The following is a 72089-nucleotide window of genomic DNA, read 5'->3' on the forward strand; positions in this document are numbered from 1 at the left end:
TCAATTTCAGAGAAATCTCCACAATTGACTCTTGACTGGAAGCAGAGGAGTGTTTTTGTACATGGGAGTGGTCTCAACAACTCATGCTATTGACACGCGTGCTGGTTAGTTGAGGAATAATGGTTTTGAGGCATGAGTATTATCTGGCGCTCATTTTCTGAGAGCCACTTCCATCTCAACGTTTACAAATATTTTCATCTTTAGCCACCTCAAAAGTCGTTATTTAATTTGACTCTCCGCAAGTCATTTGCAGCTTGTGCTTGGCACAAATAGCGCAGTAAAGTACAAGAGGCAGACAGCTTTAAATCTAGTGCCTCCAGGTTGAAGGAATAAAGGGGACTAAGAAAGGTGGCTGTATAGGACTAGAGCTGCTGTAATTTATGCAGGTCTAAACTCTTTTCCACGACCACATCAATCACCAGAGATCCTCAGAACACCTCATTTCAATCAGTTCCTGACCTAGAAACGCCCTTCATTGGGAGAAGGTGGAAAAGGACGCTCAAGGTATATAAATGAGTGATGCAACCTTGAGCAGTAGGAAGACAATCAAATGATCCCATAAATTTCTCCCCTGCAATGAACCCCCAGGCTTTCCCGCAGTCAGCTTCCAGGACAGGAGTGGCAGCAACAACAGATAGGTGTCAGGAATATTTGCCCCTGTTAGACAAATTTGAGGTGGGTGGCCATCTTGTTCTTTCTCTGCTTTGACTCTGTGGTGACACTGGCACTTAGGAGAGTTTTAATTGTAAGACTAGGTTTGCAAAAGTACAGATGCAGATGCTCCTGAAGTGGCATCACGTGACCCAGTTTGAATCTGAAAGCAGAACAGTGGTGCCAATGTCATGAGTGCCTTCACCAAGGAGCAATGTGCCAGGTAAACCCGATGGCTTAAGTCGGAGTTACCTCAAGGAACTGCATTTTGTGCTGTCTATACACAACTGAGCTGCCAAGAGGCCCCTGTGACAAACTGGATATCGGGGAGCAACAAGCGCAGGGCTGCTCCACAAGGGAGGAGGAGCTGGGAGATGAGCGGGGCAAGATGAGGAGATAAACCAGATCCAGGGTCCATAGAGGAGGTTCAGTCAGAAGCAGCAGAAGATGGGGTCAGAGACAGGGATGGGATCAGGCACAACTGTGGCATCGCTGAGGCAGGGACTGATGGCCCGGGCTGAGCTGGAACAGGGTCCTGGCCCACAGGCAGGGGTGGGGGGAGGCCCCAGGGGAGGCTTGGCAGGGACAGGCAGGGCTAACAGTGCCCTCAGGGCCATGGCCCTGGGGTTCACAGCCAGAAGTTCTCTCTCATGGTAGGAATCCAACAACTTGTGTTTCAAACACAGCAATGTTTTACTTCAGTAAGTAAAGCATATAAGCAGGCTTTGTTGCAGAGATCAGAACACCAAGTACCGGAGCAGAGAATCATGTTTTTCTCCTCTCAGGGTATTTGACACTCTTTTCTGCGCACCTCACTTCTCCTACCTTGTAGGAGGTACATCGTAGCTGTCACATTAGTTAGATCATCCAGTCAGTCGTGCATGTGATCCTACATTACTGACATTCTTGAATGAGAACAGAAGAAAATACTACGTGAGAAGCCAATTCTGATCACTATCAAGATATTGATATAGTCACTCCAGCTGTTAACTGAAAGACATTTTTGTGGCCATAGAAGCCAAACAGTGAATACCTTATTCAGCTGTTGCTTTGGTGAAACTTGCAAGTGAAAACGGAGCAAAGACTCCAAGATCTAACCTATAGATGGTCACAGAGAAGCCTGGCATACATAAATCATAAGGGAAGCTATAGCAGTTGAGCACATTTGCTTCTTTTGTGCATAAGTAACTCGAACTCTTCAGGGTAACTGGGGTAAGAGACAGAAATAACCCAGATAATTGTACTGTCAGAACAGCAACTATATCCATCTTTGGGAAAACTTGCATACAGACTTCTGTGGAGCAAGGAAGCCTTTTAAAATCGATGGCTAGCACAGGACCTCCTGGGAGGCACATATGCTTTGCGTTATAGATTGAGCTGAAGCCAGGAATGTTGGGGTAAAGCAGGGTTCACAACCCACATATCCCTACCTGTCTATAGGCATGAGGCACTGCTTTTTATGGTATAAACAGAAACACCCAGTCTAGTAAAACTAGACTTAGCTATGCCTACCACCATACAACTTTGGGTCATTAAGATTAAAATTGTTATCAGAGGCTTGCATCTGTCTTCATGCCAGGACTTAAATTTGGATTGAGGTGTTCCAGTAGCGATTTATCAAAGTTGTTATTTTAGGATTTTATCAAAGCTGTTTATTTTATGTGCTTTGCCTGCAAATCTATGAAAAAGGATCTTGCATCTGCCTGTGCTATTGTAATCAGTTTTTGAAATTCATGTAGCTGGTATTCACATTTGTGAGGAGAATGATATCCACTGCAAATAGAAAATTCTACATATGCCTTACACTGACATCTTTTATTTTGCCCAGAATAAATGACTCTATAACCAGGTGAATCAACAGGGACTTAGACTCTAATTACATTTTAGATCTTCATTATGAAACTTACTGTAAATGAATAATAATCTTATGAAATGTTAAAAAATTGCATTGCATGGTAAAAGAAAAAATATTACGGAAATGCTTATGGGGGAAACGGGCTTGGGAAACCCTCCACGTACGGGAAACCGCGTTTATTCTCTTCGCCTCCATGCCGGGGAAACCAGGTTTTGCCACTAAACTGAACAAACCGCTCCCTCTTGCGGTGTAAGCTTGGAACTAGAGCAGCAGATGGAGGCTCGGGGGGCCCGGCTGCGCCCGCTGATGCAGCCCAAGGTGGCAGGTTTGGAAAGCCCTGAGCTGTTACGGCTCTGGGTTTGCTTTTGTTTTGTTGTGATGCTAAGTGCGAGGAAGGAGGCGTTTCTCTTGCTAGGCTGATTCTGAAAGAGGAGCACAGGTCGGATTTTTAACTCGGTGACCTTTTTTTTTTTTTTTTTTGTGCTTGCTGGTCATTTCTCTCTTCCTAGAGAGTAAAATGAAAAGGTGCTTACTCCCCCAGAGTCGGTGCTCCTTATTGATGCTAGCTTCTCCTGAGGAAGAAGACCAAAGAGCGATCAGGCACAGAACCGGAGGTGCTGGGTGACAGGGGTGGAGGGATGTTGGCAGGGTGGGAGAAGAAGAGGGGAGGTGGCCTTGTGACCGCTTTGGACTTGTGCTGTGGTAATGCTGGGCTCAGACCCTTGCTTGTGGCTCTGTTGTCAGACCTAACATAACCACAGAGCAAAGAGCTGATTATTAATCAGAAGAACAAACCGAATACAAATTAAAGAGGAAAAAAAAAGTAGTTAGGGTGGGATTTGTTCCCTGATGGGGAAGATGGAAATATGGCAGCGGGTGAGACCTGGAAGAGAGACAGGGCTGAACAAAGTTGGGCCGGAAAGGGTGAAGCTGGAGGGAAAGGCACTGAGATGGAGTCACTGGCAAGAGGTGACAAGAGGAGCTGGCTAAGAAGAGGGAGGTAGCTTGGGTGTTTGTCACAGCAGAGTAACAGTGTGGACTTCAGAAAAGCAGTGAACTGTTACATTACACAGAAGGGCCTAGATGTACCTCTAGAACAGACCTGGTTCTCCATCTTTTTGCTGATGTCTCTGTTCAGTGCTTTTTCTTCTTCTTGATACCAACTATTTCTTTCAATTCTTTTGACATGAGGAAGAGGTGGGGATACTTTACACACTCTTAGTTATGACAAAGATGTTCAAAGGCTGCTTAGAATCCCTATTTGGATAAATGTACCACATTTATTGAATAAGACATCCAGATACGTATGATATCTTGATGCAGCAAAGTAACTAAAGGGAACATTTGATGAATTCTGAATTTGGGGGGTTGTTTGGAGATACATAATTTAGCATGTAGGTATATTTAAAAGAATACTAGCTGGTAAACCATGGTTATCATCTCAGCCCTCTAGCTGGTGAAAACAGCAAGAGGATCAAAACCCCTCTCTAACTGGTAGCAGCAATGACTATTTGCATGCCACTTTCGGTTTTACAGGCTTTCCTAAGCAAATGACTCAGTACACACTCAAGAATTTTGTTTCCTTGATATACTGGGACCCCTGTGTAACTTGTCTTTCCCCTGTCAAGTCAGATAGTGCGTGACTCCATGCAGGTGAACATTCACTAAGCCCGCCTTCAAATACAGGCTTGAATACCGGCCTTTTTCTTTCCCTTCACTGTATTATTTCACACTGGTTCTGTAGCAGTTGGGCAATTTTACAGGACGATCTCGACAGTCTAAATGTCATGGCCCCACGGGCGCTGTTAGCCTTGACTGTCCCTGCCCAGCCTAACCTGGGGCTTCCCCCGACCCCTACCCGTGGTCCCGGACCCCATTTCAGTCCAGCCCAGGCCCTCAGTCCCCGACTGAGCTGTTCTGCGGGCGTGCTGCCGTGCTCTGCCTGTCTCCGCCTTACTTCTTGGATGGATTTCGGACCCATCCTGCCCGTCACTTCTCTCCAGCCCTGCCTCACAAACACGCGTGGCGCAGAAACAAAGCTGGGGAGCGGGATTTTCCCCCTTGACCTTGCAGCAGCCCACCGACGGGCAGGCGCCGGCGCTGCCGCTCCCTCCGCGGGGATGCTCCCGGGAAAAGGCGCGGGTGGATCCCGCCCCGCTCCTCCCCCCCGCGGAGCGCCGCGCAGGCAGCGCGGGGGCGGGAGGCGCCTGGGCTCCGCGGGGGGCAGCTCCCTCCCTTCCCCGAGAGCTGAGGCGTGTCAGGGCGCTTCCCCCCCCCCTTGTCTTTTTTCCTCGATTACCCAATTTAACGGTAAATGCTGCTTGCCTCACCCGTGCGGTGCAGCCGCTCCCCAGCAGCCCGTTACCGTGAGCGGGGAGATGTCGCGGGTGGGGGTGTGTGTGTGGGGGGGTCCCGCCTGTCCTCCCTCCCTCCCCCAGCTGCGGCAGGGCGCAGCCAGCCCCGCACCGCGCCAGAGGAGGGGTGGGATGCTGCATTTGGGCAGGTGTGGCATGGCGAGATGCTACGCCCCGCAGCTGCAGAGCGAGGGTTAAACCACCGGGGAAAAAACGGAGATACGGAAGAGAATTAAGGGGGGAGGGGGGGGAAGAGAGAGGGAAAGAGCAAAAGGCTGAAGCGAAGGCTGGCACGTGAAGGTTTCCACGAAAATACGGGGAATTGTCCCTGCAGTCGCCTGGGAACCCTCTGCGCCCGTGCTCGCTCCTTCCTGCCCTCCCTCCCTTCCTCCCCGCCCGGGGCTTTTGTGTGACCGCGGGGGGACAACGGGGGCTCCCTCCGCGCTGCCCGCCCGTCCCTGAGCCCCGCGTCTCCCCCGGCGGCTGGGGCCGACTCCCCGCCCCGGCGGCGGCTGGATGCTCGGCGCGGCCACAGGCTGCAGCGTGCGGTGCGTGAAACACATAAAAAAACCCCAAATGCATTTTATTGCCCGATAGTTTTCCGACATGGGAATGTACGGGGAGCGGGGCTGCTCGCGTCGCACACCGCGCCGCACAACCACGTCCCTGCAGCAAAACGTCCTCGCCGCCGCCCCCGCCGCGCCCTCTCCCTGTGCCCTGCGCCCCTTTCGCGCCGTCTCTATCGGAAATGCAAGCCGGCATTATCCGTATCACGGGCCAGCTACGCGTCTCTCACGCGGTCCTTGTCCCCAAATGAATGGGAAACAGCCTTCATTGTCCCTGCGGAGAGACGGTGCTGCTGGCTTGGAAGCCGCGGCGCGGCCGGATCGCGCCCCTCCGCGCCCCTCCGCCGCAGCGTCCCCGAGGAGACGCCGCCACCCCGGTTCGCTCCCGTTTTCCCGGCAGCCGCCGCCGCCCGCCGGCCGCTCGGGGAGCAGAGGGCGCCCCAGCCCCGCGCATCGCTCGCCCCGGCCGCCGCCGGCGCCGGGCTCCCCCCGCAGCGCGGAGCGGGCGCGGAGCGGCGGCAGGGGCGCGCCCCGCTCCGCCGCGGCCGGGCTGAGGCTGACGGCGGGGTTTTAAAAAGAGGGAGGCGGGAGGGTGCGGGTAGCGCCCTCGGTTGTGGCGGAGGGTGCGGGGGTGCGGTGGCGGCCCCAGGGACGCTCTTGAACGGGGAGAACTGGAGGGATGCCAGACCTGCAGCCCCAGCGACGTTCGGGCCGGCTCTTCAGCTGCGGGAGCGCCCGGGAGAGATCCATTCTCCTGAGAAACGGGTTGCTTTCCTCTATTTTTGTTATGTTTAACGGGCAGACCCGCTCCTTAAGCGTGCCGAAGTCATAAACGCCTGGCATTTTTCAATCTCTTCCGCCGGTGCCGCCCCTCTCCGGCGAGGACGCGGGCTCCCCCGCTCCCCCAAAGGGCCGCCCGTCTAGGCAGGCGGCTCGCCTTGCCCGCTCCCTCCGCCGCGCCGCTTCCCAGCTCCGCCGGGGCCGGGGCCGCAGCCGCGGCCGCCGCCGCCCCACGGGGCACGGCCGGCACAGCCGCCCACGCCGCGGCGCGGGTGCGGAGGGCGGCGGAGCGCTGCGCACCTCGGCGTGCGGCCCCGCGCCGCGCCCGCTCTCCTTGGGGCGGGAGGGCTGGCTTCTCCCTTCCCGCTCCCCGGCCCCTCCTCGCCGGCATCCTCCCTGAGATTCTTTTTATTTTTTGGGGGGGGGGGTAAGGTTGCAAGGTGCGTTTGCGGACCTCCGAGCAAGCCCTCCCGCAGCGTCCGAGGCTGGAGATTTATAAAACCGTGGGTCCGTGCGCCCCCCTATGCGCGGACGTGGCGCAGCGCATCTCCCGCCCGCGAGCCCGAGAAATAAATAAATAAGTGCGTGTGGCTTTTGAACTGCCCACAGACTGTCACAGAGGAGGGGGGAGGGAGGGAAAGAGGGAGGGGGAGAGAGTGAGAAATGCAGAGGCAGCAGCCGCGGTAGCGGCGGCATTGCTCCAGCAGGCACTAGTCACTCCGGTCCCGGCGAGCGAGCAGGGGAGAGCCGCAGCCCTCGGACCAAGCCGAGCGGGCTCTGGGCTACCTGGGACTCTCTTTGTGACACCCCAGCACCCAAATACACAGAGGGGGAGAGAGGAGAAGCACAGACAGGTAAGGAGCGGTATATCGCACTTATGCCATTTACATAGCAGACCCCGAGAGCTTTGCAATTTTTATCATCCCCCCCCCCCCCCCCCCCGCCCTGGTGTCTGGGATGTGGGGAAAGGAGATGTGCGTTTCCATCGGGAAGAGCGGGGAGAGCGGAGCGGACGGGGAGCCGCCTCCCCGGGCACATTTTGGGAGTATCGCTGCGAGGAGCTGGATTCCTCGAGAGGCGGACCGCCGGGCAGCGGGTGCGAGGCACAAAACGGGCGGAAGGCTGTGCCGTGGAATTTAAATGCCCGATAAGGCTTTCTCGGGGGAGGGCGTGGGTGTGGTGGGAATAACAGGGGTTTATGCCCAATTTCTTTTCGGTGCCTTGTTTCCAAAGGGGGGGCTGCTTAAAAAAAAAAAATTAAAAAAAAATAAAAAAGATCCCCAAGCCCCTCCACGAAATGAACGGCTCGGCGAAGAAAACGCACCGCGCTAGGAAGATGGCAGGGCGGCGGGGCGGGGGGCGGCGGTGCTGCAGGGAGGTGCCGGGGGGCCAGGCGGCCTCCGCGGGGGGGCTCGGCGGGGCTCGGGGCGTCTCGGCGCCCCGGTGCCGGGCGCGGGGAGCGGCGCTGCGGGGAGCGGCGCTGCGGGGGGCGGCGGGCGGGGCCGGGCGCGCGGGGGAGCGCAGCCCGCGGTGGCGGCGGGGCGCGGGGCGGCGCGTGCCCATTGTGGCTGGCGACAATGCGATTGTTCTCGGGGAGGCGGCGAAAGGAGCGGCGAAGCGGAGGCCGCGGCGGCTGCAACCCCAGCTCTCGGCGGGGGCGTTGTGCCCGGTCCCGCCCGGGCAGGGGCTGCGGACTGGCCGCCAAAGCAGGCGGGGACCGGCCCTGCCCCCCCCGGCGCTGCGCCGCGCCCGGCGCCCCGGTGCGCCTCCGTCATGAATATTCATCGAGTGCCGCCCCCCGCCCCACAGGTCCCCCCTTTCCGTCCCCCTCTCTCCGCGCCGCAGCCCTGCTCCTGCCCGCGCCGGCCCGCCTCGCTCTCCCGCCTCTCCCCACGCACACGCGCGTCTTTCAGACGCGGCTCCCGCACGGAACTTTCCCCGCGCCTCAGCTGGGCGTGGCGCCTCACGCGGGGGAAGGGGGGCGAGGGGAACACGCGCGCGGGATCCACCCACCCACCCGCCACGCCGCGTGGGCGCCCCGCGGGCCGGCGCCGGGGGCGCGGCGCCGCGGGGGGGTGGGGTGGGGGGCGGCTGAAGCCCCCCCGCCCCTGCCCGCGCCTTTGTCTCGGCCCGGCGCATGCGCGGAGGCGGGGATGGGGCCGGCGGCGGAACAAAGGCGCCGCGCTGCGACCCCCGGGCCGCCCCCCCCCCGCCCCCCCGGCCTTACTGGGGCTTCACCCGGCTTCACCCGGGGGGGCGAAGCGGGGCGTCCCAGCCAGCGCCCCTCACCCCCGCACCGCGCCCGGCTTCGTTCTGGCATCTGGCAGCGTGCGTGGCGGCGGCGCTCACCCGTCCTCCCCCCCCCCGTGCACCCCCCCTCGCCGAGGCAAAATCTGACATTTTTGAAGGTGCCGCCCGCCCCCTCCCCCCGCCCGCAGCAGATTTCGGGTGCCCGCAGAGCTCCCGCGCCCTGGGCTCCAACCCCCCCGGCCCTCGGGGGGCGGCGCGGCCGGGCGGGAGCAGGGGGGTTCCTCCGCAGCGGGGCGGGCACGGCGGGGCCGTGCGTGGGGCCGTTTTGGGCAAGGGGGGGAAGCGGGTGCGGTGGAGCTGCCGCGGCGGTGGAGCAGCCACGCCGCTGGCTGCCGGGCTCCGTCTAGGGGGAGACACGCGTGTTCTGCGTGTCCCGGCGGTCTCCTGAAGCATCTCCCTCTGCCGAGGGGAAGCAATCTTCCATGGGGAAGATTTTTTTTTTTTTTTTTTTTTTTTTGCCTTAGTGCGACATCGTGAAATCTCTTTTGTTCGAATTGTTGCATCTCGGTGCTGGCGTCGGTGTCGTTCCTCCTCCGCCCCTTTGCCTTCCCAGCAGATGCTGTTGTCCAAAATTAGGATATACGTTTCTTTTTAGGGTGAGCACGCTGAAGCCTGTTGGAAATGGGTGGTTTTGTAAGCTAATGGCTGTTAGTTTCTGACCACAGAGAACTGGTGTATTTGTCAAGCCGGAGTAAAAGATGACGAAAGAATATTACCAGTGGGCTCCTAAACAGAGGGTGACAGTGGGTTTTGTTGCTTCCCCTCTAGGGCGATGAACATTCCCTGGAAAACGCACACCCCAGCGCCTCTCACATGGTGATTACTTTGTATTTCCAGTGTTTTCCATTAAGGTCTCTTCTGAAGAAGCCCTGCCATCCGAGCCCTAAAATCTGTCTTAACGTCCCCTCTCTGCTTGCCAGGTGCTTGCCAGGCACCACCCAGACCAACGACCAGGCTTCAGGCACCGGGGGGTTCTGCCCGTGTAGCTGTTCCCCCTTAAGCACGGGAGCAGGGAGGGCGTGGGGTGGGAGCGCCGTACCAGGGGAAGATGCGGCATCTGCTGCTACGGCCGTCTCCAGCGGAGGTACCTTGAGCCGCACAATCCTTTTGTATTCAGGGTGTTTCCGAGAATTTTGGGCAGACCCTCCAAGCTTTAGGGGCGAGGGAAAAGGAAGGAGCAAGGACATGACCAAAGGTTTTTGCATTTGCTGTCTCCGCTCATTGTCTCACGGAACTTCGTATGAGGGAGAAGCTTTGCTTTGTGATCTTCCTACCTACTGGATTGTATGCAGTGAATATTTTCTTTTTGTCTGGCTGTTTTAGTTTCACTGGAGAGCACCAGCTCTGGTCTGTGGATGGAGTAAACCCAAAGCGTTGGGAAATTCATGGTGGCTCTGTCTATTCTTGTATGCTTCACGTATGAAATAGCTGATTGTGTAATTGAGGGAAATTGTACGTAGCTGCCAAAAAGCAATCACGCAGCAGTTTCTTCTGTTGATATGAACCTCTGAGCATATCATATCCAGTTAAAATAAAATCAACATTAAAAGGTAAAACTGGTAAAATTACTGTTCCAGTCATTGCGTGAAGCAATGATCAGGTGCTTTTTTTTTTCCTCCCCCCGCCCCGCCCTGCCCCGCCCTGCTTCTTGCATTTGAAATGCAACACCCACTGAAGCAACCTGGTGATAAAAAATTGATTTATTTCAGAAAGTGGTGTACCTTCGGAGCATACCCTTTCCCTGAGATTATAAAGTGTGCACAGTCAGTCATTTCAGAACCGTCTCTAGAGCTATATCTAGTCCTTAAGTATTTGTATATTTTGATCTTTCCACATTAAGTCTCTGGGAATAAATTGTATTTTCCAATTGAAGCTTCTTGGGTGTGTGCCGGGTTCTACTGGTAGCTTTGCCCCCTGCAGTGAACCATGAAGTCCTTCAGCAGAGCCTCCTGTGTACAGCACAGCGTCCGTCTGAACAATGCTAAACTCCTCCCTTGTGTCCGCATCCACCCGTGCCCCGATGGGATAGACGGGGGGACAGAAGCTGGTTGCAGGCCAGAAACAGGCCTTCCTGTGAAATCTTGGGGGAGTTCTCTGCAGCTACATTTTCAAGCATTCAGCTACCATTGAGCTTCTAATTATTTGGGAACTTGCCATTGAAAGTTGATTTTGCACTAATTTTGAAAACAAGAATTTCAGATTATTTCTCTTTTTTTCCCTCCATCTGCAAGAAGAGGATGCTACATTTGTACATACACATTTGTGCGCAAATCCCAGGTCTTGATTTAGGTCTGTAGGTGTAAATGTAGGGTGGATGCACTGTAAATTGGGTGCACGGTAAATTTAATGGTTAAAATCTGAGTTCTTCAAGTAAGAAAACTGGATGCTATTCAAATATAATGAAGAGTTATCAATCAATATTCAAGGCCCTATCTTCATTCCTACAAGGGTAGTAAAGGAAGGCCATTTTGAAGTACCGTACATATGCATTGGGACAGCTTCATAACTAAAGAAAGAAAACTTAGGAGGGGCTTGGGTTGCTTCTTCTGTGTCAATCGGGAATGACAAAAATGAGGTAATAACTAGAGAAATCAAAGAAATTCCTGAAAGCATTAGAGACTTGAAAATAGAAACCATCTGCAGCACAACAGAGGTTTCATGCATTAGTAGGAAACACTTTCAAGATTAAAAAAAATGCAGGGGGAAGAAGGGGGGAAACACCTCATGCAGAATGGGAAGGACTTTAAAGTCTTCTCTGCAGCATCTTATATCTCACAGCTGGCTGTCTTAAAAGCATGATGCCAGCGAAGCTTCTTACTTCAAGATGGAGAAGCGCGGTTAGTATAAAAATGTAGCTGTTGGTTATTTGATATGAAAATTCATAAGTTTAAAATAGAAACTGATTGATAGCAACATGATTCCTCAAACATGAAAGATTCCTGACTTGCCAGAATCTGAAAATAAAATCCTTTGACTTTCTTCAGCACACCAATAAATGTAAAGAGATACTGATTTGTAACACATGTGGAATGGTCAGGTTTTGCCTGGGAGCAAGATGTGTAGTAATTCCCTCTTAAGTATGGTTAATGGAATTTAACTCTGAGGAAACAGTTTTATTAATAAAAACCTTCTGTCTTAGGATATAAATCAGAGGCCGATCTCTTTTGATGTGTTTGCTATTGTGTTCTGCAGAGCAGAAATTAAGTAGCCTGTATAGTTGATCTGACTTGGGTATAGGCTGCCAAGGACCTCACCAGTGCTGTAGTGTTGGGAAAGCCGCATGGTTTTTAGTCACATGTTGCATAGTTTAGATTTTAGCCTGGTAAGTAGTGCCACGTATGATTATGATCTGCCAATCTGGGGATTTTTTTTTTTTTTTTACCCTGTAGGAATTTGAATGTCTTTTCAAAAGGTCTAATTTTACGTACACTGCCCTAGCCGTCATTCAGAGCAGCACGCGCTTGGTGCTTAATGTAAACCGAAGGACTGGTGGTAGGAGCTTCATTTTGATTAGAGACTTGCTGTCCTTACAAAGGATACATCACTCAATGTGTAATAAGATTGGGCCTTAACCACCTACCTTTTGCTACTTATGAAAGTATCTCAATGGACGCTTGCTAATGATGTCATGATGGTGGTTGTAGTACCAATGTGTTGGCATGAAGAGGATGTGAATGCAACATTGAAGTGTAACCTTTTACGCCAGGCAAAAGTCTAGTAACTGTAATGGCAACGCTTCCCACGGGATTAATTTTAATGACAGAAATCTATGCCATCGTGACTTGATGTGACAATTGGAAGCCATTTCTGTACAAGTAGTAAAATCAGGGGGCTGCTAGCCATCTCCTGCCTCAGTAGTCCTTAAATAGTCAATGGGATGTACAGCATAACCCCTGCAAAAGGGTAGAGCCTGGTTTTAGTTTGTGAATTTATTTTCTGCAATTACTGTTTTCCTTCTGTGATTGGATGGTGAAGGAGGGGCTCATATTCAAAATTAGAGCTTGACGTTATTAAGAGTTTTAGGATGAAGTAGAAGATGGTCACGTAGCAGGATGCTGTAGATATGCATCTGCTAGAGAAATTTAAGATGATTGCTGAACTATAGAGAAGAAATGAAGCAAAGTTAGACAAAACAAAGAATGGATCAACACTAATCGAACTGATACATGTCTTTCTCATCTAACTACCTTAGAAATGTGCACACAACACCAGTGCAAATCAGGATGTAGAAAACAGTGAAAACACAGTTGCAAACACATAATCAACATGGGAGAGTAAAACCATGAGAAACCCTTTGGTACATCTGTTTGTCCAAGATAGACTGGAGCCTGAGAATTGCTACATCAGCTTCCTCTAAGCATCCTTCCTCAAAGCAGTGAAGCGCGTCATTTGGGGAGAAAGAAAACAAAAACAAAACCGGGCTAGAGGTGCTATAAAACTAGAGTCTGGAAAACGATAGGGTGAAACCTGTCACCACTAGATGCGATGCTCAGATGATTTCGGCATTCCCCATTCATACGCAAAGTTTCCTGTTGCTTGTATTTTGGCCAGCACTGGTAAGTGCATGATTGACTTCTGCTACTAATTGTGCTGAGCTGGTGGGAGGAAGCAAATTCAGTGAGCTCTGAGGTGGTGAAAACAGCTCTTCTGGGTTTCTTGCCGTCACCACAAAAGCTGAGGCAAATGGGGAGGATGTGCTAGCTGCTCTGACCAACAGGTTTCCGAACCAGATGGGCTGAGAGAGTGGGGCTCGTTCTCCTCCAGCAGCATCGCTCAGCCCTGCGTGCAAGCTCTGCACCAGTGAATGTACAGCCCGTGCTGGGAATAGCTGGTCTCACTGAAGAGTGGGTGAAAGCTGCCTGTTGACTATTGCTTTCCTTTTCAGATCTACAAGCCCTGTGAAGCGAGGGAGACAACAGCTCCCCAGAGTGTAAAAATGAAAATCTGGCCAGATTTTCCAGGCTCTTCCATTCCATCCTTTACCTGAGATGGAGGAGAGTGTACTGGTTGTTTGTAACTTCATTTCACTAGGAGCTTTCACTAGGAGCAAGTGAGGCCTCCGTAGTGTACCTGAGTGCTCAGGATAGCCCTCGAGCCTATAATTCAAATGCCTAAATTAGCGGACTAAAGCAAATGTGGAAATGTGGAAACTCTTTCTTTGTTTGCAGTCCATACGTGCTCTGCATAAGTCCAGCATTCATAGCTAAGAGCACCCTGATGCCTCTAGAAAGCTGTGTGTAGGGTGTGAGAGTTCAAGGAGAGTGACAAGTTGTCCATGCAGATAATTTTTTCTGAGGGATCTGGTATCATTTGCAGGGAAGAATTTTGGTAAGAAGGATTTATCCATTCCCTGTTGCTGTACGCTGTTGCCTTTTCTCATTTCCTACCCTCAGGGATCTTCACCTTACAGAAAACCATGCTACAGTGCAGCGGTATCAGCAGAACCCTTTTAAGCTGCTTGTGGCCATCTGATGGTCCACCAGGATTGTACATTTTAATGATTTCCTCAGTGCTAGTTTCCCTAGGTGATATTTAGAGGAACACTGAGCTTTGTGCATAGTGGCCCGTGCTTTACATCCAGTTGCCTTGAACTGATGACATTGCCTTAATGAATAATACTTTTAGAACTAAGCTAAGTAAGAGCTGCCATGTGCACTGAAATGTGATAGCTCACCCGAGTGTACTCTTTTCCCATGCATGTAATATTGAGTAAAAGCTTCCACAGAGCTCAGGAAAACTAATATTGCAGTATTTTTTTATAATCACTAAAATAATTATTAGGTCACTGAAAGTTCAGCCGTCATACTCTTCTGTGGATGAGTTGGTGACTGACAGATTCATGAACAAATTATTGGTGGTAATGGCAAGAGAAATGTGGCACTCCTCAGGGTGTCTCACTCCTGACCGAACAATACACTGTATTGACAATCCACTATGGTACAATGTCTTAAAAGCGGCCTTCAGTGCTGAGGTAGCTTCTGTTACCAAGGGTTCAAACTATACTGCGAATCACCTACAGGTGTTTTTGTAAACATCTCTTGAAACAACACAGTCACCAAGGCATTATGGGGAAAAGCAAACATACCAGCCAACAAATGACAAATATAATGGATCCCCCTTGCTTGAAGCAGGATAAATATTGTGTCTTTAAATACTTGCCATCTCTTTTCTAACTTGGAGTTGATATACAGAGGATGGTGTTGAGGGAAATGAACTGGCTTTGCATGCTCTCCCACAGCCCTTGACCACGTGAGGCAAGAGACTGAACATCCGAGTGCCTCACCATCTAAAACACAGAGGTGATAGGGAGCGAAGGAAGTTCTGCACTGACAGATTTGTCGTTCAGAGAAAAAGTCTGCCCAGGAGTTTGCCATGAAACAACGACAGTAAATTTACAGTCTGAGAATAGAAATATTTATCTTAGTAGCTTTTATTTCCTTTCTACTTAAGCACCGAAGTTCTTTCTTTGGCACATTTTCTCTTGGTTAAAGAAGCCATTCAATGCGCTTCTTGATAGAAACTTTGTATTCTAACATGTTGGGATATACCTTGTTATCTCTGTGCATATTTGTAAATGTGTCACAGTAAAAAAAACTTCCAGTGTCTTCAAGCTAGTACTTACTCATTTTTCATCTAGTTTTGGCTCTGTATCCTTCCTTGCCACGTTCCTGTAGATCATTTATCTGTATTTCAATTAAATTATCACAGTGGTTATGTTGCCATTTCGCTTGGTTATCTTTTGCAGAAGTCCGCATTTTCAGCTGTGAACTAACTCAACCTATTTCAGAGAACACCTTGTTCATCACGCAGTAACATGCAATAAGTGCGTTAGTAGATATGAAGAACACAGTAAGATCTGCGTCATAAGCTTAAGTGTGTGCTGTCATTCCTGCGTAATAAACAGAGATATGAGAACAGAACCACCTGTTGCAAAACTTTAATTCTAAACTCTAAAACTAATGCTACTAAACCCCAACGGTTTGCATGAATATGGCTCCCAAATCTAGATGTTCACTAGAGTGAGATCATATCAACATCAGAACTTGATCTTAAACAAAGTTTTAGGCAAATCCTGTAACAATATGGAAATCTTGGAGCTCTGCCACCCAAAAGCATTCAACACTTTTAACTTCTTATCACTTGAAGAAATATTAATGTGATTTCTCCTGCTGCTAACTGAAAGGGAATAGAATTTTTTCCTTTTTACATGTTGTTATAGTTTTAAGCAAAACTGGCTCTTGACTAAATGAAAAAAAAACTCCACCCTGTATGTGATAGCTTGCATCGTCAGTCTTATTTCCAAGAAGAACTAGATTTGTTTGATTCCTGTAGGACATTAAACAAATTGCTGCAAGATCATAATTAAACTACATTAGTGAGTTGCAAAACCTTCCAAAACACACTTTTAGGGGAAATATTTGCTATTATAATAGACAAATCTTGTCTGTCAAGCTGTGGCTTTGCTGGGTTGCAGATTGCATAAAGGCCAGTAGCTGTCACAGTCATACTGGCCTGAGTTTCTTTCATAGAGAAACCCTTCTTTGGATCCACTTCTAATTGCTTGAGATTTTCATTGCGTCCAAATAAAGCATAACATCTATAAATGATGGAGACGACAACACGATTGCTGTGCAAATTCATTATGAATGCCATCAAGATGAGGGCCATGTTCAGGTCAAATGAGTTCATGATGGCAAGTATTTTTTTCTGAAGTACAAGTTTGTAGCTACAGAGTGAAGACACAAAATAGCCTTTGGTCGCTATGGAGGGTTCCTAAGTAGGGGGCCAGAGAACTGAAGTGGATTGATTTAGATCACCTCCTGTACATTGAGGTCCCAAAGAAGACCAAAAAAGGACGTTATTTTCATTAGAATTACAACTAGTCATCACAGTTAATGAAATCCTTAAATAGAGAAAACTTACAGTGATGAGAGAACCAAAATAATAGATAAAAGGTTTATTCACAGCCTGATCTCTGCCCATGAGCCCTTGCATTTCAAATACTAACGTTGATTTCAAGTACACGGTGGTTTTCTGCATTGGAGCAAATTTCCACAGTCCTCCCTGGTCCTGGACTTCTTTTCCAACACCTTTGGGGTCTGACTGGAGGTCTGCTCCTCACAGAATTTTTACAGTTTTGTTCCTGAGCTGCAGGTTCCCGGCTTGTATCTCTTGCCTGTCTCACCCTGCCATCTCTGGAAACCTTCTCTCCTCTGAGCAGCTTCAGGGACTCCTCCAGGGAAGAAGATCCTCTGGCTGCTTGGTCTTCTTCTTAAAACAAACAAATAAAATGAGACTGTCCACGGGAACCTTCTGTGCTGTCTTGCAAGTACAGTAGCTTTGGTAGGACTGCATCCATGGGGCATACATGGTCTGAAGTGCCAGTCATCGGCTGCCGCGCTAACGATGCTCGTTGACTCCCTGCACTGGAAAGGAGACTAAATAGTTAACTTAATTATTACAAATGCCCTGTTTTATCTTAATTAATCTAGCCATATGATTCTGGTTCCCTGATCTAATTAGCTAGGGAGATAGTTAAATATAACTTCTTTTATCTAGGCACATTTAGCTATTTGTGGTTAAATCTGCTCACGGTTTCTAAGAAACTGTATTTCAAAGTTATGGAGTCACAGCCAGGAATACCTTCCAGCTGCCCTTCATCTGAAATAAAAAATACAGAGTTCATCTTAATTAACACGGTGGAATATTTTTTCATGTTAGCAATAGACCTCATAACTTAGGATCACGCTAAAGCCTTTCATGGAAACAAAGAGGCGTCTTTCTCTGTTCTGCCACTAAGGACTAGCAGGTAACTGTGTTATACACAAGAAATGGGATTTCCACTGTTTGAGTAGATAAACATAACTTTAGATTGTATGTGGAAAATATTTGCCCTTTGCTCTGTAACAGACGGAAGATGGTCAGTAACCTGAGTTAAAATAATTTGAATAATTTGAAATGTATAAATCGTAGTAAAAATTCCTTGTCCGTGGAATCATTTCTAATAAAGATGGTATGTGGTAGCCATAAAGAATATGAGATTAGAATTACCATAAAGGAGATTTTCCTGATCAGAAAGGGACAACAAGAATAACAGAGGTCTGCTCCCGAGTTGTGCTAAGCGTTTGCAACCAAAATAGAATAAATTGCCTTTTAACTGTCCTAAAATGGACATCTAAGAATTTCCTTTTGTATACTATGCATTGAACATTTAAAGATATTACTTGCATGGGTCATATGCCACGCAAAAGAGAGATACCATTCAAGTGGATGCACACGTAAACAATAAGAGTGATCAAACAGGACCTCTGAAAGGGAAAAATGAACACATTGGTTTTGTGCAGCGTAAACAAGAGAATGATTATTTTAAGAAAAGGTAGGAAAATAACCGGTGAGAGATCAGTCAAGTGTAACTCCTTCTGCCCTGGGGGAAGAAGAGGGACTACCTAGACTTCTCTTGAGGACCCTTCCAGCCCTATGGTTTGTGGGATCAGGCACAGGGGGAACCTTTGCAGTGAGCTTGTTCTTGGGTGCAGAGAAATTAGTTCAACTGAAAGAAAATCATTCCCAAGTGTTCTTATTTATTGGCAATATGTCTGAGCTCTGTTAAAATAGAGATCGAAAGAGAAACCCTCTACTAAGATACTTTACGGACATGGTATATGCTAGAAAGAAATACACAAATAAGGCTTGTCTAGAGCTGGCAAGAGGAGATTTCATTTATTGATGCTGAACAGCATAGGTTGTTAAACAGACATTTCTCATAGCACTTTTGACAGAATTCCTGAAATGTGCTGTAAGTTTGAGGCTATTCTTCGAATTGAGGCTGATGTGTAAGAAGGGGAGTAAAGCTTACAAAAATGATTGAGGCTTTTCAGTTCCTACATTTTATTTCAAGACAGTGATATGTAGTCATGTGGGTATGCTTGAAAATTTTACTCTGTAAGCCCAGGATGAAATTTCATGATTGCATCTGAGGACAGCTGCGTAATTATGATTGATACTACACTAGGATGTCTTTTGTTACTTAATCTACAGGCTGCAGAGACATTTGCTGGGTTGTTCCACAGATGAGTGGAGAATCTAACTGCGTAACAAAGGCTATACACACGTTTTCAACACATGGTTGCTCAAACTTAATGGCATAATAACAATAGCTTTGAAGGTTAAGCCTGATATAAATTAGGCTCGTTTCTAAAGAAATCCTTGGTGTGTATTCATAAATGGTTTTGAATAGACTTAATGTTTAGCTGAACAAATATCTTTGTGCAATCTATTTTTTGCGTGCAGGTGGGCAGCTGCCGTTGAAGTTCCTGGTTCAATACCAGGGACTATCCATGCTGCGGATACTTCGGGCTACGTGTTTGAAATCAATGAACCTTTTAGTACCTGAGGGCAACCTGAGATTTATTTAGTTTCCATATGTGCTTACTGGAAATAGTGTTGTGCTCTTAAGAAGCACTTGCAGGATTTGTACGTATATTTCTGTTTAATGAACCAGATTCTTGGCTAGTTGCCCGTATCTTGGTGTTATTAGAGATGGGGAAATGCTCACCTTCATTTAGCTGCTAATTGTTAGATTATTCAGCAACGTATGGATTTCGAGCCGTGCACAACAGTGTGTTGGCATTTTCTAAAGCGAACCTTTCAATGAGGGAGGCATGTTTGGGAGCAGAACTAGAGCTGTGGGCTTGATTCCGGTTTTATTTGTGTTGCTGATCAGTGAGTATTTGCTTTGAATCTAATTGAGTTGTACTAATAAAGTCGGAGCTCTTAGCCACTAGAATTCCACAGTAATTTGGATGGTTGGGTGGGCGGCACTGATTGGGTCTGATGCTCTTATGTGATATAACAGGGCTTGTGTTTGCAATCGTAATACATAAGCATTTACCAAAACATTAAATCTTGGTGTTCCGTCATCTGTTTGCTTTTCTTTCTCCCTGGTTCCTTTGAGAAACCAACAGTAGGTTAATGTGGATAGTATCGATGTTGAAGGTGAGTTTCCTACTGCCTGAAGAGGAAGAAGGATTGTCTTTTTAATCTGTAGAAGGTAAGTGTGTGCAGCAGTGCAGTTTTCATGTTGAGTAGATAGGTCAGTAAAAAATATGCCTTAGGTTAGGATTATTTTGGTCAGAGACAAAATTCCTGGCATTAGGTCTTATTAATATTAATAAGCTCATATAAACTGGCACAAAGGGCTGTAGAATAGTCTGCAGAGCAGAGAATTTTTTCCCAGTACATGGGCCTGTACATGAGAAACAGCAGACCTAGTGATTACAGCAGTGAGGGAAGGGAGTGTGTCCTAGATATATGAGGCTATGCAAGCGCATACTACTATGCAGTAGTATATACTAGGGTAGATAGGGAGTGTATACTAGCGTATACACAGGCAGTGGCCTCTTCTCTGCAGTAGATCTCTGTGTGGGAGCTATTGAATGAGGATGGTGGGTTAGGGTGGTTGTGGGGCTTTCACTGCTTGTCCTGGGTTTAAGTCAACATCCTGCATCAGAGCTGGCTTCAGCTGCGTTTTGGCGGTGAATCTGGTTTCAGTAAAAACTATTCATGAGTGATTCAACCAAGCCCATTTCAGCTGCCTTATGGAGCGCAGCAGTACAAGCAGTAGGTAAGCAAGATGAAGTGCTAAAAATGACCACGCTGGAACTTCATTCAAGGGTTGATATGCCCTAGAAAATAGTTTTTATCTTCAAGTATTATGTGCATGCTGATGTTTAAACTCCAGAGCTGGGCTGCTTTGTCATAGAGAAATATCTGACATGTAAACCAGATATGGCTGGCGTAATTAGTCTGCTTCTACAAAAACCTTTTCTACTTAAGAGACAGGCCAATTAAAATAAACACGAACTTTAAAATCAACCCTCAAGTTGGTATTTCAGGATTAGAGTATTCTTTCAAGACTACTTTCTGCAACACTAGGATAGTAAAAACATTTCCATTTTCTACCATAAGGTAACTAGCCACTTAATAAAGGGTACAATTCATAGAGTTTTGAGGTTTAAGACCTAAAGCATGCAATAGCATACAAAGCCTGTGGACCAATGAGTGTTAATTAAAGAAAGGCATATATCACATGCCTATTGGTGAAGCACCCTGAGGATGTGCAGCAATAAGAAAACTGGTTGCAAAAACTATAATGTGAATTATTTGAAATTTGAATATATTTGAATAGATTTTGTAGCTTCCTGTGTAGTACCACATCCTTTGCAATTTTTTCACCAAATGGGAAGTGTAATACTGATAGGAGGAAAGTTTAAATAAAATCCTATCAGCATTTTCTAGTCAAGTGAAGAGTACTTTTGACTGTATAATTTTTATTTTCTTTTACTTTTTCTACAAGATTGTCATAAAAAGGTTTGAGATTTGGCCATGACAATGGAGCTGGCTGGGAATCTTTCAATGAAATGTTTTCTACTGGAAAATGTTTGAGTTCTTGCAGCTCAAATTCTGTAGGAATAATCCTACAGGTTTTTATTTCCAGCTGAAAAAAAGGATGGACTTACCCACTTTGAACTAGCTAATCATTTAATGCACAAGAAACCTATATGGACCGCCAAGATTCACATTTTTGCTCTTGCTGATTCCAGCTGGGGTATTAGACTTGTCTCCTATAAAACAAGCAAGTAACATATTCAGCAGACTATTTTCCAGTTTTGATTGGGTTAGTCTCAGCCACTACTGATGGAGCTGGCTACTCCATGCTACATAAACTACCAATTGGCAAGAGAACATCTCTGGTCAGAGCACTCACTGAGGTGTTGAAAGCTGAGCTTCAGGTCTGAACTGGACAGAGAAGAGTTGAAACATGCTCTTTTGTAGATAAAGTGACTCACTTTAGGCAAAGGGTTTAAGCCTGTGGCTAATTTTTTGCCTGTCTGACTGCAAAAGCTCATGTAAAAATGCCATAAATACCAATGTTTTGGGAGCCTGGACAGCTTTTTGCCATGTAGCTCTAGTATAAAGCCAGTGTCTTCCTTTGGATTCATAACTTAAATATCTACCCCTTCTGCTGTTTTGCAGTATTTTATTTGTAGGAGTTTCCGGGAAGATGTTCAGGTCCCCAGCTGCCAATTAAGTGCCTGGCACAAATCTCAACCACAGAGCTGGTCCCGCTACTTTACGTTAGAGGCAAATTACATAGCACGAAATTTTTAAATTTACATTACAATATGTGTGGGATTTTTTCCTTATTTGAGAACTAATCCCATCTATGGTGTTAGATACTTCCACCTCAAGGGTGCAGGTAGGACAGCTGAACTGTGTCGGCAGCTCCTTAGGGTGGGCTGGCTGCATGCTCTCCCCTGTTTGCTTTGTTTTTTTCTGGTTGGGCTCCTTTTCTGCCAGCTCAGTGAGCTGAATCACCTTGCCCAGGGCTCAGCTAAGAGCCAGACCAGCTGCAAGGGAAGGGGAGCGGGCAGTGGGCCCATCCCACTTGAAACAGCAAGCTATTTAATTTGGCTTAGCTGTATCACCTAAATACACCTTCATTTCAAGATTTTAATGGTTTTTAATGTTATTCCTCTAAGCATGGTTTTCATCTAAACCCACATTTTTAAGACCATCCATCTTACGACTAGAACATGGAAACATCACATTATGGAATTTAAAAAAAAAAAATTGCACAAACTTTTGCAGGTTAAAACCAATTGTGAAATCTTCCAGTAAAATCCCTTTTGGTTTAAAATATAGTAAGTAAGTGAATTACCTCAGTGCCAAAGGGCTAAATCTGCCCAAAGATCACTGTATGTCTGAACTGACGCGGGGTTCCAGTGTGGGAAATCAGAAGTGAGTTAACTCGGACTGTGACCTCTAATGACCATCTACATCTTACATCCGTATGTATTCTGTGTAAATGAAGACTGACTCAAATCTTAAGCTTCTTTGTTTTTGTCTTTTTAAGTTGTTTCGATTCCCATAAAAGCAAGCCATAACCCTTATGGTTTATGATGCAATACTTTTGTTTACATCTGAATGGAGATTGATGTGTAAAACTCAGGTGTGAGTAAAGTGGTACGGCGAGTAAAGGGATGCCTTGGAGCATCTGACACTTCTGTACCTTGGGCAGGAGCCAGACCTCTCAAGGGATATTGTGATCCTGGCACTGCAAGACAGCTGCAGAAGGCTCACTAAATTCTTACTTTAATGTTGTCTTTTGATTTGAACATTAAAAATAGTGAGTAGGTTGTTGTGATAAAACTGCTACATTGGACTGGAAACTTGGGTTCATACTTTCAAGTGTTTCTTAATGTTCGTTTAATGCTGACTGGGAGGAGTTGGGGGGATTTCCATCAGTTTTAATCAAGGGGACTAGATTTTAATTCCTAATACATATTTATGATCTCTTCAAAGGACTTCTTTTTTTTGTTAATGTAAGAGTCACTCATAGTTTGCTTCAAAAGATAAAGGATATTTTAGCTCGACTCTTTCATCTGTAACTCCTGATTCCCACTACAAAACAGGTCGTTGAAACTACAGGTTGTACTCCTTGATAGAATTGCATCAGTAAAGCAGCAATCAAAACGTGTTGCATATACCAAATTGCTACACTGGTGCTGGTTTAAGAAATCCTTTATATTGTAAACAGGAACTTAGCACTTTTTATGAAATGTCTTATCCTGTAGATAGCTGCTCAGCATAATTTATGAATACATGTAGTTTTCGCACTTAGTGTACTTACGAGATGGCTACAAAACTGAGCTTCATTTTGTACAGGTTTTTTGTATTTATGTGTATCATGTCAGCCATTTGGCTGCAGGAAAGTGGTACCACTTGCTTGTGGGAGGGGAAATTAGGACTGTTAGCCAAACGTGAGAGAGTTTGTCAGGACAGTGAGGTAAGTGCACTTGTACAAAGCTGTATTTTGTGAGGTGAGCCCAGCTATCATATTATCTTTTCATGCAGTAACTCATCGGGTACTTCCTGCCTACCGATAGTCCCTGAGAAGTGTCTTCTACCATGTCCTGAGACAGTACGGTAAAAAAAAAGGACTATTGATGGGATTTTTGAGAAACCAACTGCAAGTAAATTTAGTTTCTGAGTTTATCTGGAAGTAGAGAACAGTTGGACCATTCCTAATCCATCAGATCTACAGCTATGCATCCACAATTTTCTGCTCATTTATATTGCAGCCATAAAAGTGGGAATATGTCTGTAGTGCATTTGGTAGCTTTAGAAGTGCGGGAGTTAGCTCTGTTCCCAGCAGCACCATAGCCACATTCATGAGGAAGCTCTGTGGGAACTAATTTTATCCTTCTGAGAATGTTTAGCCACCTCTTGTAGAATTTCACATGTGTTTTACTCTACTGCTTCCACTAATGTGGGCACCAGTATGTTATATTGCTCTGTGCCACATAGTTCTGACTTCCAACTGAGTGTTTCAGTACTAGTTTCAGTGTTGCATTGCCTGGAGTAATAAGTATCCTTGTTCCATTCTTTTGAATTGAATTAAATTGAATAAAAACAACATTTAAAACATCAGTATTAACTATACCAGTTTGGTCTTTCATTATAAAGTTTTTTGTGCACATAGCTCTTCAGAAATGTTTGTAAAATCTAACAGTCCCTCTTAACTTCAACCTTAAATAAGTGAATAATTAGAAAATGGCAACATGAGAGATGACAGTAATGATGGAGATCTCAATACCTTATATTTGCACACTTCTACAAATGAATGGCACTATAGAGACTGAATCCATCATACAAATGTTAATGGGTCCAGTGTCATTCCTTCAGCACAGACAGTCAGCATAAATGCTGTTTATAGCAAGCCAGTGCTTCCTCCGTTACAGGGAACAGGACGCCGACCCCTGTTTTGTAGTGGTTTTGCTTCTGTAAAACAAACTCATGGTGAATGAAGGAATTTAAGCTTGTAAAAAATGTGATGTAACTTATACTCAGATAACAAGTATATGGCTAAGCGTATCATCCCTGATATAAATGCTAAAAGCCATCAAGGAGAACAGGCTGAAAAAAGCACTTTGTGATTTGGAGTGAATTCGTGATCTCATGAAGCTTTCTGGCCCAGCCACCCCTGGGCGATGCCATGTGCCTTCTTGGTGGGGAAGCTACCCAGCGTGGGAGGTGTGGGGGGCAATGCCTGAGGCCTTACCCGCTGTCCCTGCCAGGCAAGCTGCACAACTAAGCTGCTGGATCAAAAGCTGCTTCCTTCTCTCTGCCTGTGAATTTCATGGCACATCTACACTCCTGGTGCTGCTGTGATGGCTCTGTGATGCACCACTAGTTTTGAGTTTGCTCAAGGCATGTGCTAGAGTTGCATGGCAGCATGGAGATCAGCAATCTGCAGAAGCCGTGCAAGCAGCAGTGTGAATAAACAAATAGGTAGCCCACACTGCGCTTTGGGATAGCCCACATGACTACCAGCACCTGGAGCAGCTGGTGTTAAAGCTAGGCTGCATGCATCTGCGCTGCAGATGGTCTTGTGTGAACCTATGCCCGATGAGGTATTGGAGCACTCCAGCTTCTCACCTAATGCAGGTCTGATTGAAAATCCATTTGTTAAAAAGACTGTAGTGTCTCTAAAGGCTGCTGCCTCTGAGAGGAAGAAAGGTGACTCCTTGAGGAGAACTTCTTGAGACAAGGAAGAAACTATATTCATTTTGAGCTGAAACTCATGTGCTAATAATACCTAATCACTGCAGAAATCTAATCTGAATATTAAGAACCCCCTGTGCTTTTTTGCGAGGACAAACATTTCTTTCTAAATCTCAACAAAGCAAGCTTCTAATGCGGGTCAAATGGAAATCCTGCTTATTAAAAAGCTGCTAAAGACAACTAGATTTTTAATTTCAATGGAAGAGGCTTCTCTGTGACCCTTGAAGGCATGCCAGTGGACTCTTCCAGCACATGCCTCAGTAAACAACAAATGAATCACTGAGGTGCTCTAACAAGGATTGATGTGTCCACCCAATTAGAGGGATATAAAGAGCGCTCCCTTGAAATTCTGGGTTCATTTGGGTTGCTCTGCTATTTCCGCCATCTAGCGCTGAAGCATTGCTTCAGGGGTATTGTTGGCCTCAACAACTGGCTTGTGTGCGTTGTCCTAGCTAACAAGTAAAAATTTTGTACAAATATTTCTCCTGTGAAGCAGTCAAACAGTGAAATAAAAAAACTAACTCTGAATATCAAAGTCAAATCAATCACTAGTGTCTATTTAAGCTAAGAGCAAGATCTTCTCCAAACTTAGCACTGCTACAAGCGTGATTGATAAGACTCTTTAAACACCTGTTTTCAGGGGCTTACAACTTCTCAATTTTACACGGGTTTAATTTTCTCATGCCTAAAATATGTGCAGTTTTGGGACATGAGAAGGTGTAATGCGTCTTGTATGGTGTGATTAATGCAACTGGTCAGATGGAGCAATGCATGGAAAATTCATTTATTTTGAGACTGTTTCCTCTTTCTCTTGGAACAATGTTTCTATTTTCCATTTTAACTCTACATGTAACTTGCACTGCTTCAGAAAGAATTTCCTTATGCCATCTTAAAAGAAAATTAAAAATTAGACCATTTTGGCACTATACAGATTATTTCTATTCCCAGACAAATAGTCCAATTGTTTGCACAGAACAACGCATAGAGTAGCCAAAAGAGGGACATCATGCAGATGAACAATAAAGCAAAGATCAGAGTATGTTTTGTTTTTCAACCAGCTGCTGCCTCAACAATCGTGGAGCACTTCAAGACTTCAGAGGGTATCTTGCAGGTACTATTTAAGGATTCACACTGACACGGTGTGGTGGCAATTTGAAATTCCCTGACCATGCTTCCAGGAAACGGTATCATGTTATTATGTCTTAAGATAGTTAGATACTGGCACCTGCAATTTCGTTTCCTAGACCACAAATGAAACCCTGAATTTTTCAGCAAATTGCTTAGGCCAAGCAATAAATCATTACAGAGGAGCTGATTAAGATATTCAGCTAATTGTTATAGAGGATGCTTTAACTCCTCCCCTCTTGTTGCTTCTTTTTATCCCTTCAGTGTGACCTGGGTCTTAGTAGGGGATTGTAACTTAGCTGTGGTTAGCAGCTATTTGAATTCAACTACGATTATATGCTGGGGTTATATGGTGTTTTGAAGCCTTAGTTCATCGTGTATGAAGGTCCTTACAACAAGGAGCTAGTAGCGCTCTGAAACACATCATGATTATGTAAAAGATCTTGCTCTGTTCTGTAGTTTTTATAAAAATTGAAAATGTACTGTTGCAGTTCTCACCAAGTAGCTTAAGAAACAAACTTAAATGCCTAAATTAAAAGCCTTGCATCTATCATTGGTGGAGAAAGCCAAGCTCCTCAGTGCTCCTAATGATCCACTGAAGATAATGAGCTGACCGTACTTGGACATGGTTATCATACCTCTAGATATGACAGAGTTGAAAACAATCTGAGGATTTCTTTGAAGCACAGTAAAGATGAGAAGTGTGAGTTAGAAACAGGTTCTGTAAGGTACTGCCTTTCCTCTTTGTATGGCCAGAATCCTAATATACCATGTGTTCAGTGAAGCCATGCATGATATTTCAAAAAGTTGTAAATATTGAAGAGTGATTTAAGCCAAGTTTACTGGAGCCAGTAACTTCAAACTCAGGTCTGTGCTGTCTTTTAAGCCAGGGAACCTCCCTAGCTTGTCTTTTGCCGGTTCCTGATTTTTCATACCCAACAAGACTTTATTTTATTAATAGATTGGCTGTGTTGAGGATGATTTGATCTCTTATTTCCACTGTTTATGTAATCGAGTCACTGACCCACTGTGGAAATTCAGTAGCAGGCAGCTGTGATACAGAGTGTATATGCCTTATGTCACTGGCCTTCGTGTCCGTAAACTTAAAAGCTGCTGCCTGGCCATGACTCTGCTTGCCAAATCTGCCTGCTTGCCAAGTCCTTGAAGACATAAAAGAATCAGTGTATTTTCTTAAAATTGAGGCTTTTTTTGGTGAGGCTTTCCCATTAGAGTGGAAAAAAAAGAAAAAAAGCAGCACAGTAAAAATATTCTGGAATGACTTCAAAAAATATCCCACTACAGTAGTGAGTGAGACCTCTGTATTTAAAATAACCTTAATAGAGTTAAATACTGGAGTGAATGGAAAAACAGATGAACCCTGTGCTTGTATTTAATCCATTGCTGTCTGCCAATATGTGTATTTTTTTGCAGTACTGGAGACTGTTTCACCTCTGCTCCTCTTGGGCAACTGCTTCAGGGCTGGGCCGATGTAATGGACAATTCTTCATTAGCTCAGATAATGGGAAAGGAAAAAACACAGATGAGGAAGGCTTGGTAGAGATAAGTTTGATTGTACAAAACTTGATTTTAACTCCTGTTCAGTGCCAGACCTAATCTAGCTGCCTCCAAGCCCTCCTGAATCTTGATCTAACCTTTGTCAGCCCTATGGGAGGCAGCATGCAGGCGCAGACACTTACTCTTGCTTGCTATGGAGATTGGAACAAAGACCAAAATCTGTTTGTATGAATTAAGGATTGCCTTGCTGCCTTGAGTAATCTCCTTCCCCTTTTATCTTCTTCCCCCCTGAGCCCCTCCACCCCCCAAAGCCCAAAACAAAATGAGGTAGCAAAGATCGTTTCCAGCCAGGGGCTCTCAGCCCAGCACATAATCTCTTCCAGTCCCCAACAGGGTGATTTTCCCATGTCTGGCACTTCTGTGTTCCTGCTCTGGGGACGTTGCCCTTGCAGTTTGGCACGACTGTCCTATCCCTTATCACAGCAATGTTCTCTTTCAAAGATGTTGATTCAATGTGCAGAGCCCCCTCTAGTTAGTTATTGGCACAGGCAACTGCTATTAGGAATCACTCTTGTGCGATTTCCTCATCCTTCTCCTAAATCCTTCACGTGTTTGGATCTCAGGGCTTTTCTTGCAGTCAGTTCCCATCCCAGTTCTACCTCTCCTACTTCCACACAGTGGGAGGTAGCCCCAGACCCCTGCCTGACCACAGGCTCCCTTTCGCGCTCAGCTCTCCTCCCTGTGTTCACTCCTGTCTGGGCGCAGCTTAGGTGAAAGCCTGCCCGGTGCTGCCAGGGCTCACGGGAAATATGCTTCCAATAGAGGCAGCGAAGCTTGCCAAAACCTTGCGCCAGGGCGCAGGATAGTTTGTTCTGGCAGGCTATCTGCCCCGCAGTCTGCCAGCTGGCAGTGATTCTTTTGTGTACTTGTAGTATCTCCAAAAATACTGGTCCTTCCTTACTTTGGGTTTATTTTAAATTCCTCGCTTACATGGCCTAAATTTTATCGCATCGGTTTTTCCATTGAGGGCTATAGGAATGAATGGAGCTCGGTAGGCAGGCACTAAGTGCAGTAACAAGTGCAGCACATCCTTGAGCAAGGAGCTCCTTTTGCTCATTGACCATTAGCCACTTCTTCAGTTGCACTGAGTTGAAATTCTCTCATGGATTAAGAAATGCTCTGAGCTAGTTCATCCCCTCCCCCAGACAGCTGGGTGTTTTGCAAATGAGTACCTCAAAGCAGAAGTCTCACTCTCTGGATTACCTCCTTTGCTGGAGAAAATAATTAATTTTAACTGGCAAATGCTTCCCTTTAAATACTTAGAAAATTTCCTGTGTGCTTGGTATACTGGAAGTAGTGAATAATTGAGGTATGTAAAATGGAAAGAGCTTATATAACAGAGTTTCACAGGCCTGCGGGGCGACATGAATTTGCTCAATCCTGCTCTGCTGCATGAAGCTCTTAAGTTTTTACCTTGCAAATAGAGATGAAAACGTAGAAAGTGTATCATCAGACCAGTCATCCCTTGGCAGCTTCTGGATGTGTTATGGACTTTTCCCACTGTCATTTCTTAGAACGTTTTTCACTCTTAAATGAACATTTTCAGCTATCATTTTTGCGTCTTGCCTCTTGGGATACATTCTTAGAAATGAATGACTTCACCCATATTAGGAACTCCTAATTCTTTTCCTTCCCATTCCTGGATCACTTCACTGCTGTCACTATCAATGTTGAGTAATAACGAGTTTTTCTGCAGTCACTTCAGACCACTCACTGTAAACAGCTTCTATTTGCATCCATTTGACTCTTTAAGGACTTTCTATTCTAATCTTTTGGTGCACACCAACAAAACAGTAAAAAAAATGAAGCTGTCTGAATAAAGTTCTTTTTCGTCATGGTGGCATGGCTGATTCCTCCAAAATAATACTGATTAAGTATTGTCCGCATCAGTCTTGTACTTTTTTTGTTATATTTTTCTTTATTGAAGGCATGATAAAGCTGACTCACTTAAAATTGCAAACTTCTTTTAAACTATGTCGCAGCTACTGTGATAAGTGTCTCTAGGATGATCTTCCATGCTGCCTCTCTCATTTGCAGATTCCTTACCAGAATACCAGTTAAGACTAATTCTCTTGCTGAGTGCTAGTTTTACTGGATGGGTGCAGACCACCTGCTGTTTATGCTTTAATCTTCGTTACTATCTATGTTCGCTTCATTTTTGACACAGTAATCAGAGGATGACAGTTGCTTGCTTGAGAAGCTCGGGAAATATTTATCAAATAATGCTGTGGCACTGAAGTCCTTGCATGTAAAACATCTTTCTCCTAGCGCAGGTGGGCTAGAATAAGTTACTGCATTTCTTATAATAAATGCAGGATGGAAGTAATAAGGTTGACTCTATCTGTGAGGTGCTGCTTTCTCGCTCTTTCAGACAGTTGTGCTGAGTCTGTGATGCTGCAACGAGAGTCTATTGCATTCCTGGGAGAAAGCACTGCTTATGCTGAATGCACCAGAATGCATAATTCAGATGGGAGAGAGGCCTTCTTCAAGTTATGCCGGGGATCAGAGTGTAAAATTTAAGGAGTAAATTTAATGAAGAATGGAGGAAATGTAATGCCAGATCTGGCTTTTTTATTATGTACAGTCAAGTAAAAAACATAAGATTGGTGCCTCTGTGACAGAATGGCAGTTTATTTTAAGTTCTCTTGAATTTGGAGGATTTCTTTTTCTAAATATATTGTAGATTCACAAAACTAGTATCTTGGAAATGTTGAGTTTTGAGGATACCCACAGTTTATGACATATTCCCTATTATTAATCTTCAGACTGCCTTTCTGGCATTGGAATCCAATTCACCAAGGTGATTTCCATCTCTCCTTCAGGAAGAAGTAGCAATTGCACTCCTTTCTCTTAGTGTGCCTAGGGCAAACCCACAGCAAATTGTTTTCCAGCTTTGTACTTCACTTTTGCAGAGTTCGTCCCTAATGTTAAAATGGCCGTATTCATTCAGAGTTCCTGTTGTTATCCCTTTGCAATGGCCAGCATGCAGGAAGGAAGCTTAGGTTTCTCTGGAACCGTGGCTTGTTTTCTGTCATATGGGGACTCCTCGTTTGAAAGTCTTTTCAAGTCAATAGAGCAAGCTAAATCCAGATGAGATAGGGCCAGGTTCTTATAACGTTTAGTTGTCGGTTTCACAGAATGGACACAGCTTGACGAAGAGGCAGTCCTGGTCCCCCAGGTCATTCATTCCTAGAGAATCTGATGTAAAAGTTGATGCGTGAACCCGTTTGTGTTTAGGCCTGGAAGTGACAGAGTACATGCATGCCCTCTGAATCCTCTTTTCTCCTTGCCTAGGCTTGTACCAAACATGTTTCATATTACCCTGGTATGCAGGTAGAATCTCATATGTTGAGAGGCAAAATTTTGATGATCTACTTTTTTTAGTTTTGGCCTCAGAACTGTTACTTGCAGGGCAATGGCAAACATTTCTGTGCAGCCTTTAGGAAGACTTTCCTGGTTCTGACTGAAATTCCATTGGAATGGCACAGTGCCTGTGCCTCTGTTTGTATGGAGAGCTTGTATGGAGCAGCCTATCTCCTGTTCTGCTGTTAATTCATCCAGAGCCTGCAATCACTCCAAATTTGTAGATATTGAGGACTCTAGCAGTGCAGCCTGGTAGCTAGCCTTAGATGTTTAAATGAGCTCTACTGCAGTACTTCAAAGGTATTACACCACCAACGTTAATGATCACCGGATGACCTAGGAGACTTGTATTTTGTTAGATTGTCCAGAGCTAGATACAGTTTTTTAGATAAAAATGAGATTATTTGTAAATTTGCTTACCTTAGTACACATGAAATATCAACCTGTTTGGGTAACCCGTGAAGTGATTTAAATTAGAAAGGTCCAGATCAAAAAAACACAAGTTCTTTGCTACGCATTTTTCTGTCTCTCACTACATTGCATGAACCCTGTCAACTCTACTTTTCTCCCACTTTTCAGCTAGCTTGTATCTATATTCAGCTCTGTATTTGAAAACTTGTGAACTTACAGTAGTTTCGCTTCCTGCACAATTTCTGTAGTCCCGGGCTGGTGTGCAGTATGCACGCCTGCTCTGCCGGCGCCGTGTTGTGAAACTTTCCTCTTTCAGAAGCTATGCCCCAGGCAGTGGGAAAGATATGTTGTAATGCTGGTAGGAGAAAAAACCCAACCAACCTCATCTCTAAAATGGTCATTTCTCATAACCTGAGTGGTCATCTTCTCCTCTGAAAAAGATGAAACCTGGGCTGTATTTGTATTCTTTTTTTCGCTTATTTTTTAATGGAAGACTGTTGACTAATGACACTTGCTGAAGGAGCAACTGCGTACGTGTTACCTGTGCTGTACCTTTCCCAGACAGGAAAAAAATTATCCTGACATTAACCGAATATCTCTGCAAGCCTTAGCAATTCTGCACTGACAGAAGGATGGGGTCTGGAAAAACAGTTCTCTGCAGTATTTACTTGAGCCTTCCTTCTGTCCACACAAACCAAAATTAGCAATGTCAGTGTAGATGTTGGATAGTTATGCCACACATGGACTTATGAGCTTGCATAAACATCTTGTTATTAAAACTTTAAATATTTACACTGAGATTCTGCTGCCTTCTGGACTCTTGTGAGATTAGTTCTGAGCACTGAGGTTGGTTTTTTTTAATTGAGAATATTCTAGGGTTGACTTTTTAACACAAAACTGCTTCAGTGCTTTTCTAATCAATGGTTACAGATTAATTTATGCTATATCAGGGCTTAAGTGTTGCTTAATCCTTTTATAGTTCTAGCAAGACTGACCATTTGAGTAAGATTATGTAGCTTTGGGAAAAAGCAGTTTTAAATAGGACATTGAAGCAAAATTAAGTAGAGCTCAGGCTGCTGACTTTTGCTGGTCTCTCTGCATTTGGGTTCTGCAATGATAGAGCATATTTCTGTGTAGGGCCCTTAGAAAATCAAGGCTTGTGCTGACTATTCTTCTTAAGGACCCAGTATAAATCCCCTAAGTGAGACTCCTATTGTTTCTGGTGAGACTTGAATTGGGGCATTAAAGCAGAAATCATTATACTAAGTTAAACTTTAAACTCTTTTCTGTTTAGCTGTATATACATATAACAAAACATGCCCTTGGCTTGCCAAACATTATCCAGTTGGCAATCGCATGGCAAACAACATGCTGAAGATTAAAAGGCTCTGTGCTTTAAACAACACTTTCTGTGCTCGATGCAGTATTTCGCTTTTAATTATGTAGGGAACTAGCACTGTTAAGTGGAGGCAAATAATTGCCACGAAAATTTGCAAATTTTCTGAGTAGAAGTCTTTCTTCAAAATAGTAGTGGGGTAGAAATGGTGGGTGGTAGGAGAAAAGAAACAACCGAGTATACCTGATGGAAGGACTGGCTTATAAACGACTGAGTACTGCACTTGAATACAGTGGGACCTGGAGGAGCTGCAGATCGCCAAATGTCACTCATCGAGTAATGCAGTTACAGATCTCCTTTTAGCAGAACAGCAATGGCCCCCGGTCAGTGTGGAGAGGGGAATCATGGGATGAGGCAGCTTGTGCCAGGGAAGCAAGTGACAGCTCCAGTTGTCTGCAGTGGATCTTTTAATTTTAATATTCTTAGCATAATTTTAATTCATTCAAAGAACAAGCTAACCCTATTTTTTTCCTCTTTTAGAAGTTTTGAGGGAGGTAAAAGAAGGATTAAGTAATGACCTAGGAATTTTACACTGAACATGGATGTTGGCTCTCTGTTGCTGTAGCTACATCATCCATCTCAACATACAGTAGCTATGGGAACAGAGCTATTGGACCTTGCAAAAGGAATGCAAACATTTCACTGCTAGTTTGCCATTTATCAGGGTCCTTTTCTCAGAAGTCTTAACATAATTTCCATTCTGGTCTTAGCTCGTTCAAGCCTAAAACTCTAACTGTGGCATCTCCCTCCTACAGAGTGTCTCAAGGCAAACAGGACTTTTTTCTCCATATTCGTACAAGTCTTTCTATCAAATTCTACTTTGTTGACATAGTTTTCTTGGGGTTTCTTCCTCCTTGACTGAGCAAGGACGCTGAGTAAAATACAGCTGTAGACAACAGAGGAAACCAAATGGGCGCAGAAGAGCCTCTCTAGCATCACAAATGGCTTCACAGCTTAGGGCACACCTGCAGTTGGGCAGCTCAGTCACAGAATCCCATGGGTGTTGCGAGTCCAAATGCTCTGTTTATCCTGCATCTCAGGGAATATAGTGGTGGTGAGCAATTTAAAAATGCTTGATAGAATAGCTTATTAAAATAAATAGTAACAATAAACTTACTGTGTTTCAGAAAATGTAGCAATCAGCTGCAAGGAATAAGGGGCATTAAGCAGCTGATCCAAGAAGAAGCTTTGTTAGTAAAGGGTGCTCATACTCAGTAGAACCTATATGTGTATATATACATATATATATTTACATGTATACAAATTCTTAAAAATAATGTAATTTAAATATAGATGCAAATAAAAGTTGTAACTGTTTAGTGCTCCTTTCTACACAGCATCCTGACATATGCTGCAAAATTCCTGTCCTTTCCTGGCTGAAGAATTAACAAAATTAGCTATATGTGTATTAGGCTACTTTACCTGAGCACTGTTAAACACTGGTGGCCTTGGGGAGGAACAGAAGTATCACAAATATTGCTCTTTCAGAAAGCTGCAGGAAAAGAAACAGGGAGGTTGAAGTAAGATAGTTATGTTGGTGAAATTAATGTGCATAGCATGACTGTCAAAACTTGGCTTAATACTTTATAAGCAATTTACCAAAGAAAACTGGTATATTCAAGATAAAGGCAGCCACAATGTCCTTGTTTCTGAGAGCAGAATATAGTTGAGTTTGAATCTCAAGAACTTGATCCAGGCTTACAATTTTTTGGCTTCAAATCAAACCAGTAAGATCCTACTTCCTAGGAGATGAACTAAAATAAATCACCCGTGAAGCCTGATTCTGTTTCTTGCTTCTATCTATTCTACTGCAAGTAAGATTTCTTATTAAAATCACCATGGATACATGATCCTTATAATCCTGTGAGTCTTTTTCTGATTGTCTGCTTAGCTGCAGAAAGTTAACTAACGCTGTGCCTAAACTTGGAGAAATTGTTATGTAGGTAAAAATGAGATGAATATCTTCAAAGCTTCAGATGAGGAAAGGAAAAAGCAAATTCTTCGTGCTTGCTTATGAGAGCTCAGTTTCTCTGCCAGAGAACGGATAACAAGCTGGCACCAAGGTGGAAGAAGATATTTGGATTAGTGCCATTGGTTTTTATGCTTACAGGGTTGGGGAGGGACGGGGGGGGTCTTGCCTGTGAGCTAGAGAATTGCTGCACAGTTTAGCCCTTTTCCACCTATTCCTCTTCCCCTCAGAGTAGAGTGTAGAAACGAAATAGCTGTACTGCTTCAAATTAAATTTAATTGCACTGCTTGTTTGTAGAAACGTATCTGTTTTTACACCCAGGCGGTGTCCCAGGTCCTCTCCTGTTGTGGGAAGAGGGAAGGCTGTCTTGCACATGTTGTACACGTGTTCTAAAGGACAGATTAGGCTGTGGGAGATCCAAAGTTCAAACTGTTTGTCAAGATAGAGCTCTTTTATTCCTGGTCACCCTGAATTAAGCAGAGCAGGAACTTGAAACTGAATCTCATGGGTCACAACATGCTGCCTTCTCAGACTCCTTAGTGGTGACTAGAGAAATGAGCTGCTGCCCCTCTCCCAAAATCCCAAATCAAAGCAGCTCACTTTTAAATCAACCGAGGGCATTTTGACCTGGTTCCACCATGGCAGATGCATTCGACAGTGCTTCACGTCCATCCCAGTGGGGTCTGGGGTGTGTGCTCTGTGCTGTGTGGCGTTTTGCAGTAGCAGAGAAATAAAACATGGTGTGGGAAGTTGCTTAGGCATGTTTGGAAAGAGTGGAGCAGCAGTTCAGAAGCAATTGCCCTGACAGAGAGCTCTTTCACAGAGGCCTGTGCATAGTTCAGCAAACAAAAGCCTTTATTCAACAACCAGTATGATTGCTATGAACCAATTGGTTATTACTGGTAAACTGGTAAAATCAGTACTCTGATTTGTATCAGCATGTCCCTGCCATGAAAATATGAATGTGTCGTCTCTGATTTTCTACCCTGTTGCTTATAGGCATGAATTCAAGTCTCTTAAACTTGGTGACATATGGTACATTGGGCAAGTCAGTCGTCACTGAGAGCATCTCCTGGGCTGTCCACAGCCTAGCTGCCGGACAGGCAGTGATCAGAAAGGAAGGGCAAGGATTAAGGATCCTGGTTTAAGTAACTGGAGCAGTGTTTTGTACATCAACATACTGCTGTAATTACCTTCTACTGGTATGGGCTTTCAGTAAGAGGTAGCACAAATGACTTATGCTGTACGTGTCCTTTCTGGGTTTCTCAGATGTAGTAGCACAGATGCGGTGTCATTATGTGCTTCTCAGTGAAAGAGGCTGCATTAAAAATGACTTCTGTTACTGTTTAATGTACTGCAGCAAATGCTGCGTAGATCTGTAAATCAAGACATTTGTTCTTCATTTTTAGCAATGCCCTTTCCCTGAACTCATTTAATGAGACTGAGTTGTAAGATGTTTGTATGTTATCCAGCTGGACTGGGCGCACGATTCTTGAACTCTGACTCTTACTACATTCTCATTTTAAAGTGCCCTGTGTCAACAGATAGCGGCAGCTATGCGCTTAAGGCAGCCTTATTTCACATAATACAGCTCTAATGTTGTAAGCAGTGTAATAGACAGGAAAATGCCTGAGACTGGGAGAATTTGGGAATTTCTTTGTTACTGAAGTCCCTGCAGCTGTGTTTCATGAAAGTGAAGGGGCACTGTAAGTGAAGGGGGAAGGTGATTTATGAAAGGTAGTGTATAAACCAAAATGTGACATACAGCAGAAGGTGACAGTGAAGAACAGAAGACTGTGTGACTTATTATCCCTGTTTGTCACAGAAAACATTCCCAGAAATCAGTTCCAGCACATAAATGCAGTTTATGTAGTTGTAGCAATATAAACAATTACAAAAGTAGTTATAGAGGCGTGGATTATTGCCTCTAATATCAGATATCTGTTAAAATAAAAAAAAAAATAAAAATTTATGTTGCTGAGTAACCGAACTATTTTCTCTCTGCTCTAGATTATACTCAAGGTGAGAATTTTTTCAACCTGTTTAACAATTTTTATTCCCCTTTTCTGCTGGACGTCATGGCAAATGTAGATTGCTCAGATTCCTAGGTCAGCTATGCATCTCAACCCAACTACACTGAATAGCCGTTTACCAAGAATGAGTTAAGTATACTGCTTTTTTGTGTACACTTTGCTGTTAAATTTCATTTAATGTCTTGCTGGGCCTAGTCTTGTGCATTCAGACTGCGCCGCTGCCTGAGTGACACCAGGCACTTTGGGCAAGCCAGGTTGTGTCCAAACAAATGCTGAGCTCCAGTGCTGGAGTTGCTACTACTGGTCTGAGAGAGCTTTTGTTGGTTTCTGGTTTGCTGTTTTGTTTCGGTGTTTTGCTGGTGCTGTACCTTTCTTATCTAGGCCAGGAGAACATCTTACAGCTGCGTACAACACTTACTTGGTATAATGGGACATTATCTGACTTACAGCTGTGAGTGCGGAGAACTTTTTGTTTGCAAGGGCCCCATGGAAAAGGAGGTGAAAGCGGGTCTTGTGGCAGCGCATTCTTACTCTTTTTGAACACGGGGACAGATTTCCTATATATCCTTTTCTCTAGTTTTCTGTCCTCTCTTCTGTCCCTTTCCTCCCCTCCCTCAAAGTGTAAATCTTCTCCTCTGTGTGTTTTCACTTAGAAACGCCAGCTTCTTTCGAGGGGTCTTTTGTTTCATGCCAGCGCAGAGGAAACAGGAGGATGATGCTAATTGGTACCAGGAAAAGGAGAAGGGACACTTCCCTTTTGATACCAAATAGTTATTTACAGCTGATATGCAAAATCTTGTAGCTTCACAGGCAAAAAAATGGTGGGATTGCTTGCAATTTTTTTCTTTTTGCATTAAAAGTAGAAAACTTTGTGTCTTGGGAGGGTTTGGGTGGACAGGAATAATAACCCCCATGAACCTATTGTACCAAAATTTTGCTAGTATCTGGCCAGAGAGTGAGTCGTCTTAGTGCTATCAAAACCTCCCAGCAATATCACACTCCAAGAACAAAAGTACAGCTTGGAGGTGTCCATACAATAATTGTACGGAAGTGTCTTCATTTAGATATCGATGTTTCAGGCTGTAACTGAAACTGTGTTCAGCCCTATAAATCTGCACCTATAAATCTGCATAGCGCCCTTGAGTGCTGATGGTCTCTCAGATCTTAGCAAGATCAGCAATGGAGCATGGAGGCTTTCAGAGCCTCAGGATTGCTGATCTTTTCTGGGGGAGTGTTAAATGGAAAATAAACAGCTCTTTGATGCATTCCCATTGTCTGTGGATAACCATCGATTGAAAATGGGCGCAGATTGACGGGCTCAATGAAATCCCCACATCTGAATGGGAATGTAGAGTGACATTTACTCTTTTTTTTTTTTTTTTTTTTTTTTTTTCTGTGCCTTTCCAGTACCAAATAAGAAGGGGAAAGAACACCCTTGTCTCAGATCTCATTACCTCTTTACAGACTCCAGACTTTGTTTCCTGGTAAATTTAATTGCAGTCATGGTCTAATGTCTCTCTTTTTAACAGAAGAATGTGTACGTGCACAAAGTTGCTCTCCTGTTGCTTCCTTCTCCTGTCAACTGCTTGATAATGTCACATGAGGGAAGATGGGGCTTTGTATTTTCTTAGACATTAGTCCGAGGTAGGGTTAGAGTGCTAGTGAAAAGTCAGGCTTTTAATTTAATCCTGCTGTAGTCAAATATTTAATTAATTGTTGCATGTTTTTGCAGCTGAGTACTAAGTCTTTTGTTCCACATGCTTAATCACACATGCCGAATCTTCATAAGCCCAGTGGTACATTCTGCTCCACAGCATCGTGCTGAGATGCGAGTCAAGGAGAAGCTGTAAATCTCAGCGATTTACAGTGGGGAAATGGCATTGTACCTTGCAAATGTAAAGAATATGCTTTCAATAACCTTCTAAACAATGTTTTAAAGAAGTCATTAAAGCAGTCTGAGGAGGGTGACGCTCAATTGAGAAGGGAGTTAATTGCTCTCAATCTGTATAGGCAGGTGGCCATGTACAACTGTAATACTTATTTTCTCTGGCTATTAGCTTGCAGATATTGATATCCATCCAGGTTTACCATTGGTACTAAAGTTTTCCAGCTGCTGCTTGCTCGTATGAGCATATTTCTGGTAACTGAGGATCATATTTGAGTAACTGTAGATGTCATACAGTTGGGCTCCATGTGAAAGACATGATTTTTGAAAAAAATTGTTGAATGTGGGGTTCAACAAAGCCAACCGGCTTCAGGGCCTCTGGTTCAGTATTCTTTGATCCAGTTTCTAACTTAATTTGTAGAGCTAGCAAACAGTGCTGGAGACTTTCCGTCTCTTTTTTTCTTGTTTTTTTTTATTGAAAGAGAATTGTACTGGCAAATGCTAGAGATGTGATCAAAGATCCCAGCTAAATTTCAGTCTCCTAAATAGAAAACTTAGTATTTTAATACTCTTTTGAGAGTACTGAATTACAGACAGTCATTGCAGATTAACGTTTGTTTAGCATTTCTAAGCATTACTTTGTAGTTCTTCAAGAGAAACTGCAAAATTATTCTTAATGATGGTGGCATTTTGTAAAGACTGAGTTCTTGCTTTGCACTATTATCTATAGTTATCTTTGAGGGAAAGATCGTAAGGAAAAACCCTCAAGACCACCTAATTGAATTTTGAAAATATAACTCATGAAAATAAAATTTGGAACTTAAAAAAAGGTTAGGAAACTCCCATCTCTTCAGCAATACTGAAATTACACAGATTTGTATCTGAATTACGTGGTGTAGCAGATAATATCGCCACATTACTCCGAACAAGTTTTAGAACTGCTTTTGTTTTAATCTAGCCTGATAGCAAATAGTTATATGCCAGTTATTAAAAATAGGAATGAGATAGGAAAAAAGATGGACAAAAATATCCAGGCAAAACAGTTGAAATGGCCTAACAGTCAGCCAATTTAAAATTCCCATGTTTTCATTTGTGGATTAATTCTATGCTATGAATAACATAAATAAAATCAAACGATTGTTATGGTGCTCCAGCTGGAAAACCACTCAGAGCACCAAAAATATCAGTTAAGTGCAAATGAGCAAAGGAATTTATGTCAAAACACTCCAGAAGCTCAGTAAATGGAGAGCTAATAGCATGGATCATCTTTCAGTGATGTACTGTAGCTAGCTTGTAGACAACAAAATTGTTCTTGATTTAATTTTTTAGGAAAATTTTGGATTCTCTATGTAGGTTTGAAATGGAAAAATTGTCAGGAGTGCCTTCTTTCTCTACCTGTACTGATTTTGACAGACTCCCATCTGTGTACTCTTGACATACCAGTTACCAGCGACTCAGTTCTCTTCTTTCCCATCCACGGTTCTGTCTTCCCTGTGGCCTTGTTGTACAGTCCTTTATCAGGTTTATTTCAAATGGTGCTAGAAGTCTTGTCTCCTGAGTATGTAAGGTTACCTTGTCAGAACAAAGCATGCTTAGGAGAAACACTCACACAAATTTTAAAATAAATTTGAAGAATTCTTGTGTTTCTTGAATTTATCTGAATACCAGGCTAACAGGTATGAATGACTGAAATAAATTGACATTAATTTTTTTTAATGAATGTTTCAGATACCTTTCTGTCCTTGCAAGCATGCAGTGTTTCCAGCCTTAAGCATTTAAAATGAATGATGTTGTAAGAAACCACAAGACAAAAAATGCCTTCTGGGTTTAGGACTTTTTCAGGACTTTTCTTGCTAAAATAAGGATTAGAAATGAAAGCTTAGATTATTTTTGTAATAAATACTAGAGCTGATGCTTTAAAAATATTCCAAATGCTCTGCAGTTATGATAAAATTATGAGCTGACAACTTACAAATATAAGAGTTCATAGAAACTGAGTTCATTTGAAACTGAGTGTTGTATGGTTATGATCCCGTATCATCTAGTTACTTTAACCTCACTTCTTTCTCAGGCTAGGATCTTTCTTTAAAATTTTTTGGCAAACATAACATTTTTTCTGGCTGGCCTCTGACAAATATGATAATGAAAGTAGCTTTCTTTTAGTTTAAAAGAAAAAAAAAAAAACCTCTTAACCTTTTTTCTTCCTCTGTAACAGTTATTTGAACTTTTTACATGGAAAGTATGCTTATTTTTGAAATTCATCCAAAAAATTTTTGCTTTTAAGATAAATTTATTTTCAAGCCAGTGACTACAAAACAGATTGTGAACCTGCTCAACAGACACTGATATGAGATTTTTTAAAAGCCTTGTGTTTAGGTAATTGCCATGATGTAACCTGCATGGAAGTGAAAGTCTCTGCAACAACATGTGTATGCCTTTCATCTACTCATAATAAAACAACCAATTACATCAAAATGTACATAAAAAAATTTACATCTAAGTCAATGGGTAGAAACTTAATGGTTCACAAATTCAGTCTGTGACTTCAAGCCCGCAGTGCAGTCCTTTGTAGCCGCTTGTCCCTTGGTGCAGGTACTAAGAACTGAGACCTATGTGTCCGTTCTTCATTCCCCTGATATTATTTACCTGGCCAAATTTGTGCTGCTGTCTTAATTTACTTACCTAGGCTTCTGAAACTCCAGAACATAGACTAGTTTGAGGAGACAGTGTGCAGATGCTGCTACTGAGGCGAATTTACCTAAACTTGTCACCCTTCAAATCCCTAATTCCTGCCATTCCTTGCAGACGATCCTTTCGTATCCTGCTCTGTTGAGCATTATCTCCAGCAGTGCTGTGTTGCTACATCTGATTGATATTTAATTGCACATTAAAGGAAGACACTTCTAATTTTCATGAGTTTCTATGACTGTAATAATGTAGTCACTACAGCTCAGATCTGTAGGTAGGAAAGGCAACTTCTGCAGTATGTACAAATATAACTCAGAATTTTCAAACTTGCTAATCTTTGAAAAGGTCTTGGAAAGTTAGTGAACCAGTCTAGAGCTTCCTCTTGCATCTGTTCAAAGTTGAATAATTACTCCTAAAAGGGATGTTCTTTTAACAAAGAAAGACTTGCATCTAATTAATAAACATAGAATAAACATAGCACTGACCACGATGCATCAGTCCAACACCTGAAAACCTAATGAAAGCAGGTTAAAAGGGGTTTATTGTAGTTTTTCAAGCATTCACAATGTTCTGTTTAAGCAAAATTACTTTGTTTTCTTACATCTGTCTTTAATAAAGCACTAAGATGGCTGCCAAGCAGTAGCTTCATCTTTATCCAGCTGGATACACCTGAGCTTTCTTAGCTTGAGAGAAAAACCTTCTCATCAAGTGAACCGAAACTGAGTGAAATGTGCGTATTTGGAACTATAAATCAAAATGTCCATGTACAGATGTTCTCAGCCTAGAGGCATAAATGCAAAGGAGCTTGGTTCCAGAAGGAGCTTTCAGCAATACCTGAAAATTTTCAGAGATGCTTTACAGCTCCATATTACAATATTAGCATAGTACTGTAAAATCTAGATGAGTGACTTGCTCATTATGCTATTCTAATATGTGCAATGTAATGGTAAGCTTCAGAGACAGTAATTCACTACAGTGCCAACATGCAGAAAAACAGCCTTCTCTAACAGAGATTTGGGGTGAAGAAGTCATACAGAACGAGCTTGCTTTTTAAAATAAGGAAAAATATCTCCAACCCTTTATAGCACCTGTTGGCATCAGGCAGAGCTTTTTTGAGGATGAAAAGTGGTATTATCTCATTTTGCAAACACGGCAGTTGGGCTGCAAATGAGGTGGCCTTCCACAGAAGCTGGACTCGATGATCTTTGTGGGTCCCTTCCAACTCGGGACATTCTATGATTCCATGATTCCATGCAGCAGACTGCTGTGGACCCCTGAAAACAAGGAGAGAGAGATATTCTTATGATTTTATACTACATTGCAGTTTTATTGCAGTAATATGTGTCTGCATTTGGGCTTTGGAAGGGAAGATCTCATCTCATTTTTACCATGGCACGCTTTGTACTATGACAGCTCCCAGAAGCCTAAACCAAGAGATATTGTCTCATTGCTCTAGGATGGCATATTTCACCTTGAGAAGATGACTCCTGCTCCAAACGAGCATGTTTTGATTTTAGGGATATGCGATTGGTTCTTTAGACTTGCAGAAAGATGCAGAGCTGGGACAGGCTTCACACGTGAAGTTAAGTGTGAATGGCAGGGTATGACAAAATGTAATGGTGTGATCGTAGTTTTGCATTATTTATCTAAGTTGTCACAGAATCATAGAATCATAGAATCGTCAAGGTTGGAAAAGACCCTTAAGATCATCGAGTTCAACCATTAACCTATCACTGCCAAGTCCATCTATACCATGTCCCTAAGCACCACATCTACACGTCTTTTAAATACCTCCAGGGATGGAGACTCAACCACTTCCCTGGGCAGCCTGTTCCAATGCTTGACCACCCTTTCGGTTAAGAAGTTTTTCCCAATATCTAACCTAAACCTCCCCTGGCGCAGCTTGAGGCCATTTCCTCTCGTCCTATCACTTGTTACTAGGGAGAAGAGAGCGACCCCCACCTCGCTACAGCCTCCTTTCAGGTAGTTGTAGAGAGCAATAAGGTCTCCCCTCAGCCTCCTCTTCTCCAGACTAAACAACCCCAGCTCCCTCAGCTGGTCCTCATAAGACTTGTGCTCTAGACCCTTCACCAGCTTCGTTGCCCTTCTTTGGACACGCTCCAGAACCACCTTGTCCTGAACAAAGAGAATAATTCCTTCTGTATTTGATTTCTGTGTTTGAATGAAGTGGCTCATGTCAGATTTTGTCAGAGGTGTGTGACATGAGAGAAGTTTGCAGTCACTGGCAACTAGCATAAAAGGACCTGTCTTTGTAGCCCCACATATTGATACAGAATAGACTTTGAAAAGAAACCATTTTTTAATCATTCCTTTGCAAAAGGCAATAAATACTTAAATAGAAGACTTACCCTTTTATAGTGAAGAATTGCTGAGCTGAAAGTGGGCAGTGAAACTGGCCATTTATGGAAAAAAGTTTTTTATTCTGTTTTATGTATAAATCATTGAATAAGCTTAACTGTGGTATTGCTTACCGGTTACCTGCGATTAAAAATAGAAGAAATACAAGAGAGTAAGAGATTGTGGTAGGTAAGAGATTTAAGTGAAGATTTGGGGTTGCAAATACTCTTAAAATAATTACGTGTTTCTTGAGATATATTTCTTGATATTGGCTCACTTATCATTTTCTGAAATAGCATGAGACCTTTGAAAGTAATATTTCCAAATATGGATATGAGACTTTTATGCACTTGAATCATATTTAGAGCCAGCCCCCTTGTTTGGGATGTGTGAATTTAGTGCTCAACTTGTGCCCAGAAAACTGCAGTGAGCAGAACTGCGCATATGATTTCTGCAGAGCTGAATGCCTCTTGGCTTGTGACAGCCAACATCTTAAAGTTTATGAAGCGCAGCTCCCTCTCCCCACCCTCCAAGCAAATGAAGCGCCAGACCCTGGGAGCCAGAGCTGAGGCAGCAGGGCAGAGGCACTCACTCGGTTCCCATTCCTCGATGAGATCTCGTAGGGGAATGCAGGGCTCCATCCACCAGCTAACCTGCTAGTGCAGGAAGGAAAAAAAACCAAACTGAAGTCCTGCACGGTCTGACCATTGCTACTTCACCAGCCAGGAGAACTGATTACAAAAAACCCTCTGGAAAAGCCGGTTATTGTCGGGAGTCTTGGCAGATGTATTCTGTTAACGGCATTAAAATGAATCGATAGCCTCTTACTCAGTTTAAAACGTGGACATCCTGGGGCATGGATGGATTCCACATATGGGCTAATATGGGGGACAGCAAAATGGGTCTCCAGTGCTGATTTGAAACATGGGCTGCTACTGAAATACATTAGTGATGAAAGAACTAACAGAAACTTTCTAGTGGTATTTTTCTTTTTATTTGTGGCTCTGTCTTGAAAAATGAAAACCAATTTTCTGTACTTCTCAAGTTTCCATTACTTTGATAGACTTCTCTCATTTTAATGCTGAAATAGCTTAGTTATACTTTATATTGGTGTCTGCCTGCCTTCTTTGGTTAGAATAAATAATTTTTCAAATAGCAATGGACCGAAACCTCTTTAAACTGAAGGATTGACTCCAAGAGTTCTCCATAAATAGCTTTCTGTGCAGCATGTGGGCCTTGCAAATAAGCTCTTTTCTGTTATATGGTCAGAGTTGAACAAAATTGCAAATTGGCGTACATACAGCCTTGATGGAAGGCTAGTCTACATCAGAAGTAATATAATCTAAGGCAATTGATATGCATTCTGAACTGCAGAAATTGAATTGTGGCTATATGAGGTATTAGTTACATTCGTTGACACGAAATGGAAGTCAGCCCTCAGGTGAGGGGAAGGGAAAGGGACTACATCCAACTCCACAGCTATCCCTGCAAAGTTATTTTTCTTTTGCTTTCATTTTGTGAGTTTAAATTTGATAGCTCTAAGATGGACAGATTTCCTACTGGTACTTAAATGGAAAAGAAAAACAAGCTATTTTATTGAAAGGAGATACGCACCCGATAACCTTTCCTGATTTCTAGTTTTCATTTCATTCCTTCTGCATTGTTTGTTCTTTTCCTTTTTGGGTAGCTGATAGCTTGGAATGGTTCTGGCTGAGTAATTATTAAATCGGATTTCTGCCTTGCTTGGTTTGAACATAAATCTCTTAGTGCAATTCATGGATTGCACTAGCTGCTATCTTTAAATCTTGCCAAATGGACTTGTTAGCCTCCAGTCTTATGTAACCTTCCCTCTAGCAGAGCTGATCAGCCACCCCAATATAACCCGAACCAAAACCAAGGAAAAGAAAAGAGAAAATACAGTGAACAAAGATGTCAGAAGGAAACAGGCAATCAATCTAGATCTGGGAGCCTTGAATCCAAGGTGACGTATCTAACACATGACATAGTATGGCTTATTGCCTGGCAAAACTCTCACTTTGGGATTATTAGAAACACTTTAGATTTTCAAAGTGGATTTCTCAAAGCAAACCATTCTCATCTTGGCACAAAACACAAATAGAGATTGGTTTTATTTTGCAGTCCCCTCTGTCAGCTTGCACCACTGAAGCCAAAAAGCAAACTCTGCCTCTTTCCTCTCAACCATCTCTGGCGCTCTCTGAATTTGTATAGCTTATTACCAAAATGGGGCACTGAAGGAGTGTAATAGACTCCACATGAAAACATTTGTTGATGCATACCTACAGTTCTTCATCTGGGTCAAGAAATACAGCTCTCATTTCTCAAGTTTTGGAGAATATTGCCAGTCTTAATAAAAGATTGCCTAAGACATCCTGGTATTTTGAACAGCCATTAGAGGAGTGTAAATGAATAGTGGTGAAAAAGATGGAGAGAGATATTTGTGAGATAGAAATAGAAATCAGATGCTTAAAGCTCTTTGCTTGCCAGTGATTGTTGTGTACCAGTTCCATGTTATTTTGATAATCCTCCTCCAGTGACTCAAGTGAAACCAGTAAGCCTGGTAGTTTGAATGTGGTGCTTTGTTTAAAACATGGGGTGGGGGGAGAGGGGAAAAAAAGTCAAAATCCAGTATAAACATGCATTCTAAATAAGATCAAACAAGAAGGTCTGGAACATGAGAGTTTCTTTTGTGCTAAATGCATGCTGTATTAAAAAAACATGTATTGTGCTAGTGTGAGAACCAGGAAGTGAGAGTGACCCAAGTGACAAACTTAGCCTAATAGACCAAGCTACAGTCTGGTGGAAAATGTAAATGGCACAAACGGCTGCCCGGGAACATGAATGTAAAAAGTTTTCCAAGATGTTGAGCATTCAGGCTTGCATTTCTCTCATTTCTTTTGAGCATGTCTTTACTACAAGACATTATTGCAACACAGCTCTGAGAAGCTGAGAGCTGATAAGGTGCTGACACCGATACTGTGGTCACGAGGCGGAGTTTTTTGTTAACAACATGAAAAATAGTTGTAATTCAGCCCAAAGTCTTGCAGCGTTTAATTATAGGTAGTTTTGATGTTACGCAAAACATGACTTGACTTGTATACATTGACTTCAGTACAGAATTTTGAGTTTAAAATGAAACTTCGTACACAAGACTAGAAGTCAAAAGGTGTTATTCCAAGGAGAAATGCAGCAGCTCTTCAGGAAGTTGGTGTAAAATACCCTGTAAGTGCTGCTGAGGTGGTAAGTAGCTTTTGTGTTGACTGCTTGAAGGATGTTAAATTCCACCAGAGGCATGATGTGTAAGACTTAAGTGTACTCAGCTTTCTAATGCAATGTTAAACTTGCAGGTATTTTCAGAATAACATTCCAATTATTAATTTAGCTGTCATTAGCAGTTGTGTATTAACTGGAGGATGAAATTGGCTTAATCCTGTGATTCTTGCATATACCTTCATTTCTGAGGAATGCCGTTGCGGTGTTCAGAACCGAGGTTATCGGGAAGGTGGGCACATCACCAGTAACTGAAGCAGCTGCATGTTCTGTGATGGAGATTTGGGAGAAGAGAACTGTGGGTGTTTTTTGAAAATCAACCAGCCTCTTCCAATGTCAAACCTGAAGCTGCGATACTTCCTGGAGCATCAAATGGATCTGCAATCATTTCCTTTTGAAGAAAAATAGAGAAGAGCTATTGCTGCAGCTTAATATAGAGATGAAACAGATAAAAGCAGATAAAGAATGCGTTAACTAGATCCTAAACCTTAAAATAGTTTAATAGTTAGGTAATGGAATAAAGGAGACAACAATAAATACTTCATTTAAATTGGTAATCTTTTGTTTTGCTGCGTAAACTAGATACTGTGTGTTTTGGAAGGAAGCACTTGCAATGTTCTTATGAACACCACAACACACACCGCAGCAGAGAGGGCTGCCTTGGGTGGATGGTGGCTGGCCTTGCTTCTCTGTTGTTTGCTTCCTTTCTGTGGTGCAATTGTGGAGTCCTGTGCTGCAGTCAGAAATGGTGTGCTGCACTCCATGTAGCTTGTATTTGAAAAAGCAAAACAAAACTGAGATTCAGATTTGGTTCATAATTATAAACATGGCTTCACTGCCCGTAGTGAGGGTGTCATGCAAAGAGAAGAAGGAAAATATGTAGTCTAAGGATTGTCATGATATATCATAGGTCTGAGCTGCCTGTTAAGAGTCCTGTTTCTAGCTGTAGGATGTTTTCTTACAGCCAGAGCGTACGCCCAGTGCTTTTCCAGCAAGCAGCACCATGAGTAGGCTAGAGATGGGAAAGAAAAATGCCAAAGAATTTAGCGATCACATTGGAGAATCCATTTTCAAAGTAAAACTGGTAGTTCCAAGATTTCAAAATGAATGTATCAATTTCTTACAGCATACTATTATTTATATGCTAAGGACTGTCTCAAGTTTGACTGAAACTAGTTTGACGAGTTAAATGGGCATTAAAGTAATACAGATGTTTAAAGTGTGGAATATTCAACACATGTAAATGTAGATCCCCATAAATAATTGTCTCCAGTTACAGTTCCCTAGTTAAATACCCTAAAGCCTTTTTTTAAAAGTGAACATGGGTCTCCATGTCCTTGTTAAAGAAACGGCAGGTAAGTTTGCTATTCATGCAAACAGTAACCGAGAACCTTTGCTATTGAAGAAAACATGTACATGAGGATTGTAGAGTAATTTTTTTGGTATAGAAAGGATGAATTTGAAATCTCTTCATGTGTCTCATACTGCATGTTTAATATAAGGCTGCATGTTCTTTGTTCAGGGTGAGGCTAGAGAAATACAAGCTATAGGTGTTAAGCTTGAAAAAATTCCCTTTCCCGGTGTGCAGTCTCTCCAGGAATGCGGTCTTCCCACATCTGCTCTTCACGGGGTTTGTAGTGTGGAGGAAGCTAATGTTTTTGTTGTTTACTAGCATCGGACTTACAGTTTTGGAGTGTCTTTTTTGGAGGCACCCAAAACTGTTCAGGTGTCTGCCAGCCAACTGTATTTGTGGTATTGAGATCCATAGTAGAGCGCTGGAGGGACCATATTTGTACAAAATGTGAATTAGAAGGAAATCATCCCATTATCTAGGCTTTTATCACCTTGCATGTTTTTGTAATTAGACATGGTGGTGGTGTCTTAAGTATTTGAGGGAGGCAAAAAGTGGCTGGCCATAATTGGAATAATATGCGTGGAATCTCGCCTCTCCCTCGTCTCTGCATGTTCCTGGGACCCGAACAGTTTGAAAGATGTGGGTAATAAGCACTTCTGAAATTTGCATCTTTTCCTATTTAGGAGCTTAATTCTAGGATACAGATTCGAAAGCTTTGGCTAGTGTAAAATATTTATTAATCTTCTTCCTGGGGAGTCATGCACAAACCCCAAAGTGATGTGGCAACTTGGAAAGAATAAGGAGGAGGCACATGGTTATATTTTTGGCTTATTCTTTCAGGTTATTTTGAAGCCTGCAGACTGTTTCTACAAGAGGTGTTCTTGTAAAATTAATCTCAGTCTCTGCAAAACAGGTGTTTACAGCAGAGTTTCCCCTTCCAACCCTGTGCCTAACAATAGCGTGATTAAGATCTCAGTCTGGGGCAGGCTGACTTTTGGCTGCATGTGTGTACCTGCACAAGCATGTCTGCAAGCTGCTTTATTATTCAACAAAAGGAACATATGCAGTTAATCTGAATATAGGAGAAATGCCTTAAACATGAGCTGGGTCTCAAGGCTGTAGGAAGGATGGTAGACTGAATGGGACAGATGAGGCAAATAGAAATTGATGGCAGCATTTTTAATTTAAGCAATCAGAGCATTGGATGAACTGAACACAAGGCTGAGCAACACATATATTGCACTGTAAAAATAACCTATTTTATGCTGCTTCTGTGTTGCTCAGTTTTTAATATGGCTTGTGTTTGTGTTATAAACAATGCAAACCAGCCTTGCAGGAGCTGCCAGGGATGAAACTGGAGGCACTGGCAGTTGTATCTATGCTGCTGGGCAATGTAACGTTGTGTTGGGTCACTGAAAAAAACAGGTGTGGCAAAACCAGTGCAATTCTGATTTGAAACCAGCAATAGGAAAGTATCAAATAGTGCTAACACCAAAATGGATCAGCTATGGACAATTGTCTAAGGAGAATAGGGGTGATGTTATTTCTATCCATATTAGCTGGTCTTATAAAAGATGTTCTCTCTGCCTACAAAGCACAGCCTCGCCTGGGGTGAGTAGGGAGTTTGCAGACAGCAGAACATTTCTTCCATGCTGCTTGTTAACTCGGGAAAGCAAGACTGTGTTGGTCCATGTTCTGCTCATGTTTTTTGCAAGATGGCTTTGTAGCTGGAGAGGCTAAAGGCTTCTAACGAACGGCTGAAGGAAATGAGGTGTATTGCATTTGGGAGCACGCTTCTACAGAGAAGCTCGTACAGCACACAGGTCAGTACTTCACATAAGTGGCTTTAATACAGGGTGAAACACACAGAAACTGCATAATGCAGTACATTGGTATATTTGTTTCTGAAGAATCTCCTACAGCTAAAGTAGTGCTGACCAGAGTCAGACTGGGTAGTGGATCTTCAGTCACTATGTGTTTCCAGGGTCTTCAGCTGCACAGTCCTCCAAGTCACGAGGATGTAAGTCAAAAGTCTTCGATAGTTACTTTCAATGTAACCCACAAAATCTTCATCGCTCTTTCATCAAATGGATAAGTTTTATTTTTATTCAGGAATTCTGCCTAGCTAGCTAACATTATTCCACACAGGGCGCAAAGATGAATTACATGTGCAAAGAACTTGTGGTTTCAGGTTGATGCTAATACAAATTGATAGTTTTGGCAAAACCTTTGCCTGTAATGAAACTGCTGATCTTCATTCCTGTGCTGTTCTTGGAAAAAGCGGTTCCTAATTGATGATTTAATATATGCCTCAGAGCTCAAGTATTTCACACGAATCTTAGTAATATCTCAGGTACAATTTTTAATTTTCTCTCAAAATAAGTGTCATGTGATTATTAACTTTTCTGATAACTTGCTATATTAGTAGTAGTTATGCTTCTCAAATGAAGCAGTTAGTCATGTACAAGTTCTTAAATAGCCAGGCACAATTTTATATCAGCCTGCAGTGTGCTTAAATTATTATAACTCTCATAATTGGAGTCTCTTATCAATGATCATAATTTAGATATGTTAACAACAAATGGCCCATATTAAAAAAAACATATCATCCTTCCCATTTTTGTGTGGTATATGGGTCCCTGGGAATTTTAAAATAATATAAAAATTGAAGTTCTTCTTCTATTTTTCTTTTTTTTTTAAAAAAATAAATTTGCATCGCATGTATTCTATTTCTAACCAGAGGAAAGTAGGACTGAGATCTGGCCAAGTATTAAACCCGTAGACTTGTCAAAATTACATCTTAGAGTTCCTTTATTGGTTGCATATTAAAAGAAAACAGGACAGTAACAAAATTGGAATCATCTTATTTTAAAGATCAAAGTTAGAAAATCAGGTGAACACAGTTTCTGTATTTTACATATTCACTATTCTTTTCCTCTATACTCCTTTACTAGATCTTGAGATTCATGAGGCTTTGGAGGAAGGAAAGGAGGCACAGTAGTTTCAGGACTCTGCACAAGCTGAGAGAAGGAGAAAAAAATTACCTGTAGTCCATGAAGAAAACAGCACAGGTGCCAAGCCAAGATGTTCCCAGTTTATTATCGTGTGTTTCACAGCAATAAACACACCGAATTGTTCAGTGTTAAGGACTCGACTTGAACAACCAAGGCATGTGGAGACCACAGGCCACATTTTGTTGTGCGCGTCTAATGAACTAGCATCTTGTTACCTTCGGGTATCTGTAACTGCCATATGAAGGTGGTGTGCTGCTCACAGCCCTGCAGGCGTGGAATCGCATGAAGTGCCAGGCCCCTCGGGGCACAGCTGTGTGCCACCCCCAGCCATCTTTTCGGTAGGGAGAGATGGTCAGGTGTGTGTTTTCTGCTGCCTCCCTTGCACCAGCACCACAACCTGCCTGACTGCAGGACAGCTGGTTCCTGTCACTGCTCTGAAACATAAGGAACACAGAAAAAGAGGGTAGGGTAGGGTAGGAAAGGAGAAAGGAGAAAGGAGAAAGGAGAAAGACAAAGAAAAAGAAGAGAAGAGAAGAGAAGAGAAGAGAAGAGAAGAGAAGAGAAGAGAAGAGAAGAGAAGAGAAGAGAAAGAGAAGGTCACTACTATTAAGGTGTGAAGAGGCTTGAACCTCAGTGAGACCTAGCATTTCTGTTCTGTTAATTCCAAGTAATATCACAGGAAAAGGAAGATGTGTGAGGGTAATTGAGAAAGAACAGAAAAACGTAGCTTTGTTGCTAAAAGACAAGGGTAGGGAGTCTAATTCTGTCTAGGGGTATGCTACAGACATCTTCTAACGTTAACCTGGTAAACTGATTGACCTGGGCTGGTGAGATAGGAATGTCTGTGTGTGTGTGTGTGTGTGTGTAAAGGGAAGCATGAAATTGTACTGCATATTTTGAGAAGTAGTAAGTTCTTTTTTTTTTTTCTTTCATAAAAGTTGCAGAAAATCTTTTGAAAATTGTGTCTGGAAGTTCCTATATATGTCCATTTATGAAAAATTGCATTTTTTTTTTTTAAAACAGAGGTGTAGGGTGAATCAATGAGGTACAGAGATGCAATGGTTTCTTCAAGATCTTTTTATTCATTTTGAGCAGCTGGGGGGTGGGGCAGTTTCTGGGATTGGTATTTCCTTTGGTTTGGAGAGTTGAAACCCTGCCTTGGGTGGGATCTGAATTTTACAGCTCTTGTCTGCAGGCGATGTGAGATAACTCATGCCTGGGAACAGGCTTGTGCAAGGGCTACTTTGGCCTGACCCACTGCACGTGCCTACATTGTGCTGAAGGCTGTGGGATTTCAGAAGATACCTGTTGTCTTCCTGAACTGGTTTTTCTGGAGGTGGACTGACCTCCCCACACTTTGCATGAAGTGGAATGGGAGCTTTGGAAGTTTAGCTTTGGCAATCAGACTATGGCAATTTACAGGTGATATCTGTGGTTTTGTCCTTTCCCGATGCACTGTTCTCTGTACTGAGAATGAGGATGATAGCAAGTCCATTCCTGTAATATCTTTAGAAATTTATATGTACATAAGAAATCTACTTGGGCAGACAAATCTTTACTGACAGGAGAGAGAGATACTAAGAGTCTAATTCTAGGGACTTTTTCATTATAGAAGCACAATTTGAAATATAAAACTTGGAAATAACGTTTCCTTTCCTGAACTGTACAAATGTATGCTGCCGGTGTTCCAAGGATTCATCTCCACCAGATCAGCTCAGTCTTCAAGTGTAAAATCTAAAATGTTCTGTGAGTTCTTCTTCCTGCTGTAGTATGATCTTATGGACATTAACTCTTTTTTTGACACTGTTATCCCAGGAAATCCTGCTTATCATGAATATTCAATTTTCAAAGTGCTTAAGCATGCTCTAGGTGACCTGTAGACATGATATTTTGTAATACGAATATAGTCAGCTTATTTTTTCTATACAGTAAGAAAGATACCTGTGCAAGCTCTCCAGTTCTCTTCCTGCTTTCTGCAGGAGAATGGAAACTTCAGGACAAGCACAATGAACAGCAGCTCTTAGAAACTGAAGAAATCCTTGCTCCTGTTGTAGAAGTCCTCCATAGTGGTCTCTGGATCGGTTTCTTCTTCCATGAGAAGAGCAATGCAGTCAAAGAATACTGAGCATGCTGAGAAGCTGATGAAGTCTATTATAACTTGGAAGTGTTATATTCAACCTTGCTCTTCTGATGCACTGGTCTGCCAACTGGTTCATCAAAGTTCCCTGAAAATAATTAATATATTGCAACTTCTTACATAAAATCTGCTTCTAGACTGTCTCTCTCTAGACCCTTTTCTGTCTGGTAGTGAAGAGGCACAGCCATCAAATGCTTTGCCATTTTACAGGAATGGTGTTCAGCACCAAAATTTTCAAGGATCTGCCTTCTGGATGTGGTTTGCGCTCAGGTGGTAGTTGCTAGAGCTAGTTCAGAACCACTATGTGTCAATGGTAGTGCAAATAAGTGAAGCTATACTGGGTATGGTAAATAGTTGTAGGCAATTTTTTTTCTGGGTTTGTCATTCACAAGGTGGATGCAATGGCTGTGGGGGTTAGGAAGAGGCAGGGGAAGTGGGAGAGGCTGAGCAATGGAGCCAGGGCCATCAGACTCACTGGGACAGGCAGGCTATCTCCTTTTTGTTAGACTTTAGTCCTTTGGTGGGGAGGAGCAAAAAGCTCTGTACTCTTGCAAGTGTTAATATGTAGGTAGTAATACAGAGTGTATTTAACACTGTATGAATACATACCTCAATGACTTCATGGACTTTGCTGTCTGATTCACTTGTGAGACATTTCCCTGAGATTCACTTTCATGTGGCACCAGGCAGAATTATCCCTGCAAGAATATCCAGTACAGTCAGAGATGGTTAAGTGGCTTGATCTACATGCTACGTTTGTTCCAGGTATAGTTGGTTGTAATTTTAAAATACTTTTTAAGGTCTGCTTTGTGTCTGCTGCACCCTGAGACTCTGCACTGGACAGTTCAGAGCTGTGCTTCAGGCACAGTTAAGGTGGGACAGGGACTAGATCAGCATGAGGCAGCAGAGCATGTGGGGGCTGTTTCTGGAGAACGTGACAGGGGACCTCAGCTATGTTATCAGGAGGCTGGGGAGAGGAGGAGGAGTATTTGTAATTCAGATACAGGGGGAAAGGAACATCATAGCATTGCTGACTGCAGGGCTGGGCGATGACCCTCGTGATTGCTGTGCTTTTGCCTGATAGCCTAGCATAGCTATAACAATGATGATCTAGGTGGCTTTTAAATAGGGAGATGTAAGATTCAGTGTCACAAGAAGTGAATCTATTCTGTTATAAAGTAGTTGAAACTATGCTGGAAGGTGGCAGTCCATTTGTAACTACAAATATTTACTAATAGAGCATAATGATAGTCTCTGAACCTCTTCCCCATCTTCTGCTCCAGTATCTTGAGCCAGCTGGCTGTGATGCAAATTGAGACACAGCAATTTCACAGTATACCTCCGAGCAAAGACAGTGCATGTTTCTTTTCATAGTTCGGGAGCACATTTCTCATATGCATGCTTCTCTGCTTATTAAAGGTCCTTTGGCCTATGCGTTCTGTAGCTAGCTGTATCTGAGGTTTAAAAGCTTTTTCTGGAAGAAAATATAAATTGTGGTGAGTTACTGTTATCCATGAAATAGCAAAATCTGGAAAAATACAGAAGACACAGCAAATGAAATTAGGCTCACAGTGTCTGGGCTTTTCCGGGAAACAAATACAGGCTTAATTAGGGATTGCAAATTGGGATACACACATGACTTCAGTATAAATCTCTGATCCTTCTGACTTGCAAAAGCCCTTTCAAAGTTTTTAGTTGTAACTGTACATAAAAAATAAGCTGGAGCAATATTTATGGAGTATCAAGAAGCTTGTAAATTTGTCAGATAAATGAATGACAATAGGATGCCCTAAATACCTAAAAAGCTGGTATCGTCTCTGCCATGAAGGTAGAGATTAGATTGCTCAACTCCGGCTCTGTGGAAGTTAATCCTTTTATTGCCGTTCCCCATAAAATTTCAGACAACAAAGTAGTGTTTTAGTAACATTAGGTTACCATTTTGCAGGGCTGTGTGCTAACCCTTCAACAGTATTTGCAAATTGTTATTCTTCTTGAGCACTGAAATCAGAAAAGTCTCTGCTGACGATAATATCTCATTTTTGCCCAAGACGTGGAAAGTCTGCTGTTGGGCTGTGCCTGTGCCTTGTATCTATGGTAGCAGAAAATCTACTGAGAGACAGCTAGTTCTTAGTGATATTAAAAATTATTTTGAGCACTCCAATGATTTTTAATGATTTGTATCCACAATTTTGGCAAGTGTGTGAAAAATACAGGGCCTATGAGACTACATAACTTCACAAACCAGAAAATTAGAATTATTCAGCTCCCTCAGAGAAATTCTTAAATGAAACATTTGTTTGACAGTATTATGAAAAAAATCACCTTCTGTACTATTTTCAAATGGTACAAAACTAGGAAATTTTTTTCTTATCCTTTCATTGAGTGTGAATGATATATTTAATACCAGAAGTGTATTTTTTAGGCAATCATAGTGATTTTCATGTTCATTAATGACACAATATATCTGTGTCTCCTCCTGTTTTAATAGACAAAGTTTGCTTTGAAATACTGTGGAAAATTTTGTATATTCTTAGTTGAGACTCCCACACGAAGGTTATATAAATACTGATATGGTTACATACATGCTGAACTTCCTTTAAATAACTGAACTCTGTAACTGATCACTTGTCATGCTTGCAAACTGTGAGCAGAGGCTACAAAGCATGCACCCCTCTTTTCCCCCCCTATTTTTTTTGCGTCGTGTCACGTACTACATGTAAGCCTGCATTCAGAAGCACCCATATTTGCTTCTGTTGTCTTACTGAGTGGTCACAGGCTTGCTGTGTTTTGGGCTTTGCATTTCCCATCTGGCTGCGGGGGGCTGTGAGGCGCCGCCATGTGTGGGAATGCAGGGGCTCGTGGTTGGTGATCCCTGCGGGAGCGATTTCTGCAGGGTGGGAAGGGGCTGGGTGGGGGCTCTGTGCACGGGGATGTCCCCGCTCAGGAGCTGCTCCTACTTCTGGGGCTGCTGGAGCGTGGTGCCCACATCCCCCTAGCACATGCTCCTGGCCTCCGGGTACCATCAGCCCTGCACATAGGCTGTATATTCAGTGGGAGCTGGCTCTGTAGGTAACAAGTGGTGAGTGGAGTGAGTAGATGCAGTCTTCTGTTTTAGGAACAACATCAGCCTTCTCGCTGACTCTAGGCCTGCTTTGATCCTTCCAAACCTTAATGCAAAGCTTGTCCATAGCCTTTGCTAGAGTGATAGTGGACTTTGTGTTAACCAGGGGTGGATGTCAAGATTGACAGTCAAATTCAGTTTGTGCCCAACCTATGTTTTTTTTCTACTTCCACCCTTTATATCCCTTTCTCAGGACACAAGAGATGGTGATGTATGTTAGTCCTCCATCATCTTGTTCCTCCCTCCCCTCCCTCCCCCCTGAAAAGTAACCAGGGTTAGAGGGGTTCAGAGAAGGACTGTTCATAAGGGGATGTGGCGGAAGCGGGTTTGCTGACTGAAATGCTGCAGGGCTGAGCGGAACGTAAGCTCAGCGGCAGTGGTGCTCAGCGGCCGCAGTGCGTGCAGCTGATAAAGTCTGACCAAACCTGTTGTAGTCTTCTTTTCAGGAGCCAGCATCAATTTTTCTCCTGTGCCTCAGTTGATCTGGTTTTGATTCTCTTGGTGATAACTGCTGGGCTTTGGGTAACCACCTCCTTCTCTTTTCCGTTATAGAGCTCCAACATGGGAGGCAAACTGAGCAAGAAGAAGAAGGGGTACAGTGTCAATGATGAAAAAGCTAAAGACAAAGACAAGAAGGCTGAAGGAGCAGCAACTGAGGAAGAGGAGACTCCAAAGGAGGCTGAGGATGCCCAGCAGACCACAGAGACCACAGAAGTGAAGGAGAACAACAAGGAGGAAAAGGGCGAAAAGGATACTCAGGTCGCTGCCAATAAGACGGAAGAAAAAGAAGGGGAGAAGGAGAAAACAGTGACCCAGGAAGAAACCCAGAAACCAGAACCAGAGAAGTCAGAGTCTGTTGTCGATGCGAAAGTAGAGCCACAGAAGAACACTGAACAGGCACCCAAGCAAGAGGAGCCGACTGCAGCCTCTGCTCCCGCTGCCAGTAGCGAAGCACCCAAAACTTCTGAGCCTAGCAATGATGCAAAAGCTTCCCAGCCTTCAGAAGCCACAGCTCCCAGTAAAGCAGATGACAAGAGCAAAGAGGAAGGGGAAGCCAAAAAGACTGAGGCTCCCGCAGCGCCTGCAGCCCAAGAAACTAAAAGTGAAGTGGCCCCAGCTTCAGACTCAAAACCTAGCAGCAGCGAGGCTGCGCCTTCTTCCAAGGAGACCGCGGCAGCAACAGCGGCACCTAGTTCCACTGCTAAGGCCTCGGACCCTGCAGCCCCACCAGAGGAAGCGAAACCTTCTGAAGTTCCAGCGACTAATTCGGATCAAACCATAGCAGTGCAAGATTAAATTGGACAGCCTGTTGAAACAACCACTTAAAACAACCTGTGTCTTTTTTTTATTTTTTCAGCTATACTAACTCGTTTCAGGTCTGAAATAACAAATATGTATTGCCCAGAAAGAAAAGGAGAAAAAAAAAAAAGAAAAAATGAAAAGGATGTCCCATCAAGTTGGGAGGGAGGGAGGGGGGAGAATCCAAATAGTATTTTTGTGGGGAAATATCTAATATACTTTCTGCCAGCTTGACACAAGTCCTGGATTTAAAAAAAAAGTAAAATAAATGGATGTCTGAAAGTACAGCACATCTTTTGTATCTGAACTGCTGTAAATGCACTCCACCAATGTATCAAAATCTTCTTTTTGTTCTGTAATGGGGTTTGGGAGTGATGCGTTTGATTCTGCCCACTGGGTTTGTGCCAAGGCAATCAGATCTTTATGAAAGCAGTATTTTCTGTGGTTTTTTTATTTACAGCCTTTCTTATTTTGATATTTTTTTTATGCAGTGGATGAATGCCAACTTTCAGACAAAACCCACTTAGCTGTCCACATATTTCTCAATGCCAATCCTCCAATTCTTCCTCTCCAAATATTTTTTGGGAGTAAAAAGCATTCTCATCCTACTTAGCCTACCTAGATTTCTCATGACGAGTTAATGCATGTCCGTGGTTGGGTGCACCTGTAGTTCTGTTTATTGGTCAGTGGAAATGAAAAAGTCTGCGTTCATTGCAGTTCCAGTTTCTCTTCCATTCTGTGTCACAGACACCAACACACACTCATTGGAAAACAAAAGAAAAAACAAAATGTACAATGGATGCATTGAAATTATATGTAATTGTATAAATGGTGCAACAGTAATAAAAGTTAAATAATTTAAAAAATACAAAAGTGTAAAGACTGATTAAATCTTCACTTTTACCCCTTGGGAGCTCGGTGAAGGAGATCCTTACACTCAGAGAAGAAATGTTACATCTGGGGCTGCTTACTTTCCTATTTATAGTGAAGTAGAGGTAAAGAAAGAACCATCAGCCTCATGATCCTAGAAACATGCTGCCATAAACTTCTACTTCAACAGCCACAAGCATTCACAGGTGAGGCTGGAAGAAGTGGCAAATGAACAGCACATCTCACATATGTTTTATCCCAGGCAAAATAGAAATGGTTTTTGCCTGTCTTAACATGTGAAAAAAATGCTGTCTTGCTATTTTAAAGAGCCAGAGGCATGCTGACTGGGTTTTAACTGGTAGTAAGACAGTGGATTTGATAAACTGATCTTTTAAAATGAGGCAATTAAATTTAATCCTAGTCCTATTAAAATATTCCTCGTGCTGATACACTTTGTTCTTTTCCCCATTGCCACTGTGCAGGAGATGAACCGCAGCTACCACAAAAGGCCAATTCTGTGTATTTCAAATGTGGGTAACCGTGTGTAGCCAAGCAGAGTTTAGCCTAGCATAAACAACATTTTTCAATAGTTTTGCCTGTTTGCCCCATTTTTATTCAGTAGAACTGCTGAATAATTGCAGTTTCTGCTGAGTGGTGTCCTCGCTGGATACAGTCAACGATTTCAGTGCAGAGCCCAGGATTCACAAAACTGGTTAAAGAAGCATATTTGGTCTGCCCATCAATAAGCTCTTAGGCTGACAGAAGTTCTGAGAAAAGTGGGCATGGTAAATAGAAGCACAGCTTGTACACGTACCAAAGGGATGAGTGGACTTGTATTTAGTAAATAAGGAAAATGGAGTTTTAAAATGATATAAATTATTTCACATACTCTATCTCAATGCAGTGAGGATGATTCACTCTACAGACTTCCATAATTCTTTTCTTTTCTTCAGAAATACAAGGTTCCTATACTGTGCTGGGGATACTGATGTGCAGTTGTGCACCCATGGAAAGCTTACTGGAACAGGCAGGAGTAGTTCTGTTGGGTTTAGATCAGGTCATTCATTTACATGAATCTTGCACCACCATCAAGCTTTTGCGTTCTTAATGTGAAGGAGTCAATTTCATGCATAACATGTCAAAATAAAGTGGATTCTTTTGCACAGAGAAAGGTCAGCTAAGTACTCCGGCTTAAAAAGAAGGCAGGCTTTTTTAGATTAAATAGCTGAAGCACTGCAAAGGGCCAGGCAGATAACACATTTGCAGTAGTTTACCGAGTTTTGTGCGTATATAGCTGTCACAATCTACAGCATCTTTGTGTGGCCAAGTCTATGGCTTTCCTGCAAATCTGTAAGAGCCCTGTGCCATCGTTTCCCAGTGTAGATGTGTCCTGGAAAGGGAGAACTTCTGTCCACAACTCCCCCATGAATTTTCATGAGACGAGTCCAGGACTGAGAGGAGGAGTGCAAGGATTCTGCAGTACTTCGTAGTGATGTACTACTGAATCGACCCGAAGCTGATGGGATGAAATCTGTGCTCTGCCTTTGGGCTGGAAGTCACTGTCAATGGATAATAGGTATGTATGTACCTTGTTTACTGGGATGGTATGAGAATGTGCCTGCTAACAATATCATACCTTGGCTGGTATCACACCCATTCACTTTCAAAATAATGTTCAAAATAGCACTTAATCTCTATTACTAAAATAGTTCTACAGTGAACACATGCCTTGTTTTCCCCTGAGCTTTCTTCAGTTGGCACACCTGGAGCTGGTGAGAAGCTCTTGAATGCAGTCTTACTTTAATTCTTTGAGGCAATTAAAAATACCCCTGTGCTCCCCAGCTGTATCCAAACCCAGCAGCCTCTGCAGCAGTTGACACCAAACTCTTAGCGCACATGCTGCAGTTCTCACAACCTGCTTGCTGATGGTAGTTTCTTCCCGACGGTGTCGATGGCGCAAGGGAATATTATGTCCCATGTGGCTGGAAATCATTATCACATGGTCAAAGAAATATGCACTTGTGTCTGAGAAGCTGAGATGCAGTGCAGCCAAAGACTGATGCACTTATTTAAGTGCTCAGTATTCTCAATAAATAAAAAGGAAAGTTGGCATATAATGTTTTTAATTCTTTTATTAACAGAGGGGCTGCAAAATTAGCCTTGTCATAGTAGCTAAAATGTTTAGTGTGTAACTGATAGTGCCAAGGCATTCTCGTTTAGACCATTGCTCCACATTGCTGCTATTCTATACCTACATATGCAAGGAAAGAAATCATCTCTGTTCAAAGAGCTTATGAACTACGTGCATATGGTTAATAGAAATGTGAAGCATGTTGCTTGCCTGAAGTGGCATGAGAAGAGGTGAGAGCCTAGAGCCCGCTTTTCTTCACCTCAGTCCAGTATCTCATCTCCAGGATCCTCTTTTACTGAGTTATAATCACTCTTTAATAACAGTAAAAGTATGCTAAGGGTACAGAGCTAGCAGGCATGTTAATGCTTTGAGCGTAAGCACATTGCAGATAACCTCAAAGGACCCAACCCTTTTGTGAAAGCACGCCAAAGGAATAGAGAAATTCAACCCTGGGAAAGAACCTTTGCTATTGTTTAGAGCCCCTACAGGGAGATGTTTGCAAGGTCTCCCTTGTTTTGCCTTGGAGACTGTCAAGAATCTGTTGCTCTCCCTTACACAATAGGAAGGTCAGTGCCATTGGCTTTGCTCACACTTTGCTCGCACTTTCACAGCAAGGAGAAACACAGCTGCTGTTAAATGTACAGCAACTTAACCTCTCCTTTTTCTTTTCTTTTTTTTTTTTTTCTTTTTCCCCCTGTACTTGAAATGTACCTCCTGGCATTTTTATAATGACATTTTGAGATGGAAAACCAACTGAAGTTATGTTAAAATATTCATAATGAAATAAATTCCTAGGAGCAATGCTTACCAGTTGCCCTGAAGCTGGTTTCTGTACACTTACTTATGTGTCTGTACAGGATAGACACTTCCATGAAGAAAGAGTAAAATAAAACATTATAGGATGTGTCAGTGTCTTATGTGACAGCACTTCTAGGCGTGTGACCACGTGACTGCCTGTACCTAAAGAGTCAGTGACTTCTCAATTTCTCCTGGATCTTCCTTTGTTCAAGCACTTAACTGGGAGGTCTATCCATTCTCTGTCTCACCTAACAATTGCCTTCTCCGGATGAGCTTGAACTCCAGCTTGATTCTAGTGTACTGAACTTAGCCTCAAGCAATGGTTGAATCAAGCCCTCAGTCTTGCTTCAGGAGCTTCTTATCACTAGATTGCATTTCTGTGAATTCATCCTTATTTAGCTAAACTGGGGAGTGTATCAACAAAATACCACAGATTTGTTGCCTGTGCTGCAGAAGGCATTTTCTCACAGTACATTTCTTCGGTACATCTACTGTCATACTTTCATTGCTGTCTCATGGCAGTGAATTCATAGTCTTTAAGGCTATTTTTACAAATTTTTTAAATGCTAATCACTTGGTTTGCTCTTTTTTTTTTTTTTTTTTGGTCACCTCTTTTTTTCTGCACCAAACTCTTCTGTCTCCGCATTTATCCTGAGTCTAATTTGGTTGACTTTCTGCCTTTCATTTACTTTTTTTTTACATCCTGTTTTATATTTAACTTCCCCACCACATTTCATGCAATATGAATGCATGTTGGCTGTTAAGCAGCCAGATTTGGAAACCATGGCCCTTCAGTCATGGGAAAAACGCAACATAAGGAACAGCAACATACATCTGTTTTCCTTCATTGCTGTGAAAAAGAGTCTTCTCTGGGACTGGCAGATCTTTGCTTTCTGCATATATCATGGTGGGCTCAATCTCTGGCCACAGGCAGGTAAGCAGGTGGAGGTATTTTTAGGTTTTTTTGTTGTTGTTGGGGGGAGAGGGAGGGAGTGGATGTTTCAAAATGTGACCACAGGAATTGGGACACAGGGCTTATGAAACAATCTTTTTGTTTCCTGGAGCAACACTATTGTATGTTAACTGGCCACCACAGGGTTACCAAGTCTCTCCAACTTGTCAGGATACTTGTCTCTCTTTTAGCAGATTTGCTTATGTAGGCAATAAATATTAATTCCAGCTCTTACTCTCATGACTGTTTAAATGTATTGCCTCCATCTTTAGCTTGTCTTCCCTCCACAATGTAAGTCTTACATCTCTGAGAGTCTCCCGTTGCATCAGGAGTCGGAGCTTCTTGATGTCTTGGCTTGATCAAGGTTACTTTTTTTTGAGATTGTTCAGTCAAGTGAGGTGTAGATTTGATTGAGTTACAACTTTGTTCCCCATACTAAGCAAAAGTTCAAAGATTCGACATGACGCTCCTGCTGAGGGTAAGGTGAAATCTTCCTACAAGACCTACCAGTCTGTTATTTGGAATGTCATCAAAACGCTGCAAAATGAATAACTTGCTAAACATCACTGCCAGTTCAGCTGGCCAGTAGTTTTAGATTAACACTTGGTAAAGTTGGACATTCAGTCTCACTTGAGAACTAAACAAATCGTACTGGGCTCAATACAACAACAGAATAGAGCTGTTCACATTAGGAGGTGGAAAAGTAATAGAATTCAATTTTCTCTATTCAATTCCAGCCAGTTCAGAAAACCAGGGTGAAACAGGAGTCTGACCCTAGATGGTCTTTTCACTTTGGGAATGGGGAAAAGCTCATAGAAGCCAGACCGTAAGTCATACTAACCAAAAAATGGAGAAGGTCTTTAAAACTTAGCAGTTAGTACTTTAAACCTTAAACCTGAATAGTAGGTGTTTTAATCACAGGCTACACAGTCCCCCTGAGAAGCTGGGCTACTAGACATACCCAGTGTGGCAGGAAGCCAGCTGCTAGGCTTCTGTTCTATCTATTCCAGTGGCTCTCATTTTTAGTACTCCTTTTCCCCTATCCCTGTTTTACTGGCATTCTACTAGTTTTGGGTTTATTATGTGTTAATGAGAATAGTGTGTTGTAATGACAGACCATACTGATGCTCCATTAATAGCATTTTTCTGGCTTTTAATTTTTTTTTTTTTTTTTTTTTTTTTTTTTTTTGTGTAGAGTTCTGGCATTACTTGCAGGATTCTGGACCTGGTCTGTAAAAACTTACATGTTTACCAAGTAGAATATGAATTGATCTGGTGGGAAGGAGAAGCTGAAAAAATAATTATATCACTGGAAATTGGTGCAAGTCTGAAAGAGCAAAGCCTTTATTCTGCAATGGTCCAGGATTCTGAAATGGCTCACTGCAGGCTAAAAGACCCTATGGAGATTTCAAAAGATATCACATGTCCGTGCGCTGAATGCATTGTTGGTTTAAGCTCTGCTGCTCTGTCCAATTATCTGAACTTTGTCAGCTGCACTTCATTTTTTTATTTTTAAATAAAAGACAGCATCCCCAAGCTAGAATTTTTGTTTCAAAAGGCGAACAACAGTAGCTCATAATGAGTATGTTGCAAAGGAAAATTGCAATCCCATTGAATCCCATTGAATAACCTTTCCCAGTAGAAGAAGCTCTAACGCTACTTATGAACCTTTTCCAGCATTTTATTTAAAAGAAAAAGTTTCCTGATAGCCAGTTTTTCAAGGACATATTAATAAAAGAATACTTTTATAGCGTAACTGTTGATGATAAGCTAAATGGACAATCTGATGGAGTCTGGCCACACATTGCAGGCTAAGGAAAGAAAACCTGGAACATGGGAGGCCACTCCAAAAGCTAGCAAAATTATTGATTCAGGTCCACTGAACTGTATGAAAATAATTTTATTTGCAGTTATTCCATATAGATCTGAAAAAAATTATTAGCAATAGAATGTCACATTATAGTAGGTAGCATTAAATGATTGGATATGAGAGAATTAAGCTGTTAACCTTAGTGATAACCTAATAACAAACAGATTTGGATTTGAATTGAAGCAGTGTATGAATACTAAGTAGGAACATAATGTAAGTTCTGAAATAGTAAATTTAAAGGATCTATTCAAGACTTTAGGTACAGTCAGTTTTTATGAATGTTTCACAGTGTTTCTGTGAGACAAGGAGGACAACAAAAGGAGCAGCATATTTCTACATATACATGTAAAAGTGAAACAGAGAAGAAAAATTAATGATAGCAGGGAGGAGTGCTATATGCTTTCTAATAGGTGTTAAATTTAAACTGGTGCATCATGCTGCACTTAAAAATCTTGGACTTGAATTTTGCCTTGCACCATATTTTGGTGTTCTAGCTTAGTTGTATCCCACGCATGTTGGACCAAACTTCTGGATGAGATTTGAACAGCAGCTGTTTTCACTGCACTGACACTATTTTTGTAGCCATACCTGACCTAATTTTATACCAATTTTTCTAGTTTAATCTGCCAGAACCAACATAGCTACATTAGTGGGGATCTGAATAGGTGACGATCCAAATTGTCAGATGGCCCTTTACCATCCAGACTCAGCTCTGTGCTGCCATGTTGCATCTGAGCTTGCTACCTCTGGCTTTGGTGTGTCAATACCAATGGCAGGGACTGGGAAAAGCTGTCAATGAGTTTTAATGTGCGTTGGGTGCCCCACATCTCACTGAGCCCCTCTCTTCCCCATGCTCAAAAAGTAAGGGTGGCTGATACATTCTAGCATGCTGAGCTGGAGAGTGCTTCTGTGGGTCAGCTCCAAGGCTGAAAACTCAAAAAAAGCTATACAGTTCTTTGGTCAAGATAAGCAGAGAACGGAAGAGAAAGTCTTTGAAAGTATGATAGTTAGCATAAAAGTGCTGTTTAACTTCATGGTAGAATTAAGGCGACAAAGACATAGGCTGCATCCCAAAAAGAGCAGCACCTTACAAATGGGATCACATACAGTATTGTAGAGGAGGAAGCTGACTACAGAAGTGTAGCTACCATGAGAACAAATATTGCTTTTAGGCAAAAGCAAAACTTGTGATGATTGGAGGGACATCCAGTTTAGCAGAAAGATATGTCCACTGTTGCAGTTGTTTTTAGAGAAGGGATCATATTTGAAACCAATTTAAAGAGATTTTTTGTATGATGCTTATGTTTCTGAGACTTCATTTAGATTAAAAATACAAAAAAATACATTTTAGTATACTCAATGAGATTTTGCAACAGCATAAGCAAAACCTTTCTACAGCAGGATGTAGGAGTGTAAAAGGAAACGAACCGTGGTGTCAATGAAGTACAAGTTCCTAGCTAGCGCCCTGAATACATGGAATGTTTCTAATAAAAATGAGAGGATGGGATGGCAGCTGTGGCCACAGATCTACATAGCGATCAGAGCTCATTTTCAGTGAATGAGAAGTCCTGTTTTAGTGATAGTATCATGAGATACTGTCAGATCCAATGATACTATCAATCAGATCCAACTGCAGTCAATTCTGGTCATAATGCTTCAGCATAGATATAACTTTTTTGAAAGAGCAACTTTTATGTGAATGGCTGTTTCCATTCATTTTATAACCTTGCTGTCCAGCTTGAAAAACCCATAATGAGTTTGATGGCATTGAACGTAAGAATCAATCTCTTGCAAGTCAGTGACAGAGGATAGGTGTAGACAGAGAAGACTAAAAAGACATTACAAGGTCAGAGAAGAATGTGGGAAGGAGTCAGTCAGAGAGGGTATGTCAGGAGAAGATTGCAGTCAGCGTGCAAGGCCAGGATGATGATTTTCAGAGCATTGCTTTGAATGAGTATGGAGGCAAGGCACAAGCTGAGAGTCTGGACTAGACAGAATGGGTTGCAGGCTAGTGATGTTATGCAAAAAGAAAGTACAGGGGGTTTGCCTGCATGTGAAGGCACAGAGAAAGTCACGCACTGCTATTCTTTTCCCTTTCATTCCAGCTCTCCCACACTGATATTTACTTCCTCCTGCAGACCTAACCTTCCCCTCAAGGATCTCTTTCTCTCTTTCTGGATATGCTTTAGTCAACAGGCAAGATTTTCCTAAAGTGGCCAAAGCACGCATTTGAAAGGAACATGACACATACCACGTCTTCCAGAGAGCTCTTGTGCTTCTGGAGAGGCTTCATGTACAGCCTTGCCCTTCAAAGCATCTCGTACGAAACAAAGACGTACCAGCTCACCTGGTATCTGAAACCAGTGTGTGTCTTATCCTGTTACCGCGGAGATTTTCTCCACTGTTTTATCACTGCAGATACAGGTGGGTGTGTAGTGTTTTAGTACTTGCCTGAAACAACAATGGTCCTGTTAACCCGGAGAGATCATTTTATGAGCAACTTCCCCAGCTGCCTTATGTGCTGCTGGGCCTGGACGGACTACGTGGGCGAGAAGAGCTGCCCACCTTTAGCTCACCAGGGCTCCCTGAAGTGGGCTGCAGGTGGGCTGCCTCTCCCTGCCCGCCAGCTGCTCCTCCCTCCGCCTGGGGCATATCTGCACCGGTCTCCTGCTGAAGAGACTTGGCTTGGAGGACAATAAATCACCTGGGGAGGCCTTGGAACTGCCTTGGGGGAGCTTAAGGATGGGGAGGAGAACTATTTGTCAGGAATTACGTGGATATGGTTGCATCTCCCTTAGGGCAGGGGAATGGGAAGCCCTGAAAGACTTTGAAAGTCAAAGTCTTTCAAGTTTTCTATGGTTCTGTGATAACCAGAGATTGTCCCAGTGAGAACTGTTTTCCTTCACCTGAATAAGTAAGAGTTAGACTATATCTGATTTCGTGGAATAATAATTCACTCTACATTGCCTTCAGCAGGACTAAGGGCAGTACAAGGTACCATTCATTCTTAACTAAATCCCAGAGTACTGTACTTCAATAGCTGCAGACTTTTACTCTGGGATACTGAGTATTCCCTTTTTAAATGGATTTTTGAAGTGTTGTCTGAGTGCCCAGAATGAAATGTTTCTCAATTTTACATTACTTTTTTTCCTCCTCTTTTACATGATTTCATTCCAGCCATTCTTTTGTCCACCAGGCCATCAACAGGCAAAACTCTTTACTTTTTCCTGTGTACATCAATCAAACCACAAATGAGAAACAATAGCCTGTGTTTTGGTCACAGCCTACTTTTGGATATATTTTTGTAGCAGTTCGGTTCATGTCTCGACCTGCTACAGGCAAGGACCATATTGCTATTTCAACTGGGCAAAATCATCAGTTGTTATAAACTGACTTGGGGATATGCAGATGTCCAGCAGTGGTGAGAATTTTCTAATCTTTGTGTGCTTTAGTTAAAAGCACAATTCACAATGAATCTCTGATGAAAAGTGCTAGTAACCCTGCGAACTCTCAGAGTGCTGCCTATGCAAAACTGGGTGAGGCTTTCTTTTAAGAAGTACATCTGCTGATTTGGCAGAATTGGACCAGCAAATTGTAGTGATGAACTGGATAAAAATGACCTGGAAAATCCCTGCCTCATGTACAGTGCTGACTGCTGAGCAATCATTGCTGTTCTGTGCTTTTTCCATCATGCTGGCCTGTGCATAGGTATACTAGTACTGAGTTAATTCAGAGCTGGGATAGGCATAGGAAAACCCACAAAATTTTAAACTCCCTTTTTTCATCCTGAAGAGAAAATTATTTTCTAAGCCTTTAATTTTTGTTGTGGGGAGGGAGCAACAAGATTAGAAACTGAAGCTAGGTCAGACTTTCTCAAGTCCTTGTGCATCTCCACACAGCCATGTTTAGGCACTAGAAGCTGCTCAGAATTGACTCAGCCATATGTGCAGGAGTAATTAGATCCATTTGAAACTCAGGAACTAACAAACAACTGTGAAGATTCTTTCAAAGCCTTTCCAGTTGAAAAATCCATAGGTTTGCCTCCGTCTGTATTCTGTCTTGACTCCTGGCATCTGTTAGCACCTAAACCTCAGAGCAAAATATCTGCAAAAACTGCTGGGTTTTATGTCAAAAATCTTGGAAACCACCACAGTTTCCATGCGCCCCCCACCCTTCCAGTCTTAGTTTGGCCAAATTTATCCACATCTCAGTGAACTTAAGGACCAGACTGCACATACAACTTGCCATGATTTCAGCCAGGATAATTATGCTGCTCAAATAGTCATTAAACCTATTGAAATGAAGGAAAAAAGAAAATGAAAGATTTGTTCAACTGGAGCAACTGTGTGTAGGTAAGATATTGAAGTATCTTTTCCATAATAAAAACGGGAACTGCTGAGTAATCAGCCATGCCCTTCCACAAAATCTGGACTGTTTATTCATGGCTGGTTCCCAAAGATTGTGCTCACCTGGTATCTGAAACCAATGGGTGTCCTACCTTCTTACCGTGTAGATTTTCTCCACTGTTTTGTCACTATGCAGACACAGGCAGGTATGTAATGTTCTAGTACTTGCCTGTCTCTATTTATAATACTCCCCCACAGTCCCTAATCTTTATTGAACAGCTTTATCTTTTTCAAATATGAAACATGAGTTTCTTACGGAGTGTACAATTGGACCCTTCATAAGAAGTTACTGAATAACTAAGGGGAGAAACGCGTTCCTTGAGCCATTGTATCAAAGCTAAACACTAATAAAAAGAAGAGTGCTCCTTTTTCTCCTCCTGATGCAGTTAACAAAGATCTAAGAGAGATGAAAAATGGCAGTGTGGTTTAATTTTTTTTCCCCTCTGGAAAGTTATAATATTTTCAGTTCTCATAATTTTCTTTTAGGGAAATATTCCAAACTTCTCCTATGTGTAAAGTATTTGGCATAACAATTGCAACTGCTCATAGTACTCATTATCTGCACTCATTGTGCAGAACGGATGCTATTTTAAATCATTAAATGAATGGAACTATATAAAATGTACTTTGGCAACTTTCACTCAGGGACTACAAGGTATATTTGATTAGCTGATTTCACTATGGAAGATAAATGGCAGTATATATACTCCTATTACATATAGCTGTTACAGTGGGCCCAGACATTTTCTATAGTGCGTGCAACTGGAAGGCAGTGGTGTCATACGGTAAGAGAGACCACTCCTGCTATGGCTGATGACCCAGGCAATCACAGATATGACTACTCTGTTCATGAGTTTATATTTAATGACATATTTTTGCAACCTGGGACAAAGACAAAACAATTTTTTAAAACTTGCTATGCTGGATTTGCTTAGTTTTAAAGCAATTCCTAAGAGGATAATCAGAACAGCTCCCAAGAGATGCTGGAGGCTTGGGGGCAGAGAGTAGAAAGGTAGGAAGAAAAAATACTTTTATTTTTGATTAATTTCTTATTATGCAACATTTGGCAGTTTCTTTACTAACATTTCTTTTTAGGAGATCACTCTTTATTTTCAAGTTTTTAGAAGCTTTCTGTAGATGTTCTTAAATGCATGATCTACTCTTAATGAAGTGAAAAACAACATAGAAGGTTAAAAAATTGCCCTCAATCTAAAACAAAACTTCAAATTAGTCTGAAACAGTCTCACCTAGTTCAGGCTTCAAGTGTGTAAGCAGTAATGCAGCAGATAAAGAAGCAGTGTGCATTACAGAGTGACAGTCTAATTCACTTTGGTTTTGGAAAGCCAAACTGAAAACAACACAGCCTTGTCCTGGACGAGATATCTATGCTGTTCATTATAAACTGCTCTTCTGAAATCAGGCATGTGCTAGTTGCCCATGTAGCCCACTCTTCCCTCCGCCTTTCCTGTCTTTAAGAGTCTAGAAGAGTTCTTGGTTTGCAGCCAAGCGACGTAGTCTGGCCAGGCAGTGTAGTGTCATCTGAGGGAGAAAAAACGTGACATGGTTGCTCTGGCATAACCATCAGTATAGCTGCTGATAAAACAGGGAGAGAAATAATGCTGGTGAGATGCAAAGCTTAAAAGCTTATGTTCTCTTGTATTTGCAATAATACTAACTCTATTAAATTATCTGAAAGTATAAGGATTTGTTAAACCTCTGTGTACAATGCTGTTCCAACTGGGTATTTTGGTAAGCTGCCTTTATGTAGATATCTGTACAACATAAGCTAACGCTCCACTAAGAAATAAAATGTTTGGGATTATCCTGCAATGATGAAGAGGCATCATGTGAATTACAGTAGCATAAATTACTTTCTATTGGTTTAATTAGTCTATGGGGGTTGGGGACTAGGTTGCCAGAGAAGCACCGGGGAAACGGTCAGTGAGAGGATTTAAAAGCACTAGCTATACTTAAGAGATCAGGGAAGCACGAAGGGTGGAGGCTTCCTCTCCTTTCTCCTATTTTTTTTCTCTCTCCAGTTGTAGACTCAGCAGTTTTTGGCACTTTTACCTTTGTAATATTTCTGTGACCCTCTGCTGGTGGACACTGCTGACATATTGTAAGTATAGAGTCTCTGCTGTGCACCTTCTCTTTACTCTGTAGGTTTCCTGACCAGCAACTCTTCTTAAGAATCTATCAAATGTACTGTAAAAAAATTATCTACATTTTTTTCCTCTTACTTACCAGCCTCCCACTTGCCCCCTTCTCCAGGTACTACAGCAGTGATCTCAGAGAGAGCTGTCTCTGGGTTTTTTCTTTGTTTGTTTTTAAGGCTTTCTTCTTTCTTTCTTTTTTATTTTTCTCTTCAAAATCTTGATGGAAAGAATATGACTGCTTTCCTCGGGGAACAAAGATCCTAATTAATCTGTTATTTTTCTTATGGAGTAAAAGAAGTCACTGAACTTACGTGCTCCAATAACCTCTCTACTTTATCTGTGTTTATCCTAGCAAGTACTGCTTCACAAGGTTTTATATAAATATATATATTTATATCCTAATTGTGTTCTGAATGAAATTGAGGGAAGTTTTGCTTTGACTGGTAATGATTGGAGAACAAGGTCCTTGCAAAACAGGGTTCAGGTTGTGCACCACACTGAAGGAATCAATTACATCACCACTGATTTTAGTGTGGGAGAGGATAAGTCCAAAGTAGTATCAACAGGTGATTTTGCAAATCACCATTTCCTATGATGTTTGCTTTGACTCAGAAGAGCCACTGCTGTGAGCAGAGAGGCAGGCAGAGAAGATGGAGGAGGCAAAAGTGCTTGAAGGAGATTACTGACAACGATTTTCATTTTTCTCTTCACAGGACAAACACACTTTGGATCATTGTTATAGTGAAAG

At 42.7% G+C, this 72089-nt stretch overlaps 1 protein-coding gene across 2 annotated transcripts; it reads left to right on the top strand.

Moving 5' to 3' along the window:
- The first annotated feature begins 6899 nt into the window (after nt 1–6899).
- On the top strand, nt 6900–58325 carry BASP1 (brain abundant membrane attached signal protein 1). 2 transcript variants are annotated; one of them, XM_082308732.1, is made up of 2 exons: nt 6900–7060; nt 57412–58325. In XM_082308732.1, exon 2 carries the CDS (start codon nt 57421–57423, stop codon nt 58153–58155), a length of 735 nt encoding a protein of 244 aa, XP_082164858.1. In that variant the 5' UTR covers nt 6900–7060; nt 57412–57420; the 3' UTR covers nt 58156–58325. The 2 variants fall into 2 exon arrangements, with proteins under 2 accessions (XP_082164858.1, XP_082164857.1); XM_082308731.1 differs by lacking the exon at nt 6900–7060 and adding an exon at nt 12922–13072.
- The last annotated feature ends 13764 nt before the right edge of the window (nt 58326–72089 follow it).

This window comes from Platalea leucorodia, assembly GCF_965183815.1.
Source record: "Platalea leucorodia genome assembly, chromosome: 1".
In the NCBI taxonomy this organism is placed as follows: Eukaryota; Metazoa; Chordata; class Aves; order Pelecaniformes; family Threskiornithidae; genus Platalea; species Platalea leucorodia.

Bases quoted from the DNA above. Each gene is read 5' to 3' on its own strand.
- BASP1 (XM_082308731.1), top strand. From the start codon at position 13,010: ATGATTTCGGCATTCCCCATTCATACGCAAAGTTTCCTGTTGCTTGTA. The intron at 13,073-57,411 runs GTAAGTGCATGA...TTTCCGTTATAG, and splicing joins TTGTATTTTGGCCAGCACTG to AGCTCCAACATGGGAGGCAA.